We start from the raw sequence: 71,596 nt of genomic DNA, 5'->3' as shown, positions 1-71,596 counted from the left end.
CGTCCTGGATGAGCGGGAGGGAGGCTCTAAGTCAGACATGGAGGACTTTGGCGGATCCTGCACTAGTCTGTCAGAGCAGGTAAGACACCCCAATATTTTTTTTATATATAAATATTTTTACTTTGAATTAAAGCCCGTTCTTCCTTGCATCCTTTCCTCCATCCCTATCTCTCCCCCTGCAGAATGCATCGTGGTTACGAGAGCCAGATGAATGTGCCACTACGCCTCTGGGAACACCAGGCACCTGTGGTCTGCCCTCTCACAGCACAGGAGACAACTGCAGCGACGCAGGCATGTAGACATGAGTTCTAGTGAATCATGATGAACATGTGAATGATAATATGAACAACTGTTCAACAAAAGTCTGACACAGCCACTACGCCCTGTAAAGTGCTTAATGGACTGCATTTATATAACAACTTCTAACCTTTATGGTTGTACAAAGTGTTATGGATAGGAACGCTATTTGGCCAATTATTCATTAATGTTAACTGAGCGGCTGCCCCATAAAAGCCCATAAAAAGCTCATCCTATGAGCATATTTTTACATCTTTTTAAGCTGATTAAACGAAGCAAACTTATATAATGTTTTTTTTTTCAAAAACTGACAGTCTTTTACCTTAACTCACCCATTTATATAATATCAATGCACAAATCAGTTGACAACTTAGGATTTAGTAGGTTACCAGAAGACACTAATAAAGGGTCTCTCATATAATCCAACAAAAAACTTTTGAACTGTCAGGCAAAGCATTTTTTTGTGAACGTCATAGTGAAAAACAGCATTCTAGGCAATGAAAAGGTTCTTATTTTATATTAAACTTAAATGTTCAGGTTTTGAGTTGCACAAAATCAGTGCTTGCTTCTGTTAGTTATATGGCTCACTATGCAAGGCGCCACACTGCAAAAAATCTGAATCTAGATAAGTAATTTTTTCTTAAAATAAGTGCATTTGTTCTTGAATTGAGGAGGTAAAAGCCATTTTGCCAATGGAACAAGACAATTTACACTTATAATAAGAAAACACAATTGCATTGTCTTATTTCAAGTGCATATTATCTAATTATCTTATTTTAAGAGTAAAATTACTCATTGCATTGGCAAACTATCTCATTTACCGATTCAAATTAAGGGTGAATACACTTAATTTAAGAATGTTTTACTTATTTTTAGATAGTTTTTGCAGTGCATAGCCTACACCGCAAAAATGATCTCAAAATGAGTAAAAATGTCTTAAATTAGAGGTATTTACCCTTAATTAGAGCAGGTAAATAAGGTGATTTGCCAATGGAATTAGTATTTTTACTCTTAAAATAAGGTATCTAGATAAAATGCACTTAAAATAAGACAATGTAATTGTTTTTTCTTATTTTAAGTGTAAATTGTCTTGTTCCATTGGCAAAGTGTCTCACTTAAATCCTTAATTCAAGAAAAAATGCACTTATTTTAAGAAGAAATGACTTAATTAGATGACATTTTTTTGCAGTGTACGGGGATCATCAGTTGTCTAAATAAAAGTTGCCCAGTCATTTGCTCTCCAAATTACCTTTATTGCTGCTGAAATACATGCCCATTTATTAAGCAATAGATGACCTACCCCGCTATATACTCTCTCCGCAGGTGGTGGTGCAGCTAGCTAATAACGCTGTAATTTCAATCTGATTGAGTCATTTTACGTGGATTTATAAACATAAGTGCGATTTGTAACGTGCGTTGCACTGACCCCACGGTCAATCTTGCAGGAGACGGTCTCGATGGGGGAGTGGCCTCGCCCAGCACAGGGGAAGAGGACGAGAGCGACCGGGACAGGAGAAACAACAAGAAGAGGGGCATCTTCCCCAAAGTGGCCACAAACATCATGAGAGCGTGGCTCTTCCAGCACCTGTCGGTGAGCTTCCTGTCTCCTTCCTTCAATCACACCTCACTGAAATCATCCCCTGCACTTGACATGTTTCTATTAGGACCACCTCTGCAGACGTAAAGCGGTGGGAGAGTGATTGCCTTTCAAAGGATTTACTGTGGGAAAAGCGTCAAGTGCAGCGATAGACAAAGAAGGGAAGCGAGTGTACGATGGAGGTCAATTAAATTAAATGTAAAACTGGGGATTAAGTGATTATGTGAATATGCTCGTGATAGAAGTGATAGAAATGGGGTGTGTAATTGTTGGTGAGGTGGTTAGATTAGTAATTAGCTACTAAATGAGGCAGGTCAAACGTTGTTTCACTCCAATTATTACAGTATGTGTATGCGTGCGTGGAGCGAGGGGAAAAAAGAGACCGAGTTAGTGGGTTTAGTGAGGCTTTAAATGTGAGTGTATATGGGAATTTAGATGAAGGGTCTGCAGAATTCACACTGAGAGTTCACACACATTATTTCAGTCTGGGTTTAAGGGGAGGCTTTGTGTTTTTCTGGGTGGATCGTCTTTTCAGCGCTGCCAGCATCACACCTCAGGGTCTTTGATTTTTTTTTTAACTTCCACTCTCTCTGGGTGTCTTTGTGTGTTCCCAGCATCCCTACCCGTCGGAGGAGCAGAAGAAGCAGCTGTCGCAGGACACGGGGCTGACCATCTTACAGGTCAACAACTGGTCAGTGCTCCGTTCAGTCGATACTCTAATCCCAGCCGTGTGGCTCATCAATAATCAGTTAAAGTCTTTTATTTAAAAGAGATGCATTAGTTTACATTGCCTTGCTAAGGTATTCCTTTTCACATTTAGTCACATTACAGCCAAAGACCTAATTGTAATTCATCAGGGTTTTATGTAATAAACCGACAGCAAGAAGCACACAATTTGGAGGCGTAAGGAAAATTAAACATTTTAAAAATCTTTCATAAAGAGGAAATAAGCTAATTTGTGGTTCGCATTAATATTCAGCATTAAATACCATTCATTGCAGCAAATGGAGGTCAATGAAATCAAAATTATACTCCACCTGGTTGTAATATAACTCGGTATAAATTAATTTCTTCTGTTCTTGAAGGCTTCAGAGGTTTGTTAGGGACGCTAAAGAACAAAATGCAGCATGAAGACCAAAGAACACAGCAGCAGGCAGATGTTAAATTAAGGGTTTCCTCAATATCTCAAGGTTTTAGTGTCTCAGAGATGCAGTTCATGATCTAAAGTGGCCAGATTCTGGAGGAACTGCAAGGCTACAGACATGGCCATGCAAGCAGTTTGGGAAGCTGCAGAGATCCAGAGATCAGGAACTCTTAAAAGGATTGCTCTTGGTTCTGCACTCCACAAATGAAGCCTTAAAAACCCCAAGAAGTAGGCAAGGGAGATAACATACCAATGAAGATGTATCTCTTGGTGCAAAACATTTTTTTTAATGGAAACTTCACATCACCATCCCTATGGTGCAGCATAGCGGTGGTAGAATCATATTGTGGGGAGGCTATTCTCCCCACATATAACGACCCTAATTGAACAACCAAAGTTATAGTACCGTAGAACGGTTTGTTTAGAATCATCTTCATCATTCAACGTCCAGATATAAAGCTACCCGAGAATCTGCATTAAGAAAAAGAAAGTTATGTTCACCTGCATTCTCCATCCAGTCGGAACGAGTCTGAGCTATATTACCAAGAAAGATGTGAAAATTACTCAACATAAACACAACCGAAAAAGGTTTGACGCTGTAACCCTGCAAAAAGCAAGGTTCTACAAATTATTGACTCAAAAGAGGAACAAATGCATGAAAAATATTTCAAAATTCTTTAATTGGAATTCATGACTTCAAATCCAAGTTGTTATAAGTTCATGTGAAAACATAAAAGAGTGTGAATACTTTTAACAGGATAGCTGTATGATGTAAAGAGTGGCAGCAGATGTTGGTGTGACTGTCTTTATTTTATAGCCTATATGTAGTGATTTTTTTATTGCTCACATTCAGTGTGGGTGGAAAGAAAGGGTCACACTTTTATAAGACTTTCAGAGAGCATTAGATTGTGGTTTACTGGTGCATAGTTTATGATCCAGAGAAAAATGTACTGCAAAGCATTTTTCTCCCCTCAGACAGTAAAATCCTGTCGCTCATAAAACAAACCCAGGGATCGATATCCAATAATCAGATTATTTACTGCTTCTAAGTTCCTTTTTTTAACGACAACAGACCTAAAAGCAGTCGTGCTTTTAAAAAACCTGCTTCCAAGTATTTACTTCAATGTGCATACGAATTTCTCGCTGTGTTTTGTTTTGACAAACATGGTTTTGTAGCTTACATGTTTCTATTCGAACTTCAGCAGCACACAGAGGGAGCGGATCAATCAATTATCACAGGGCGGATCGATACGTGCTCTGCCCTAACGTTGATTTACTCTGCCCTCTGAAAGGGTTAAGTGCTTGTAAAAGGGAAAAGGTTAATAGTCTCCCGCTCTGCCTTTTTCTCCATTAGCTGTCGGCCTCATCCATATCTTTCTCTCTCCCTCTCTGAACACATTCTGTCTTTATGTCTCGCGCCCTGTGCAGGTTCATAAACGCCCGGAGGAGAATAGTTCAGCCGATGATTGACCAGTCAAACCGCTCAGGTCAGTCTTTAGCCAGTCTTTGTCTAAATATGTGATGTGTATCTGAGTGTGTATTTGTGTCTCACTTTGCGTGTGTGGTCTCCCAGGTCAGGGTGGTCCCTACAGTCCAGAGGGAGCAGCTCTAGGCGGGTACGGGCTCGACGGGCAGGCCCATCTGGGGCTCCGAACGGCAGGTACGACAGACTCTTTTTGTTTGATCCACATAAATATGAGCAGCAGATCATAATACCTGCAGTTACACACCTTAAACTCGAGTTTCTGCTGCTGAAAATATTCACCACACTGGAAAAAAATCGAAATCTAGATAAGTTGTTTTTTCTTAAAATAAGTGTATTTGTTCTTGGATTTAGTATGTAAAAGAGAGATTTTGCCAATGGAACAAGACAATTTACACTCACAATAAGAAAACACAATTGCATTGTCTTATTTCAGGTGCATTTTATCTAATTTTCTTATTTTAAGAGCAAAAATACTCATTCCATTGGCAAACTATCTCATTTACCTACTTAAATTAACTGTAAATACACTTAATTTAAGACATTTCTACTTATTTTTAGATCCTTTTTCCAGTGAGAACAACCGACTGGGATTATTTGCCGATGAAAACTGTCCCAGACATATTCCCACTTTTCTACCATTTTAGTGAGAAAGCAACTGCTGCTACTACAAATTAAAAATCCATATTATTTCTCTGTCAACAGCTACAGACAGTAATATCCCTATAAGTTCTTTAGTTATTTTAAAGGTTTTCAGTTCATATCACATCAACTTCTAAATGGTTTGGAAGAATACTTCAATCAACATCCATACATAAGTTTAATTATTAATCCAATTAAATCAATGGAAAAGGAAAATATTGTTCTAGATCATCATCTTTAAGACAAGCCTTTATTTTGAAATTCATAGGGCATGGGACTATAGTAAACAGGCTTTTATTATTTCTATTATCACTCAGAGGGGTAGAGTGCCCTAAAATTTTGCTTAAGTAATCATATATTAACTTGAATAAAATTAACACGTGGCAATACAAGAACTTTCTTAATAAGAGTAAAAAAGTATTTGGTAAAAAAGCTTCTCAAATACTGATCTAATGATTACAGGTGTTCAGAGCGTCTGAGTTAGCATTTTAAAAATGAAGTTACACAACATATAAAGCTATTTGTAAGTTCTGGTGATCTAAAGACTGAGATAAAAAAAATAAGATGAATGTAACAATAATAATATTTACATGATAATTTTAGGTAGAAGAAACACTTTTTGAGATACATTTTTTTTGCCATTTTTTTATTTTTTATTAATAACAATGGGGAGTGGTTGCCTAGTGGTTAAGGCATTGTGCTTGGAATCTAGAGGTTCTGAGTTCAAGCCCCACTCCCACAGACTGCCACTCTGGCCCCCTGAGAGACCCTTAACCCCACACTGCTCCCCGGGCGCCACACAATGGCAGCTCCCAAAGAGGATGGGTTAAAAGCAGAGAGTTAATTTCGTTGCTCTTTTCTTGTGACAATAAAGTTGAATTCTACTCTACCAACAGTATGATATGTGTATAGATTAGATTAGGTTACATTACTACATTTAACAAGCTAAAGTAGACTGTTAACTTTATTTTTAATTGACATCCAAATGAATCAGCAGGCACAAAATAAAATTATATCAACTAAGCTTGGGTGCAAAAAAGATTCTGGCTTGACCATAGATTGTAGGTGTGTCGCTCTGATGAGTGTTTGTCGAAAAGATGCTTATTGTTGAGTATTAGTAGAGTAGCCAAATGTTTAACAGAAGTGATATTTGATAATCAAATACTTACTCAACTAAAAGTTGAAGGTATAATGCTGTCTCCTTGAACCCCAGTCGGCCTCAGCAGATGGCCGCTCACACTGAGCCTGGTTCTGCTGGAGGTTTCTTCCTGTTAAAAGGGAGTTTTTCCTCTCCACTGTTGCTACAAGCATGCTTAGTGCCAGGAATTGCATTCGAGTCGATGAGTCGATGCAATCAGCTGGTTGTCCTTAGATAGAACACTTTGAATCAATTTGACTGTATGATCTTGTGAACTGTAAAGTGCCTTGAGATGACATGTATTGTGAATTTGGAGCTATATAAATAAACTAAATTTAATTTAATTGAATTAATTCAGTATTTTTTAAAAAGTTCCTCTAGTAAATGTAACAAGTTACTACCCACCGCTGTTATTATTGCTATGTAGAATTAGAATAAAGCTGTTTTTGATTTAAATGCTGATGTCTCTAGGAACTTAGAAATAAAACAGTTAAACTATCTTTGTTTTTCTTTTTTTATGATTTGATATAAATGGATTTCAGACTTATGAAAGGATTTGAATGTCTTTAAGATAAAAATTAATTCAGCTTTTCAGTGAAAATAGTGTTCTAAATTCTTGTGCATATAAAATGTTTAAATTAGCCGTTTTGAGGATCATCAGGTTGTTCTTTTACATATGATGTAAACAGTCAAGGTTTTACATGAAATTATTTTTTTTCCTTTTCCACCAGGTCTACCTGGAATGTCCTCTCTTCAGGGTGACTACCCTGGCGCTCTGCTGTCTCAGCCGGGCTACCCTCCTCACCCCGGAGCCTCCCTCCACTCATACCCTGGCCCGCACCCTCACCCCGCCATGCTGCTCCACCCACCGCCGCATGCACACCCCGCAGAGCCGCTCATTGCCCAAGGACTGGACATACATGCGCACTAGCTGTCAGGGGAGCATAGCCTGTGTGTGTGTGAAAGAATGGAGGATATATTACTGTATAAATGTGTGCAGAGCAAGTATGGGTGTGCAATGGCTGATACCATATTCAAAGACAAACTGCTCCAAAAGTTTACATTCCTCACTGAGAGACACTGACCTTAATGTAGCCGATCGACTGACAGAGACGCACACACACACGCAAACCTAAACATCCGACCCACACACCCTGAGTCTGGACCCACAGGTTTAAGCCATACCTCTCTGAGTAGAAGTGCTTCCTCCTCTTCAAAAGTCTCCACTGTGTCCTGTGGGTGAGACATGCTTTAAACTACACTTCCCATCATGACTGCGGACCACAGGATGACAGGATCAACCCACGGATGTTACTGAATGGGACATGTTCATGCATTTTCCTCATTTTCCTCACAGCTCCCCCGTCTTCCTGCACACACTGACTGTCAGAAACAAACACACACTTAATTTAAGATTTTTTTTGTGTGTTATTTTTTTTTTATATTTTTATATTTATGTGTGCCACTCCAGGCAGATGCAGCTTCACGTGAGTTTGTCGAAATGTTAGTGCTCTTCCTCGGCATGAAGCTAAACACTCTGAATGACTTCCAGTCTGCCTCGCTCTCGCACCACTGACCTCCTTAAGGCGCCATGCAGCCGCCTGTTACCTTAGCTTTCTTCCAAGCACCCGAAACCCACTGATAGATGAAAGAACAGACACGCCACACGCACACTAACACATCCATATGCAGAAGGAATTCTGAGCATCAATGGTGCACCGTTAACTGTCACAGCTGTGTGAGACGGGAGCTGCAGCCAAAGGACTCTTCAGACATTCGGCTCCTTCTCCGCTCTCCTTGGACCGTTGATGAATTTCTGAATGATGACGATGGTGAAAAAAAAAACTAAAAAAAAACTTAAAGTATTAAAATGTTTTTTGTAAGCCTTGTCACTTGTCATCTCATTGTTTAATATGACTCCACCTGCAGTTTTTATGCTGAAAGTAATAACTTTTACATGTTTTTTGATAATATCACATTTAGATCTGCTGGGTCTCAGCAACAACAACCTGTTAATATTTTTCCCCTCTCAGTGACGCTGTAGGCAGGAAGTCTGCATCCTGTGCTTCTAATGGTTTTTAAACATAGATATATTTTAAATACATGTTTGAAAGTTGATCATTGAATACTTGCATTACATTTCAGCAGTATAATGATACTTGAAGTATCAGTAACGCAATGTTTAACAAATATTTTACCAAATACAACAATGTATTTATCTTTGGAGAAGTTTTATTTTTCTTTAGTTTACAACATAAAAACTGGAAATTACATAAGAAATAGACATAGAGACTTAGACTCAACTTATTTATCCCTTCAGATTACTCCTTCCCAGAAATTATGGTTCCACTAGCTTATATAGCGTACAAAGAGTTAAAGCAAGATGCCATTAAAGATAAAAAAGGGACAGACAATATAAAAATAGTGTATGTAGAACTAAAAAGCATAAAAAATTATGTCCTGGAATATGTTTAGATATAAAATATCTGCACAGTAGAGAGCTAAGGGAAGACTACATAGTATTTGTCTTGGGTTATTACACTTGCATTGCAGAACTGTACTGACCATATAAATAAGTAAAAAAATTACACAGGCTACAGAGTAGTTGGCATGTGTTATTGTACTGTGAGAGAGAAGAATATTGCATATACACTCACCGGCCACTTTATTAGGTACCCCATGCTAGTAACGGGTTGGACCCCCTTTTGCCTTTAGAACTGCCTCAATTCTTCGTGGCATAGATTCAACAAGGTGCTGGAAGCATTCCTCAGGGAGTTTGGTCCATATTGACATGATGGCATCACACAGTTGCCGCAGATTTGTCGGCTGCACATCCATGATGCGAATCTCCCGTTCCACCACATCCCAAAGATGCTCTATTGGATTGAGATCTGGTGACTGTGGAGGCCATTTGAGTACAGTGAACTCATTGTCATGTTCAAGAAACCAGTCTGAGATGATTCCAGCTTTATGACATGGCGCATTATCCTGCTGAAAGTAGCCATCAGAAGTCGGGTATATTGTGGTCATAAAGGGATGGACATGGTCAGCAACAATACTCAGGTAGGCTGTGGCGTTGCAATGATGCTCAATTGGTACCAAGGGGCCCAAAGAGTGCCAAGAAAATATTCCCCACACCATGACACCACCACCACCAGCCTGAACCGTTGATACAAGGCAGGATGGATCCATGCTTTCATGTTGTAGACGCCAAATTCTGACCCTACCATCCGAATGTCGCAGCAGAAATCGAGACTCATCAGACCAGGCAACGTTTTTTCCAATCTTCTATTGTCCAATTTCGATGAGCTTGTGCAAACTGTAGCCTCAGTTTCCTGTTCTTAGCTGAAAGGAGTGGCACCCGGTGTGGTCTTCTGCTGCTGTAGCCCATCTGCCTCAAAGTTCGACGTACTGTGCGTTCAGAGATGCTCTTCTGCCCACCTTGGTTGTAACGGGTGGTTATTTGAGTCACTGTTGCCCTTCTATCAGCTCGAACCAGTCTGGCCATTCTCCTCTGACCTCTGGCATCAACAAGGCATTTCCACCCACAGAACTGCCGCTCACTGGATGTTTTTTCTTTTTCTGACCCTTCTCTGTGAACCCTAGAGATGGTTGTGCGTGAAAATCCCAGTAGATCAGCAGTTTCTGAAATACTCAGACCAGCCCTTCTGGCACCAACAATCATGCCACGTTCAAAGTCACTCAAATCACCTTTCTTCCCCATACTGATGCTCGGTTTGAACTGCAGGAGATTGTCTTGACCATGTCTACATGCCTAAATGCACTGAGTTGCCGCCATGTGATTGGCTGCTTAGAAATTAAGTCTTAACGAGCAGTTGGACAGGTGTACCTAATAAAGTGGCCGGTGAGTGTAAGTGACAACAGGAAATTACCAATTTTGTGCTGTATTTATAAAGAACTAGGTTTTCTTGTTTGAAAGCATCATTTAACATTAATGGCTCTTAATTAGTTTTTTTTGGCTGGACTTAAGCAAAAATGACTCCTGCTGCAGACATTCTACCATTCAGAGGAGCACCTAAGTTCTCTCGAGTCCAATTCTACTTTACATAAAAATTCTTGAAATACACTAATACCGGTATATATTTTTTTAAAATATGTCTTAACTAATGCCTCTTTCATATTTTTGTTCCTTCTATAGTGTAATTAAACAAAAAAACAAAGTAATCCAATTGCTAGAACATGTACAATTCATTCCCCATTCGATTGGACAGACTGGATATCACCACAAAGCCATTTTATATTTAATGTCCACTTATTAGATTCAATTAAATGTTAATGTTATACATGTAAGGCTGAGCATCAGAATTTAGAAGAAAGTAGATATGCTGAAAGTAATGTGTAACCTAACGCATTGGTTGCTGCTAGATGGGCTGGTTGGGGTATTTCAGAAATTGCTGATCATAAGATTCTTACAACAATATGAGAGCAAGCATCCATTGAGAGGCACCTGTGTAGACAGAAAGGCCTTGGTGATTTCGGAGGGGGAACAAGCAGACTGATTGCTTGAGGAAACAGCAAAGCTACCATCTCTAAACGCACAAGTTAAATGTTAAAGCAGAAAAGCTACAACTGCTAGAACAAACACTGGAGGCAAACATCCACACAGACTCAAACGTGCAACGGAAAAATGCTTTTTGGTTTTGATGACACTTAATTAAAACTTTTTTTGTCAGAATAAACATACAAATATAAGTAAAGGAATAACCTACAGCCTTAAAGTGTAAAGCATTTAAATACTCCTTGAACCGTTTTATGGTTTAATTTATTCAAAAAGCACTGTGGACCATGCAGTGCATGATTGGGAAGCGGAAGACAAAGAATTTGTGCTTTGATCCGTGGTATGTGGCGTAAGTCTGTGTGAGCTTTGCACATCCGAAATAATCAGATAATGTGGTTTGTTGTACTCAAAATGCAAACCCACAGGGAGAAACAGCACAGTGAGAATTTAATAACAATGAAAAGCAAAAAACAGGTGTGTGTCAGAAAAATGTCACAACAAACAGATCTGGGCTAAACGGTGTAAACCAGCAAGAAGCAAAGATAACTGATGAGTATAGATGTAATGCTTCTCACAGGTGAGATAGTGATACTGACTGTTATGGCATAGATTGGCTGAATGAAGCTATTTACATGATAGCTGAGGCAGGGGTGATAAGCATCAGAGAAGCTGCATGGATGAGAAAACCCTGAAGTAATTATCTAATAGAGACCTAACAGAAACAAATGCACAGAGAACACAGAATAACCAGAAAACTTCAAGCAAATATTAGAATATATGCCTCTTTTAAGCAGTTTTTTTAAAATAGCCATTATGCAGATTATAACCAAACAAAAGTATTTATCTTTTAAGTCTAATTTAACATAATCTTCAGTGTGTCTTTCATCAGCTGTAAGAAGAAAACAAAACATCAGTCTGTTAGATGTAATGATAATGTTTTGCTTAGTAAATTTAGTTAGTGTAAAATATAATTGTTTGCATGATAATCAAATTCAATTAATATAGATAAAGATGTAAAAGGTTCACAGGACTAAAGAATTGAAATGGTGATAATATTTTTTTTGTGGCTGCAATGTAAAGTTTATAAAAGAGATACAGAAGAAGGACCATGAGGCAGCTATAGGGCAGATTTAATTGGGACATCTATGTTAAGATTTATAGAACATTAAAAGAAACACTTTATGGCACTAATCACTGAACATTTAAAACATACTTCATGTTTGTGTTGCTTGGATTCACAGCGCTCCACACGACTTGTTTTTTTTAACATTTCGTTTTTTACTTTTCACCCTGGAGATATTAAAACATTCATGATAAACATCTCAGCTATTCACTTCAAACGGATCTTTCCCTGAAAAATAGTCTGATCTTCCTCCTTTTCTGCAGTCATAAGTCATGTCCCTCCCTGCTCTATAACTATCTGTTTTATCTCTGGTGGAGGCCTCAGGCTGCAGCTGCAGCGATCTGTCACACAGGCTGGATCTTCACGGCAAAGAGACAGAATCTCTCCAAAGGCTTTAAAGCACCGAGCACCTCTCAGATCATTATTCCCAATCCTAAACCAAGCTCTGAATTTTTAGTTTATAACACTTCCTTCCTTTGACAGTCCATGATAGGCACAGTATCCTCTTTCTTCCATTCCAGTTTCCTTCGTCCATCATCACTGATAAAACCCACATCCATCCTCTGGGCACTGAGCACACAACAAACCCAGAGCGCCACACCCTCACCTCCCCACCCCCATTCAGCCTGGAGCAGGGTGGACAGGAGAGGAGTTCAGGGGCCAGAGTTCAGTGGGAGGTCGACAGGAAATGGCTGTTCTCCTTGGCACCAGGTCCTGACCTAGGCACCCCTCTACTTTTCATTTATTTGTCCCCTTCACACGCTGGGTCCTCAACCGCACTGGCCTCACTTTTACTCTTCCACCTCCTGGGAGACTCGTTTTCCCTGCGACGTTTCCCACCGCACTGTCATGCAAAGCAGTGCAGTGTTTGCTTCACTGTGGAAACTAAAATGCTGTCCTCTGTTTTGCTGCAAAACCTGTGGAGAACAAAGAGACACATTTTTTTAAATCAAAACATTATTGGATGAAATAGAATCAAACTTAAAGATTAAAAAATGAATGTTATAAATAATTTTTTCATAAATGAAATTTTATTTTCCCACTTTGGTTACATTACGGTATATCTAAACTCATGGTTAATTGATTGGATCACCCCCTTTGTCTTAACTGGTACAACTAAAGGCAGATATAACGATAGTAACAAAACCAGCTTATAAGAGTTTGATTAAAGAGCCAAAATTTTGTCATTTTTCTGTTTTCTTGACAATGAGAAAAAGCAGGCATTCTGTGTTATTCTGTCCTGTTTAGTTACTAGATACACACAGGACTTAATGCCTTTTTTCTTTATGACAAAGGTAGTCCATCGTTTATACCGACATATTTATATTTAAAAGAATTCAAATCAAAAAAAGTATTTATTTCATTTTTTATTCATTTTTTTCTATGACTGTATGCGTGAATTAATGTGTACACTAATTAAAATATATAACTATCAACAGCAGTACACATTTGGTAAATAATGAATTATGTTTAAACCAGATTTTTTTGCTTCTATTTTACAAACCAAATCTAGATTTTAATACTATGAAGCCTGTAGGGTCAAGTAATCGCACTGTTAGAACCTGTTTGACTACAGGAAGTAGACTATAATTGATTAGGGGAAAAAATTACTAAGTCAGTCTGGAAAAGATTATAAAGACCTCTTTAGGTTTTGGTGAACCATCTTCCTCAAAAGGACAACACATAAAATAGTGACAAACCTTCCCAGGAGGAGTCGCTCTGCCAAAATCACTTCAGAATTATGTAAATTATGTTGCCATCCCCTCCAGAAAGTCACAGAAATATCCAGAGGAGCATGTAAAACACTGCAGGCCATTCTTGCATCAGTTAAGGTTAGAGCTCAGGGTTAGACAATAAGAAAGTGACTTAATTGGCCTTTAAAGATGGCATCTTAAGGTGAGCATAAAGGGCAAAAAGAAAACAAAAGCCCATTTCATGTTTAACAAAACAGATCTCTGCAGAAGAGTACGTCATTACATCTGAAGGAAAACCAATACACCGTTAATGAAAAAAAACGAGAAAAAAAAACGTAATTATGCTTAAGCACCCTGGTAGTGAGATAGTCTAAGGCTGCTTTACCATTTCAGGACTTGGAGAACTTTCCTTAGTTATTGGCACCATGTGTTTGTGATATTCTGCTCAAACTTTGGTCATGCAGCAGGTCAGATCAGCTGCTAACTGCACCAACATGATGTTTATGATTGTGTCATTGAAAAAAAAAAAAAGGCTGAACAGCTACAGACGTTTGAAAAGGGTTGCTAAGGGAAATCTACTTCCCTTTTAAAGTATATCAAAATAGAAATTAACATCCTTTGCAGCTTAGTGACAAAAACACCTCCGACTAATTCAGTTGAACGTAAGTTCAACTGTAGCAAGGTCCAAAACCTGGGACTGTTTAAGGACAGCTGGCCCATACAGTTTTTAATCCTCTTAAACTAACTGTAAATTAAAAATGCAAAAGCTGTTTTAACCCTTAAATCTTTATTTACATGGCTTTGATGTCTCAATCACCTTTCAACCACAATTAGACTTTATTAGACATGTGGAGATTTTTTTACCTTTTACTATTCAGCCAAATTTGATATTTTTAAGGCAGAAGACAGGTTGGTCTCTTTTGTTCATTCAATAAACAATGAAATCTGACATTTGGCCCAATCATTTCTTACCCATGTGTCTTCTCCTTCTCCTATTATCATTTTAGTTTCTTTCCCATGATAACGATTTTCCTTCTCTGGTAATCAACATATCAAATTTTTCTTCTGGCCAGTTAAGCATGTGTTATAAAATGTAAGATAAAAAATCCTAAAGATGCCAATATCACATTCTTGATTTAATTCTACTTTTTGTTTTTAGCCATGTTTTTAGTCCCCTGATTATAAGAAAATATTTACGAAGGATCTTTGCTACTTGTTTTCTTTGTCAATTGATAAGATGGGGAGTATGTTGATCATCCTATAAAAGAAGAAGTTGTTTTAAACTTGGGTACAGTAAAAAAGATTTCTGCAACTATTCAAGTTGCAGATAAAATGTCTAAAATTGAAAAAAAAAATGATTAAAAAGACAGACTTATAACTAAACAAAGTAATATTAAAATCTACATGTGTAAAGATTTAAACATGCATTGGCAACCTTCAGATGAAAAAACAAGACCTTTCCTTAAATCTGACCTGCTAAATACTAAAAGACAAAAATCTTCAACTGAATATTGTGAATACTTACGAATTTGTCTTTACAAATGAAAATGAATAAGTAGACACAAGTAGACAGTAGAAAACTTCTTAAAATAATTTTTAGCCAAAAATAGGTTGAGATATTTCCCAACTTGTGGAATAATTGAACCATGATTAATAGCAAACATTTTGTGGTAAAAAACTACAAATCGAAAAGAACAAAATAGCAAAGAACAAGCAAGAGAGAAAAAATATATCAGCAAATCAGCAACAGATTGGCTAAAAATAGGAAACAATCGTCCAATGATCCAAAGTCAAGACCTCAACCTCCAGACCAGAAACATTCGGAGAACTGTGCAGAAACAAATGTTTGCAGGACTCAAACAACTGAAGTAAAATCGTAGAAATTAGATGGTTTATGGTTTAATTATATTAATTAGATTAAGTCAAACAAAATCAGGGAACTAAATGTTGTATTAAATTAATGTTTTCTCCTGGCATTCAACCCTCTATATTCAATAGTTGAAGTTGTTAGGTGGACCTACAAAGAGAGTGGGGGATGCAGCATATTTCTCACAACTTCACTGAGAATGAAACAGCACCATTAAATGAAAACAATATGACTATGTCATTTAAAGTGAACTCGGCTGCAGCACGGCTGCTGTGTCGACACGTCTCCATACGTCTCATTCTCAGCATATTGCAACAGTCCTGATAATGTTTCATTTTATTTCAAGACTCCTACTTGCTTTGGCCATGCAGGCTGTTGGGCTGATATAAAAATGTGCACACCTTTGTGAGCTAGTTATTGGGCCTTTATGTGGCTGTGCATATAAATATGTAAAATCACATTTTAACATAATGAGTTCTAGTTTTTGTCTGTGTGTGTGTGTGTGTGGGAGGAGGGTCACTCTGATGGTCATTAATCATTCAATTACACACCTGTCAGAGTTGAGACAAGGGGGAGAAAGGGAGGAGGGGGATTTAGGGAGAGGGAGGGGTAGAGAAAGTAAAAAAAGAAACAGAGGAATGCAGAGGGGAAAGGAGAAAGAGAACAGGGAGGAACCGAATGACTTTAGAGGGAATGTAGAAGCTCCGGCAGAACTGAAAGGAGTAAAAAGCAATAGGGAGAAAATCCCATTGTTTATGTGCGGACCAGCCGTGACAGAGGCAAGCTGCTGGATGGTGAAAGCCTCTGAAAGGCTGCTGGAAAGACAAAGAGACAAACATGTAGCGTAAGGGACGCAGGACAGACTAGAACAAAGCGGCGCAGGATGGTAAAGATGCAGCCCAGCTTCCTAAATGTCACCTAGACTGATTTAGGGGCTGCTGAGCTCAGAGCATCTGGAGCTAAAAAAATAAGGATAAAATTAAAGATAAAACCAACAAGCTTAATGGAGAGACAACAAAACATGTACAGAAAATGCATTTGTCTGTTGAATTTTTTTAAAGGGCATGCACAAACACAGGGACAGCTTTAGCAAAACGGAAATAGAAAAGTCATTGAATAGATCAAACATTAACTACAGTTTTCTGAGGCTAATCCAATTTTCATTCTTTTAGAGATCCTGATTCAGTAATAATGATTATATTAAGTACAATTTATGTAATGTATATCTTCAAATTTTTTATTTTCTAAATCAAATGTAATGCTCCATCAATGTATACCATTAAACAAAATCAAAGTTAGGTTTCAAAATTTTCTCTATATATTTCTTAAGTAACATTCTCAAGGCCGTTAGACTGATTTAAATGTACAAATTAAAACCTGAATAAAAAGATCACAGTAGTACTAACAGATAACCAAACTGTTTTTCTTCTTTCCTTTTGAGGACTTCAAATGGAAAAAATAAGAAGTGTGTAAAATGGATGTGGCAGAGGGCTGTTGAAAATTCACAGGAGTAAAATACAGAATTTTTGGGGATCAGGTTTCCCTTCCTCGTGACCCTAATGAAGCCAGGCCTATAATATAACTTCTTTAGAGGTGCTGTAAGGAAATAAAGCCTTCTGATGCAATTTCTGGTTTAATTTGTCTATTTTCCTTTATAAAATAATCACCTTACTGTCTTAGAGTAGAAACTAAATGCCCTGCAGGCAGACAATTAGTGTCCCTAGATGATCAGAAAACTATTAGCAGAATTAAACTGAAAGCTGCATTCACTTGGAGCCACTCCACCAATTCAGGATGAGATGGTGAGGCAATCTTCATCAGCAAAGACAGAGTGTCTGCTTAACATAGCATGAGATTAAGTTGTGTTATTATCAGGTCACTGCTTCTTTTGAGGAGCACCTCCATTGAGCATACAAGCAGTGTCTATGAGTTGAAAAGATGGGACAGAGGAATAATAATAATAAAAAAACAACTTCTGTAAATATATTTTTTTGCTATTAAATGAGATATGTAGGAGATGCCTGGTTCTGCTGGAGGTTTCTTCCTGATAAAAGGGAGTTTTTTCTCTTCACTGTCGCTATAAGCACACTTGTTGTGAGGGATGCCTTCAAGTGAATGAGTCGATTTAATCAGCTGGTTTTCCTTAGAAAACTTTGAACCAGTGTGATATGATCTGGTTGAATTGTCTCTGTAAAGTGCCTTGAGATGACATGTGTTGTGAATTAAAGCTTTATAAATTAACTGAATTGAATTGAACATCTTCTAAACAGGAATAGATTTCTAAAGTTTATAAAAAAAGATCTGTATTGATATGTAGATTGATTATCATCTGATTATGATATTTACAAAAAAGGAAACTTAATGCAATATTTAAAGAAATTTTAAATCCTATAAACTAAATTCAAAGGTGGGTAGAAAACAAGATTTTTACTACTTCATCTTTTTTTACTCAGGTAAAAGTAAAAATTAGCCTCTAAAGAAATTGCTCAAGTAAGAATAAAAAAGTATTTGGCAAAAAGGCGACTCAAGTACTGAGTAACTGGTTACAACTGATTTAATATTTAAAAAAATTATGTAAAATTAAACAAAATATAAGGTGATGCACATTCTAGAGTTTCAGAGAATAAGGTTAAAAAAATAAACAGATAATATACAGTAATTACATAATGAAAAAAAAACATTTTTGATTTGGCAGTCAACAGTTACAGTGTGTTTGAATTGGTAAATTTACAGTTAACTGTTTACTATATTTTAACTCAACCTTATGACATTTCAGACTCAGCAGATGGAAAATAACATTCAACCAATGAGCTCTGAGTGCATAAAAGAAGACACTGTTTCTCCATGGTGCATTTTTGTTTAAAGCATCTGGTTTTCATTAAGAGCAGTTACTGAAAATAGATAGAATAACCAGAACTTTTACTCAAGTAAGAGTAATGATACTGCATCACATTTTTACTTGAGTGAAAGTAAAAAGTACAATGCTGGAAAACTACCCCTAAAAGTACATTTATCTTTGAAAATGTTATTCAAGTTAATGTAATTGGGTAAATGCAAATAGTTACTACCAACCTCTGGTTAAATTATATTAGACAGAAATATGTAAATAAGGCACATGTGGTGTATTATATCTATCTGTTTTGCATTTAATATATCAGCTTAATGTATACAGCCAGCCAAAGACAATCACGCACAGACATATATATGTATATATCCGTATATGTAAATATATATATATCCTGAACCCTCTTCATATATATTTCTCTAAGTACGTGCATAGAAGTCTTCATGTTTAACTCCAAGTACCTCAAATGCCTCAGGCCACAGCCATCTGTGCCCCCTCCCTCCTTGTTTCACATCCACTTCTCTCTTCTTCGTGCACCCCTTCCTCCACTGCAGCCACCACTGCCATATATCTAATTTATGGCTGTGCTGAGTGTGTAACACACTCATGTATGCATAATATATCACATGTGTAAAAGAAGTGCGTTTCACAGGAGAGTTAGAGTAAGAGATTGGGTTCTGGCTAGTTTGGTCTGGACCACAACGCTCTCCTCAGATTCCAGCAGTGTGTTTGTGTGCATGTGTTTATGTATACATATATAGGGGTGTGCATGTGTGTGTGTGTGTGAAGGCCCAGCTGTTTCTGAGCTCAGCATCCACATGCAGGCAGAATGCCAGATGTCTCATTAGGCAAATTTGATCGGATGCAGCGACGAGACAGTTCCATATGCATGTGTCCATGACTTAAAGTGTGTACATTTACATAAGAGGGCCCCTGGATAACTATTTACATGTGAGTGTTCTCAGTGCATATGCATTCATTAGCCAGTGCAAGAACACTTGAATTTACAGGCTGTTAATTAAAAAGCAATAAAGAAATAACTATGCAATAATTTGATATGAGGAAATGCTGCAACAAAAAGAGCATCTCATGTCTTTAACATCTTGGCTTTCATTCAGTTGTGAGGAGTTTGGCTTGAGCTTGGTCTCTTTTACTGTAAGTGTTAAGCACAAAGTTATTACCGCATGTGCTCCAACTTCAACAGCAACTTTTAACCTTCAGCTTTAACCTCCTTAAGCTTTTAGAAATAAGCTCTTGATTAATTTTCTTTCCATCTTCACATATGACTTGATGTGTTGTAAGCCTCTTCTTCACAACAACTTCAGCTTAATGGACAGAGTTTGGGTTTAAATCAACCAATTATTTCTATTAATACATATAAAACCAAATGTCACTTTCAGTTTGTTTTGCTGTTCTGTTTGTAAATCTATGCTCTTCTGTTAGAAATAATCTCACCAATGAGCATAAGATTCATTCCTTTTCAGTGCCTGCTAAAAGCCACTAACTGGGTTCATTTAGGCATCTGGATGTGGTGATGGGAACTTACTGAGTGAATTTGTACGTGCAACAGTCACTAGTGCCAAACCGGTTGCCTAGTATTTTCCAACCTGGTGAGCAACTGGGATTTTCACACACAAGCATCTCTGGTTTGCAGAGATCGATCTAAAGAACAGAAAATATCCAATCGGAAGCAGAAAACTACACTGGGCGCCACCGCTGCCAGCCATGTACAGGGAAAATGAAGCTACGCATACAAGACGAGGAGAGAAGTTAAGGAAAATGTTGCCTGTTTCAATGAGTCTGGGTCTCAGCTTCAACTTGCAGATGGAAGAATCACAGAAAGGCAGTGATCCATTCTGTCGTGTGTCAACAGTGCAGGCTGCTGCTGCTGGTGTAATGGTGTGATATATATTCCTGACACACTTTGGGCCCCTCAGTACCAACAGAGCATCAATTAAACACCAGAGGCTACCTGACCATGTCCATCTTTGTATGACCACACATATTCTGATGGCTATGAGCAGAAAGATGGTGCTCCATGTCACAAAGAAGAAATAATCTCAAATTGCTTTCCTTTGTTCCTGCTAATTCAACACTTATAGATACCTTGACATTTAATTTTTTTATTTTTTTGCATTTTTTAATTATTTTATTATTTATAATTTTTGATTAAGGTTTGCCATGTTTGTGCAGAAAATGTATTGCATTTATTGTCTATTCTGGAATAATTTTCACAAGGATGTTTTGTTTCAACTCTCCAATACTCCTTTTAATCTACACAGAAAAATCTGTATTTTTAGTATTATTTTAGCCATAGACACTATTTCATTGCATTAACTCATTACCCTTGCAAAAGCATTTCTGTTTTTAAACTTATAAAACCCCATCCAAAATTTTTGTTTTCCACTCGGTGACTTGTTCGTTCTTCGCCTAGGTGACCAGAAACACGAAAACAAAGTTTCTGATGACTTATTTTAACATATTTTATTAAACCTAGAAGTTTGTTTCTGACAGAAGACGAGACAAACAAACTGTCTCTCAAATGATAATGAAACAATGAAACACAAATTAAAAGTTGTTTTTTTTAGTCTATGTTATCCACATCTTTGATATAAAGAATTAAGCTAAAAAAAATAAAACCTGCCGCTCATTAAAATTGGTGGGAAAAAAATAAATTACAGGCAGAACCACTGTAATCTAATTCTTCTAAGTACAGAACAGCTTTTGCATGTTTCCAATGGTGTTTTGAGCATTTATTTTTTGGCGAGAAGCTTCAAGTCCCTCAGTTGGCCTCTTTGCCACCACCATCATCTTTAGCTCACTCCATAGATTTTCTATTAGACTCTGGCCCGATCGCATCACAATTGTTTATGTCAGGAGTAACAGGTTAGTCAAATTAAAACATTACTTTTAACCTAAAATTTGCAACTATTTTATGTTTAGGACTGAAGTCAATGATTGCATTTATTTGGAGAGGTATGTTGATACAAAATATCTATGCTTAAAAGAGCACTTCCCTTAAAGGGACAAAGGTGCAAATATCAATCCATCAAAACTTAAAAAAATATGTTAAAAACTCTCAAAAACCTTCTTTGTGTATATAAGGCCTGTTTTAGAGTTACTGTTACCCTTTCTTAAAATGTAAGACTAATTTGTAATGTTTAATAAGACTGAAGTAATATACTGGGATTCATGAATATGCTATAAAACATTATTGTTCACAATCTTTGTGGGAGAATATTTTGTGTCCAAAGGGACCAAAGATGATAACAAAATTTAAGAAAACAAGAACCTTTATTGAGTTTGCTGCTATGTTCTCCTCTCAGATAAAGGGGTTTCTGAGTCTTTCCACCTTTAATATAGAAGTTAATCACAAAATAAAAATGAAACAACCATTTACTGAACTGCTCTGATTTCCATCTCTAATTTATCCCTGATAATAATGAAACATTATCAAATATTTCATTTTTAGTTAGAGTGGATTTATATTACAATGAACTACCACTTAAAATAAACCTCAAACCACAAAAGAAGCATTATTTCAGTTCAACTTCACTCCAGGCTGTGTTAAAACAATTCAGAAGTCAACTGTAAATACTTCAGTGTGATGCTGCCCTCTAGTGCTGCAGAAGGAAAACATCGCTCTAGAACCACTGAATTAGCAACATTTTCATATTGTTTCCAATAAAATCCACTCTTAGTCTTGAGGCTTTGTGTAAGCAGCTAAAAACCAATAAAATGCTTTTAAACCAAAATGCTTTTAGACATTAAGCAAGTTAAATTGGATAGGAAGACATCTTTATTTGAAGGCAGACATAATGACAGTGCCACAGATAGCATCCATACACAGGTGCGGTTTGATAAATAAAAAAAAAAAAACGTTTTAGCTGCATACATAAATATATAATCTCAAGCATAAACCTCTGAGTTAAATAAAGATGACTTAGAACAATTTTTGACAACCATCTGATGATGTACAATGATAAATAAGTTGGAAACAGCAGTCTGAAAGGAAATAGCAACATTACACCAGTGTATAACTTAAGTCTGATCACAGAAATCTACTTAACATTAGGTGTCCTTGAATAAATAAACAGCTAAAGGCTTAACCGTCATACTAGACAAATCCAACGAAGGTGGTAACTTGGCTGTCAAATTTCCCACTGGTGAACATCTAGCTGAAATTATGAAAAATATCTTTTAAATTTGGCCACATTTATGTTTATCAGTTTTAAAAGCATAAAAAAATTGTTTTGCATAGATCTGAGTTCATCTGATAGCTTCAAAGGCTTTTCTGTTGGACTCAGAGAACATATTGACAAGTCTGAATCAAAACTCAGTAACTATCCTGCAAAATTTAATTTTTACAAACCATAACATCCAATTACAAGGTATAGAGGAGAAAGATCCGCTGTGAACTGAAGCGCATTTATGATTTGTTTTGAATCACTTCTCACACAGAACTACAGCCTCTTATTTATTTATTTACTGAATATATCTTCCCACTTAATGGCTACAAACTTGAATGCGAATTTTGTGCAAATGACCTGCACAGAGTAAATATAAGAAGTAGAAACACAATGTTTTTTAAGGGTTTTAAGCTTTTTCTGTATTTTCCAAATACAGAAAGTTGAAAGTGTTAAATGCACATATATATATATATATATATATATATATATATATATATATATATATATATATATATATATATATATATATATATATATATATATATATATGTGTGTGTGTGTGTGTGTGTGTAAGTCCTCTAGTAGACACCTTTAACACCAAATAGCTGAGACTGTAGGTATGTTTGGGGTTTTGTTCAACAAGCTTCGCACATCTACGAATATTTATTTTTATCAAGTCTTTCTGTAACAGCTCAAGCTCTCAGCGACTAATAAGGAGCGTCTGTAAACATCAACCATCAAGCATTACCATAGCTTCTAAATTTGATAAGACTTGAACTTTGACTAGGCCATGTTTAGATTTCATGTAGTCTTTGGTTCTAAAGTCATAAAATGTGAAAAAGTTCAAGGAGTACAAATGACAATGCAAGGCATTTTACATTAAGACTAAGAGAGAAGCTTTTTTTGTTTGACAAACCCCCATTTAAGCCAAATGCCTTATCTCTAGACTCTGCTTCTCAGTGTGCAGAAATGAGGAGAGGTTGGACCAGAGATTAGGTTTCAGAAAGCAAAAAGCTGTTTGAACCCTAGACAAATATTCGAAAAATCTTTAAAAAAAACACACAAAAAAAACATAGAAACAGAAGTCAGACTCACTAATTGACTGCAAATATGAAGTTGGGGCACACAGGGCAAACTCACAGACATTAAACTTCTCCCTAGAAACACCTAGACTAAGGTTTCCATCAGGGGATTCAGTGATGTCCAAATGCAAATACTACTATGATGCCTTTTTTAGGAAAGAAATAAAAGTTGGCCTAGTAGGCAAATGTGTCACCTGTGAGAACAAATTCTCCTCATGCATGATTTATTGGCAGCAAATTTTGTCACCTCAGGTCTCCTTTTAGCTCTTCATCAGAATCATCTTTAGTTTCTTCTGTTTCAGTACAAACGCTCAGCCTGTCTTCCTGTTCGCTGGTCATCATCTCTTGCTGTATTACAGCTTGAAAGTCAGTTTGCACAGAGGTCTGTGGCTGGTCTTCCAGTTCCTGTTCACACTCTGTGTTCTCACTTGGCATAAAGTCAGCCTCTGTGCTAGTTTCTGTGCTCTGCCCTGTAACACCAGCTTCTTCAGACTCATTTTCTGTCCCACTTTTACTCTTGCTCTTAGTTTCTGTCTCTAGGTTCTGCTTGGCCATCTGCCTGCGAATCGTCCGTCTTTGCACGCTGCGACGTGACTTGTTGCAGTGGAGCGTGCGCCTACGATGCCATTGGTTAATAGAGTGTTGGGCCTCTACACTGAGCTGACGGGCAGCCAACCTTGGCTGGAAGCTGTTGATGTAGAAGAGAGAGGCGTATAGAGTTGTAAGGTAGTAGCCACCTGTGGAAAAGAGAAAACACAGATAAATCGACACGAAAGCTGTGGTTTGGTTGATTGCACTTCAGTTAACATTTTATTGTAAAAATATTTTAGCCTTAGACCTTATAAACATTTATCAAATAAAACTATACTGTTGTAGTCAAATGGATAGATAAAAATTGCAGTTTTAAATAGTCGTTCAAAGCAAATATCTAAAATTGTGGGGGCTTTTATATTTAGCTATTCTGAGGTTTGGTTTAATTGCTACAGCTATAAGGGTCTTAGGGTATGTCTCTGACAGGAAGCAAATGGTTGCACATTATCCAGTTCATGTGCTCTACACAACATTCAGTCATTTACCCATTCAAACCCTGATGGTGGTTAGCTTTAACAATATAGCCACAGTCACACTGGGTCACTTTAACAGAAGTGAAGCTGCAAGACAATCAATGCAACTGAGCCCCTATGATCACCGACAGCTGGGAAAGAGGTAAACCGTCTTGCCCAAAGACATAACGACAGACAAGGACAAAACAGCAATTCACCGGGTACAGGACAACAACCTAGAAAATGTATTATTCTTTGGAAAATAGCTTGAGCACTAATAGTAAATGGCATGTACTTATGTAGCGCCCTTATTCAAGTTAGGAGACTTGACCAAAGCGCTTTACACTACATTCATTCACCCATTCACGCACACGCTCACACACCGATAGTGGCAAGCTACATTGTAGCCACAGCTGCCCTGGGGCTCACTGACAGAAGCGGGGCTGCCGTACACTGGCGCCACCGGGCCCTCTGGCCACCATCAGTAGACAATGCAGGTGAAGTGTCTTGCCCAAGGACACAACGCCACTGAAAGTCGGAGTCGGGGCTTGAACCGTCAATCCTTCGATTTCAGGGCAAACTCCTACATCCAACGCCACTGTTGCCCCTAATAAGTTGGTAGGGGAACATCTGTGGACATCATATATCTTGGCAATAATTTTCTGACAGATTTACATATGTGAACAAAATCGTTCGAACCCCTTGTTTGATAAAGAAAAAAACTCACAATGCTCACAGAAATAATTGAACTATTTAAAAAAGTAAATATGAATAACAATTTAATGAAAATGAACAAATGAAAGTCAAAAATTGTTTTCCATTCATGTTTCCATAGACTGATTTGAAAAATAAGCCTATGAAACAATAATTGACAAAAATACATGGTACCCCTAAAAAAGACTGATAATAATGTGACCAAAGGGACATATCAATTCAAGGTGTGTCTATTAATTAATGTTATATGTGTCTAAAATCTTGATATCAGTCAGTGGCCCTATATATATAGGACTACAGGTGGTACTGCACCGTTTAGTGACATGGTGTGTACCACACTCAACATGGACCAGAGACTTTTCTCAGGAGATATGAAACAACATTTCAGACAAGCATGTTGAAGGGAAAGGCTATAATGCCTTGACTACAGTTGCACATATCATTTAGATTTTTAAGATCCACAACTCACTTCCCTCAGCAGGAAAATTGATGGTAACAAAATGACATTGAAAAACTTCTAAAGAGATTAAAGGTGAACCTCAACCTCAACGAACACCAGTGTCAAATTGCAGGATCTGTAATTGTTTGAGTCAAAGTGCACTTAACAGGAGACGACCAAGGAGGATACCATTGTTGAAAAGAAATCATAGAGAAGCCCATCAGTAATTTGCCAGACATGTTGAAAAACCACTAAGCTTCTGGGAGAATTTCCAATGGCTAGATGAGATAAAAATGGGAGTCTTTGTCGAGCAGCAACTATCTTCACAGATGGAAAGATGAAGCATATCAGTAAAAGGCTCTTTCATTTCCTGGGGCTGGTTTGCTTTATCTGGGCCTCCTGAATCTGCAGGGTAAAATCAAATCTAAAGACTATCAGGCGATTCTAGTGCTGCTGGTCTTCAACAGGTTAATGACCAAAAAACACGCAGCTAGAAAAATCTAGAATGTACCATTCTGAAGGGTCCTTCTGTGAGCCCTGAGCTAAATCCTACTGAGCATCTTTGGAAGGAGCTGAAACATGCCGTCTGGAAAAGGTACCCTTCAAACCTGAAACAACTAAAGCAGCTTGCTTATGAGGAGTGGACCAGAATACATACTGAGATGAACCAAAGTCTGTTCAACTATGACCAGCTTCCCTTTCCTTGATGAAGAAAAGCATCCCCAAAACATGATTCTGCTAAAACTTTCCCTTTGGGTATGATGCAAAGTATTAAGTTAGCTTTCCAAGACACAATAATTTGCATGTTTCTGTGATCTTTACATGGCTTGCAGTAATATGGACATGCTGCAAATGATGCTTCTTGTAGTTTTCTTTCAGCTGTTGTTAACATCATGCCCATGTTCTATGAAGGTCAAAATAGAGGAGTGCACAACTCATGGTTGTCTTGTGAAAATATTCTCTCCATTAAGCTGTGGATCTCTGCAGCCCCTCCAAAGTTACCATGTTCCTCTTGGCTGCTGACATCTGCTCTCTTTGTCAGTCTGCTAAGGTGGACACCGATTTCTCGGCAGGTTTGCAGTTCTGCCATATTGGTAGTTGATGGATTGAGCAGAGATCTGTGACAAGTTCAAGGCTTGTCATTTTGTTTTATGACTATAACTGCAGTAAAAAATGCTTTTTTAGAGTAGTAAATTGAGGTCTTAGACTGGAATTTCCTTATTTGATCTATTTTGTGCAGTACTGCTAATTAAAATCAAAATTAGGTAGTCTGGATTTTAAAGGGAACGAGTTCTAATGCTATAAAATACTTTTTAAATGTATTTTGCAGGTCTCACCTTCTCCCTGTAGCTGTGTTGGGTCCAGCAGCTCCATCATGTAGTCAGTGTCCACCTGTAAGCTGATCAGGTTGCTACGGAGCAAAACCCAGGTCAAACACGGTAAGAAGTCATCTGCTCCAAACACTGTACCTGTAGAAGAGGAGCGTTTCAGGAAACAACGACATCCCTGTATACAGCTCATCATTTCAGACTGGAATACCAATAAATGCAAAGCTCTGCAAACAACAGCCTACCTGTGCTAGAAGTGGCATTAGCGCTCATGCTGTGGTAAATGCTCTTGCAGACTTTGAGAAGAATCTGGATCTTCTTGTTTGGAGAGTATGCTTCGTGCATACTTGCCCATCTCTGTTGTATTCTGTCTAATGTAAGAGGATCAGGGACTCCTACTCCTTTCGATCCACCAAGTTCTTCGACCCCATTCTTTTCTAACACCAGGAAGTTTCCTTGAAGGCGTTGGAAGCTGCCGTCGTTGGTCCGGGCGGTGTGAATGCAAGAATAGAGATGGGAGGAGACGGGTTTCAAGGCCACTTTGTGGAGGGTGATCTCCACCAGGGAGTCTAGAGAAGGATTCAAAGACATATTAGGAGAAATCTACACTGGGAAATAATGGATTCGGATGGTAGACATGGTGGTTAACAGTACTTTAGAATAAGCATTGGTTCACTCACCAATTTCAGGGTCATTTAAGTCCGTAATACTATCCAGTATTGCCTGAATGTCTGGATAGTCCAACAGGATCTCCCTGAGCGATGAAAGTGATGACCTCACTTCCTGTAGGAACTCTGCTCCCATCGGCCCACTGGGATCAGAACCACCCTTCAGAGTCACCTCTACAAATGATTTCACCGTCTCTCCAAAAGCAGTTCCTTTCCTCTCACTCAGCTCTACCACTCGGTTGGTCAGCCGTTTCTTCTGGGACACCAGTCCACCGAGTGCCTGGCCCACAGCTGACAGACGGTGCATGACCTTATCAGCCAGACGGTGTGCTGAAGGGTGGTGGGGTGTGGGGCTAGCTATTTGGGTCTCCTGCTCTTCCTCTATGCTGCTAATCGACAGTGAATCAAGCTCCAGGGATGGTGGCTGGAGCAGAGAAGAAGGCCTTGGTGGAGGCAACCAAACTCCATCTTCAATCCATGAGACCCTGTGAGGTGACTGAGGTACAGGACTACTGTGACGGTGCTGCTCAGGCGTCCCTGGTGTGGTGGGAGTGGAAAGGCTCCCCGTGCTTGCTCTCTGATGGATGGAGCATGTCAAATCCCGGCTCGGCCTCCTGAGGACCACTTCAGTTGGTGTTTGTGGGGTGAGTGGGGAATCAGCAGACCTGGCTCTGGTCAGACCTGTATAATAAAAACACCACACTCTCTTCAATGAACGCTTTTCCACCTGTTTAAAATTTAGCTATTATGTTTTAAAGCATTTAGATCTGACCAGAAGCCTCTGTGTTGGAATATTTGGATTCCTGGTCCAATGAGGTGGCTCGTTTGCTTTGTATCCCGGCCCCTGCCCAGGTCCGAGTGGTGCTTAGGCGTCGTTCTCGCCGGATGTGTGACAGCTGTAAACCCGTCGGCTTGTGAGTCAACCACTCGTCTCCATGTTCATGAATGTAGAGGGGATTTATGATACACAAGGCTCCATTGGAGGAAGTCAGCTTTATAAAAGAACAAAAACAAGCAGATAAGCAGAAGTTATTAAGAGACAGATGGAGCAGAATGTTGTTTATTTAAGCTCAGTTATTGACAATGTTTATTCTGTCGTCTGCATCCTGAGACCACCAAACATTTAAAAAATGATTGATTAAAGGTGATTGCTACAAGTTTAACTTCTCCCTGTCACTAAGCGGCTCATTTGGGCTAACCAACTTTTGTTCTGTACTGTTTGTCAGCCAGTTACCAAGTCTAATGCAAACCAAACATCTAATTTAGTTCAGAAAAGCAGAAACTTCTGCATGCTTTCTAAGCCTCTTTAATTCCTTAACTTAGCAACAACACTCGATAGCTTGACGAAGTTTTCTCTCTAGTTTTAGTTTTTTTTTTGTTTTGGCTTAAATCTAAGAAAATGTAACTCTAAGAAGAAGCCATTTTTCACCACTACCACGGAGCTATTACAAACTAATTATGTCAGGGCCCAAGTGATTTCAACCTACCAGTGTGGAGAATCGTTTTGTATCATTGGCAACCAGAATCTATAACTAGAGGTAAATATGTTTATATGTTGAACCCATCAAAATGTAGAAAATAATTATTTAGATTCTGAATATTTCCCAGTAAAATTATAATTTTTATTCTAGATGTTCTCAAGATGTTGTATAAATGTATTATTTTAAAAATATTTATTGTATAACAGTTGGAAGAACAGTATTGTTATCACTAATGTAAAACCTTCAGTTAAGTGGCTTCCAGTTCCACGGAGGCATTTTTTTCAATAAAACAAATGCAAAAACCAAAAGGAAAAATATCCCATTTACATGTTAAAGCAGCTCAAATGTAGGGCTCCAAAATGATTTTGAGAGTAAAAACATGAAATCACATTTTTGTATTTGAAAGCAGAATTAATAATATCAACTATTATTAACCAACATCAATCAACACAGTGACCATACCTTTCTCTGTTAGCTTAAGTATCTTCATCATTAAGATTTATATTAAGGTTTTGCCTCAAAGACTGAAAACATTAACACATCTCACAAAAATAAGAGGTTTTTTTAACGTGTTGCATCTGAAACAATATAGCCCATAAAAAAAATGTCTGATTGGGATTCCTATTTGATGTGTGGCACAACTCCACTTTACTCTAATCTGGAGCTATTTGCTGGTTTGCAGCACTTTTGCTTTGCAGGAGGAAAATGGTCCTGGGATGGATGGATGGATGGATGGATGGATGGATGGATGGATGGATGGATGGATGGATGGATGGATGGATGGATGGATGGATGGATGGATGGATGGATGGATGGATGAAATCATCTAATGAATATGCATATCACAAGTATTTGCAGTATAATCATAAAAGGGTAAGCAGCTTTAAAGGAATAGTACACCCAAAACATGATTAGCCTTCATTTTCTACTCACCCCCATGCTGAACAACACTCTGGAGTACTTTTTTGATATCTCAAATGCATCTGGAGATCTGGGAGGCTTCTTGCTGTCTGCTGACATTCAAATAATGGAGGTCTATTGTGCCCGAGACAGAAAGGTCCATAAGAGTCCACAAAAATGTTTAAATATTCCTCCATACTGCTCGTCCAATGTATTCCAAGTGTCCTGAGTGGGTAGCATCCAGAATTTACTCGAAACGAAGTCATTTAGAATGTTTTTAGAGCATAAACAGTAGTGTATAGGATTTCCTGAAAGCGCGCACATGCGCGTTCACGACGCTACGGAAGCCGCGGCAGACCAAACCAGATGAAAGTGCGCATTCAGCTCGGCAAAGAACTCATGCTCTTCCTCAACAATGAAGTCCTCAGACTTCATTGTTGAGGATTTTGACAATTTTTCTTTCGCTGTTTCTTTCTTTGCACAGGTAAACAGCACATTTCTGCTTCTACGCTTGCATTATTGGCAGAGCAGACGCTGAATGCGCACTTTCATCTGGTTTGGTCTGCCGGCTTCCGTAGCGTCGTGAACGCGCATGTGCGCGCTTTCAGGAAATCCTATACACTACTATTTATGCTCTAAAAACATTCTAAATGACTTCGTTTCGAGTAAATTCTGGAAGCTACCCACTCAGGACACTTGGAATACATTGGACGAGCAGTATGGAGGAATATTGACACGTTTTTTTGTGGACTTTTATGGACCTTTCTGTCTCGGGCACCATAGACCTCCATTATTTGAATGTCAGCAGACAGCAAGAAGCCTCCCAGATCTCCAGATGCATTTGAGATATCAAAAAAGTACTCCAGAGTGTTGTTCAGCATGGGGGTGAGTAGAAAATGAAGGCTAATCATGCTTTGGGTGTACTATTCCTTTAAGTCTATAATTGTTAGGATTCTGCAGCATAGGTTATCTGATCTTTACCTGAGCATGTAGAAATGTCATATTTACCTTGCTAATGCTACTCTGCAGAGGCTCTATCTGTACTCTCAGGCTCGCTCGTCCCTGAGTGTTTGAAGGGGCTCTCACAGCAAGGTGGTCTGACCAATCTTCTGATTATTATAGCAAATAATTGTTTGATGGGCTCAGTTCACTCAGAACCAGAGGGAGAAATCACAGCAGCAGAAATTAAAATGTATACCCTGTTAAACAGGCCCACTATGCAAAGTGTGGGTGCACTGTATATGCATGGTGCAATAGGAGGACTAGCGGGCTAACGGTTAGGGCATAGAGCTTGGAATTATGAGGTTCTGAGTTCTAGCCCCACTCCCACAGACTGCAAGTCTGGGTCCCTGAGCAAGACCCTTAACCTCACAATGCTCCCTGGGCGCGCCACGATGGCAGCCTGCTGCTCCCTAATGTGATGGGTTTAATCCAGATGTAAATTTCTCCAATGTGAGATTAAAAATAGTTAAATTATATGGATGGAATTTTCTTCCACTATTGTTGCAAGCGAAGAACACTTTTGAAAATAGAAATTTGAGAAAAAAAGCAATCTAGAAATATAACTTTGAAAAATATATTTTTTTATATTAGTTTTTTCAAGTTTTACAAATAGTATTCTTTTTAAAACAGTGCTTTACAGATCATATCCTATTCAGTGTTGGGACTTTTCTCTGGACTGAGGTGCATTTCTAATGGTTTAAATATAGATTAGCAACAACATTTTCATTGGTCAATTTAAGTGTGAAGAGTGAGCAATTGTTTGGGCTTCAAGTAAAGAGAATATATCTAAAAGAGCTATTTGAAAAGAATGCAATTCGTAAAACTTAATCTGAAAAAATAAAAAAATAAAAATCAGTAAAAGATATTTTGAAAACAATTATTTTAAAAGCATTTTTTTGTAGAAAATATACAAATCTATCTTCAAAAATACCAACCGAGAGAAAACAACAAAGTTGCTCTCAAAACCTTTTTTTCCAAATAAGATGCTTTTCAAGGTTCATTTCTGGATTGCAAATTTTATATACTCTGTTTTTAAGTTTCCATTTTCAAACGATGTCCTTTGTTTGCAGAAATAATGGAACAAAATTACCTTAGAAGAAACCCTGCCCTAACATAAAAGACAATATTTAAGATACTGAAAAAAAGAAAAAAACATCATAACAGCATCAGACAGGAAGTAGGCTTACTCAGTGCAAACCTTCAATTACTTGTAATGTGGTAGAAAAATTTTGGGATCCTCATCAGTTCCAAAGTATAAAGCAAAAACATTTTTCTCAATTTAAAATCAACCAGTAATCCTGCAATAAGTTTTCCTGCAATAAGGAAAAGCCTGCCAAACCTTGTTTACTGAATTCTTACAAAATGCATGGAAATACCTAAAAACTTAACTAACAACCATTTGGAGACGTTGGAAGGGTCTTGCTGCAGATCTGCAGTGTCAGGACGCTTTGTTGCAGACCTGCACAAATAGGCAGAGATGGGAAGTAACGAAGTACAAATACTTCGTTACTGTACTCAAGTAGATTTTTCTTATATTTTTACTTTATTTTACTACTTATTTTTATGGCGACTTTTTACTTCTACTCCTTACATTTTTACACAAATATCTGTACTTTCTACTCCTTACATTTAAAAAAATTGGCTCGTTACTTTAGTTTTGAATCATTTCAATGGAGTTACAGTTATTATTTTTCATGTCATCAATACCAAATTCAATCTAATTGGATGGGAATCTACGTTGCATTTGACGCACCACTGCAAGATGAATCGACAGATTCGGCGGTATTCATTCGCGGCAAATCATTGCAGCTTGGTGGCGGTGGCGTTAGCATAGTAGCATGGACGACGAGATGATTGAAAATGAACACAACGGAGATCTAGTCCTATTGGCAGACATCCATTTGAAATGTAGGCAACGGCATGAAAAAAGTGGTTTCTACTTTTACTTTTATACTTTAAGTAAATTTACAAGCCTGTACTTTGTTACTTTTACTTGAGTAAAGAAGTTTAATCAGTACTTCCACTTTTACCAGAGTATTTTTTAACACAAGTATCTGTACTTTTACTCAAGTACGGAAAGTGAGTACTTTTGCCATCTCTGCAAATAGGTCTCCTGCAATGTCAGGACTGGAAGTTTATTTCAGACATTTTTTTCGAAGCCTTTAAGAAAATAATATGCTATTGTAAGAAGAAGACAAATTTTCCTTTTTACGAGGTAAGTGCTCACTTAAATGTGCCTTTACGCTACTTTTTCCAACTCAAAGACCAAGAAAATCTTGTTTTATCACATAATTTTTGGTTGATTTTCTTTTACTTATTAGACTTATATATAAACATTTGAAGGTTTATTGGCTGTTTTGGTCTTGTAGTATCTAGGTATTCAAGCAATTTATATATATATAAAAAATATATAATGTGTATATATATAGATAAAAGTTATTAACCAGATGATTATTTCTGTTGATGATTATATTTCTATTGTGCGGACCCAGGAAATTAACATGGGAATGTAAATTATTTCCAGTATACTAGCTTATTATCTTATTTTGCTTTAACATTGAAAGGCTTAAAATCGTCTTCTGGTTCTGACAGAGCAGGACACCTCACAGTGCAGTTCTGCAACAAAGGGTCCTGACAGTGCAGGTCTTTAGCCAGACTCTCTTGGACATTTCTGAAAGTGGCTAAAATAACAGCATGTCCTGTTCTCTTGAGCTGAGATTATATTTTAGCGGATATGTTACTTTCAGAGTTCCTCCTCTAGTTTCTCAATGAATGTTTTGTTCTTCACCAGCATTTGAGCGGATCAGTGGACGTTGAACTTCCTCACTGAGCAAAAACAGAGAAGTTGTTCCTTCAGTGAGTTATCATTGATACAGACTAACACACCTGTATGGAGCACATCACGTGGCTTGGCTCCTTTTGGGGCACTTCTTCTGTCTGATACTCAGGCGGTGGGGACAACCAAGTATCTGTAATGCAAAAAATAAATAACTTTGCTCAGTTTTAGTAAATATTACTGTACTTTTGTATTTTTGATATTGGAAAGTGGTACAAAAAACTCACTAGGTTCAAGCTGGGAGAGATGATCTTTGATCATCTCACTTTTGCTGTAGATCAAACTGGGAATGGACAGGCAGACAGCCAAAACATCCCTGGAAACACACACATAAAGAGACAGATCATAAAGATTCATACAAGGCCTTGATAAAGTATTCATACACCTCTAAAAAACCGGTGAACATTTTTTTGAAAACACAAAAAGGACATTAGCAAATAGAGAAATTCGATGGACAGACAAACACAAAAACTAAACGAAGTAAAGACAAAAATGAAGCAATCACAGAAAACCGAAAGCATCAAAGTCGACACGTATTCCAGAGAAAAACCATATAAATAAATGATGCTAACGCACAAACAAAAGCAAAGGAAAAATGCTGCAAGTAGGAAAAACAACTGTGGTTTAAGAAAAGCTGCAAACTATAACTGTCCGAGGAATACTGTTAAGATGTGTAACAAGGCCCTCTGTTTAGAGCAAAAGGTAACTTTTTGTACTACAATAAGAAATCGTCCTGAAAAAAATGTACTGTACATTTCATACCGTTCCTATAGTTAAACATGATGGAGGAAGCATTATGCTTTGGGCCTGTTTTCCTTCATCAGGGATAAGGAAGCTGGTATGAGTTTAAGATATTTCATACAATAGAGCATTTGGATCAAAGTTCAGATCGAAAGCTTTCATGGCAAAATCAAAAAAGTTGTTCACAGATACTCTTCATCCACTCTGACCAAGCTCGTATTTTTTTTTTTTTGCAAAGTGAAAAAGAAGAAGATGAATATAAGTGTATGTCACACTACCAGAAGTGATAAAATTCATGAATAATTTTGCTTTCACTTCATAACCCTGTGGCCCTTTCTGAAAAAAAAACAGCCTTAACTTCAACACACCTAGATAAGAGAAAAAAGGCCAGGTGTTAAAACAGTGTGAATACTTTGCAAAGGCTCTATAATACTATGTTAAAATGTATTTAAGTCGTTTCGTAAGAACTTAAAGTAGCTATTTGCAACATAAAACTGAAAATGTTTTAAAGAGAACTTTTAAACATCTACCAAAAATGTTGTAAATATCTGCACTGCAAAAAATCTAAATCTATAGAAGTCATTTTTTCTTAAAATAAGTGCATTTGGTCTTGAATTGAGGGGGTAAAAGAAACATTTTGCCAATGGAACAAGACAATTTACACTTAAAATAAGAAAACACAATTACATTGTCTTATTTCAAGTGCATATTATCTAATTATCTTATTTTAAGAGTAAAATTACTCATTCAATTGGCAAACTACCTCATTTACCTATGCAAATTAAGGGTAAATACACTTAATTTAAGAAATTTTTACTTATTTCTAGATCGTTTTTGCAGTATGGAAATTTGACCCAAGTGGTAAAGTTGATTCTTACCTGGACAGAGAGTAGAAAAGCACCAGCTGAGGCAACTCTGAGAAAGACAGACGAGACGCAGAGACCTGGAAGGCTATTAGAGAAAAACAGAGAAAGAGTGGGCAGCTCAGCGTTATTACATGTTTAAAGAAATGTAAATTCTGGGAAATACTTTAAACCTGATAGAGGAAGTCTGAAAAGAGGACTTCTGCAGAAAATTTGCTGTAACGGCTCGAGCAGTTTTGCTTGCTGCTTTTTTTAAGATGTGGTATTTTTTTGTTTTTTTTCCTGACACTGGATTGTTTCTACTAAGCAGGTTTCAGAGAGGGTCAGCTGATTCTTTCATTGCTAGTTTTACAGTTTCGCATCAGCATCACCTGCAAACACTCATCATGGGCTTTATTTTCAGGTATTTTAAAATTTCATTTTACAGGAATTAAGAATTAAAAAAATTATTTATATTAACAGCAGGATCTGGCTACACAAGTAAAAATTCATTGTGATTTTTTTTTGGCAGACACAAAAAGTATTCACTCCCCCACAGATCATCAGGCCTTTGCAAAATGGTTAACGGCAGCCTGCATTGTGCTGTTTGGAATCTTCTTCCTGGTCTAACAAACAATCATGTCTGGTCAGTAAGTTCAATGACCCCCCCCCAAAAAAAAATTTAATAAATAAATAAAAATCAACACTAACAATCATAATCTGCAGTGAACTGGAGACAATGAAGATGAAAGAGCTCAGGCACAGCTGAACGTTCTTAAAGAAAGAAATCCATCACACATATAAAAGAATAATGTTTGTTAATGTGAAGTTTCGAAAGCCCCGGCATCAAATCTACAGATAGTTTGTCAGCTATGTTTAAAAGCAGGGTGATAGCCAAACAGCTCCAGATTATGCATCTAATATTCATCCAGAATTAGGCCTTATTATAGCTTGTTCATAGAAACAACAACAAAAACAACGGCTGGGATAACGGTGAAATCTTTTTATGTATAAGTACTATTATTGAACAATTGAGTGCATCAGGCAGTGGTTTAACAGATGACATCATTGGCCTGTTTACTCATTGGTTCAAATAATCTCTTTAAGAGAAACTCAAGGGACATCATGTGACTGGATTCCACCCAGACAGAGTCCTGTCTCGTACCTGTCCCGGTGCAGTTCATGTTATAATCCAGAACTTCTCCATTCTGATCCCCTGCAGAAACACACAGTAGGCAGGGCTGAGACGTCACAGAGTCCCGTACGACCAGGAAACTCTGCAGGGAAACACAAAGTGACTCATTTAGCTGTCTGAAGTGTGATTGAAGCGCGCTGAGCACTAAGACGCTTCATCTGAAACACCAACACACACAGACCACGCAGCGGGGCTCCATGGCAACCAGACCACAAGAAAAAAGACACTGAAGGGTGGGTATAAAAAGCTGACACTGTCATTGTGTGGTTTTTTGAAAGCGGCAGCAGTATGTCTTTTTTAGCGACACTGATGTTCTGATCTCTCAGACAAAGACTTAAACACATAGTGTGGATATGTGAAGATGCTATCAGTGCTGCAGTCTACTTTAATGGGGGGGCTGTGACACAGACACGGCTTAATATCTCTCAGCCTTTCTACTCAATAGATACTACAGCAAGATTGATTAAATTATGCATTTCCTCCTCAGCTAATTATTCTACTCAGTTAAATATTCTACCATTCTTATTTTCAATTATTTTAAAAACACTTTAAAAGCAGAAAACAGGAATGTTAAATTATCAATAAGAAGGATCCTCAAACAGAAATATTATTTACAGTCATTTTTATATTCCACACAGTCATGGCAAAGAATGATGACTTAGCTGTGAAATCCTCTGCAAGGGAGGTTTGACAAGAAATTTCTCTTCTTATAAGGTGGAGGGCTTGGTATGCTTGTGGAAAGTTGAGTGGAAGGAAAAAAAAATGTCAGATAAGCTTTCACAAGCAATGGGAGGTTTTTTTTCATATGGATCCACCCTCTTTGCTAGGAAGCCTCCAACTGATGCAACCAATAGTCCCATTATTATTTAAATGAACTCCTCCTGTTACCCAGTCCAGCATTAAGCAGAAAAAGTGACGCCTTGATGATGTTGAAAAGTACAAACCAGGGTCAGGTTAGAAATAAAAATATTTGATGTTCTTCTACAGAAAAAAATAGTTCAGCAGATCCTAATGAAAAGCAGATACAAAAACAAACCTGCCAAGAGAGGGCCGCCATCCAAAACTCACAAACAAGGTAAGGATGGCATAAATCAGAGAGGCAGGAAAGGGAGCGTGGAGAACCCGAGGGAGCTGCAGGCTTTCACAGCAGAGACCAGAGTATCAATTCATAACAACAAATCAAAGAGCTCGACCTTAACCTCTTACACCCTAAGGGGGTATAAATAAATTTCTGCCTGACAAAAACACACAAAAGTAAATAACTTATAGCCTCACAGCTATTAGATTTAAGAAGAAACTTTTGGTACGTCTGTAAAGGTAAGATGTCATAGAATGGTTTTCTGGTGTCAGCACCATTGTAGCTTTGACCCTGCCTGAAATATTAGGGACAAAATACAAAATATTTTGCAATTTTGAACCTCGCCAAAATTTTCTTTGAAATAAACATTGCAAAACAATACCAAAATATTATTTATAGCACAAAAAAGTAGTACAGACTTTTAAATCTAAATGTTGTGTAAAAATATACCAAATTTGGACTCAATCAGATGAATCATATTTATTTTAGAATGGTATTAGTGAGAAATTTCTTAGGCGGAGGGGCCATTTTGGCACATTTATCCAAAAATGTCACCAAACTGTGCCAAATGTGTTTTTTACATCAATACTGGGGGTTTGTTAAAATCACGAGGTCACGTAGCAGCTGGACCCACCGGTGGGTCCTTAGGGTTCTAGGGGTTAAGGAGGAGCCAGAAAAAACCTAATTTGGTAATATAAATAAGTTTGTCAAAGACATTTTGGCGACTCCCCTAATTTATGGAGTAAGGAAAATGCAAACCCTGCATGTCATCAGCACAAGAATGACATTCCTACAGGAAAACAAGATGGTAGAAGCATCAAGCTGTAGGGATGCTTTTCAGCAGCAGACATAGAGAGTCTGGTCCACATCGAGAGAAAATGTGATTTTGCCGAGTAAAGAGATATTCTGAAAAAAAAAAAAAAAATAATTTGATTTGATTTGACCCTGAGAGAAAGGGTCTGCTCCCAGCAGGTCAGTGACCCGAATCTTACTGCTGAGTAAGGTGGTGTGAGCTGTTTGGCAGCCTCAACGTTTCTGTTAACTTATTGGATTCAAATGTCTTTCGATTGAGTGCATGTGCTGATAAACAAACTGTTCAAACTCTCAAACCCTCCATGTTAAAAGGAAAAAAAAAAAAACATGTACCAAGATACCCCTGACTTTTTCTGATTGTTCTTAACCTGAAATTGTTATCAGCCAACGAAATTCAAGCTTTGCACGATCTCCAGATTTTTCAGTGGTCACATCACTTTGATTGGTGCATCTAAAAAGATGTAATAGATGCTTGGTAAATATAATTTACTTTAAAAGATCATAAAGAACAATGTTCAAGTTAACATCCCTCTCCTCATTTGAAACACCGTCTCTGAAAAAGAAATGCCTATTTTGCTAAAACAACAAGGATGAATCTATATTTTTAATGCTGTAGGAATTTGAACATTTGGAGTTTTTCTTTGGGAATTTTTCTGGAACAGCAACATAGGTTAAGATTATAGGTCAGTTTAACAGCATTTTAAAGCCACATCACTGGTTCAACCTCTTTATCCAACATATTGACACCTGGATTATTTTTTTGTCAAGAAGAAATTGTGATGTCTATTGTTTTGTGCACAAATACCAATTCAGAAAAAAAAAGGGACGTTTTTTCTGATATACATACATATATATATATTTATATATATCTTAGATGCAGAGGTGTCAAGTAACGAAGTACAAAACTTTCTTTACTTTACTCCTTTACTTATTTCTCTTCCTATTTCTGACTTCTACTCATTGCATTTTCACACAAGTATCTGTACTTTCTATTCCTTACATTTTTAAAACAAACGTTACTCGTTATTTTTGGCTTCGGTTTAATTTTTATAAATATTTATTTCACGTCATGTGCGCCATCCAATGCAGATCATTGGCTCCATCCACATCTAGTGAAAACTAGTGTAATTGGATGAGTCATATAACGCAAACACTCAAGGAAATCATCAGAAGCAAGCAGGTGTTCTTCAAACTGCAAACATGAATCCTCTATGCCATGCTACAATGTCGGATTCAGAAAAAGATGTCGAAATGTCTGAAAGGTTGGACACAGGCGAGAGCGTATCGGGAGATGGAGACCAACAAGACCTTCCTCATCCTTGGCCCTATCTCAAAGAATTTTTCTAAATAGTCAAAAAATTTAGCTTTTAATTCATATAGCGGCATCTAGCTGTTTTTTTAAAGGGTACTTTATGCTTTTATACTTTAAGTAGTTTTTGGAGCACATACTTTTTCACTGTAAAGAGGGCAAGTTGATACTTCAACTTTTACCAGAGTGTTTTTAAACTGCCGTATCTATACTTCTACTTAAGTAACATATGTGTGTACTTTTGACACCACTGATCAGATGATAGCTTGTCTCAGTAACATGCATGAAGAGCATTGCTCAAAGCAGGAAGTTTTGAAAAAGTTTTGAATCTTCATCATAAAAAGCAGCATTTTGAAAAACTGAATCACCGATTTTAATATTTATACCAAAAATAAAGGATTAAAAATAGAAACTGTTGCATCATCTGTTTTTTGTTTTTTTCTTTTTCCTGGAAGCAGACACAACAAGCATTTTAAGCGGTTGGTTGAAAAACAGTGGAGTTGTGTAAGAAAAAGCACATCCATATAGCAATTAAACTCAGCTTAGAGGTGTTCCTACACACCAGAAAGCATAAAATACTAAAACAATGCATGCAGGAAGTGGCTTTTAGACCAGAAAGCACAGAAATAAAGACAAGATCACTTTGAGCCGCTCAACTTTGAACACGGAGAGATGCAGCAACACAGACAACGTTCGCATGAGACTGTTTGGTCGATTCACAACTGCCCAACAGCCGAATCATTTCTAGCTCTTTATCTATCTCACACCACAACCTCCACAACCCAACACCACACAGATGCTACAGAAAAAGTCTTCCTTTGCTTTAATTGGTCCGGTTGATAACCTGATGCTGCAGCTCAACGTTTTGCTTTTCTTGCTAGTTTGAAATGATCCTGATATAGAGAGAAAAAGTATTTTGCTACTCACAGTGCCTTTCCACCGTTGGTGCATTCATTTTGTAATGTCATTTCCCTGATAGGCACACGATATTATTCAACAGTACTTCTGCATTTGGCCTAAAAAGGAGTCTGTTTTATTTTCAGATGTCAAACAAAAAAGGGAACTGTTGATGTCATAGCGAGAGTTGTTCATAAGCTGACCAGGATCAGAGACCCTTTGAGTTAAAACAAGACTTGGACTACAGAACTAAGCAGAGAGGACATGAGTGGGCCAGAATAAAAGAGGACTTAGAGACAGAGGATATTTAAAGGGATCAGAAATGACTATGAGGAATAAAGAAGTTACAGACTCTGTTTTTAAAAGCTTCTTAGACCGGTTCAAACATAACTAAGCTGATCAACAGCCTTACAAAAGCAAATAGATAAAACACCCAGATGAAACATAAGAAGGTGGTATAGGGGAAGGAGCTCTGGTCAAACTGGAATTAAACAAAACTTTTTGACCACTGCAAACCAAACACAACGAACAACACCATTCCTACTGTGACACATGGTGGTGGCAGCATCATGCTGTGGGAATGCTTTTGAGCAGCAGGGACGAGGCTGCCGAGCCAGTCATGAAAAAAGGGTACAGCTGCATTATTGTAAGTGCAGCTAAACCCAGAATGTTTGTGTGGAGACTAAAAAGACTTCTAGCTGCCATTGCACAACTGTTTGAGTTACACTAAAAGTTAATTTCCCTTTGAGATTAATAGAGCTCAGCGTTCTGTTCACATGGCTAGTTAACCCTTTATATTCACTCAGTGAAATACTTGGAAATTCAAACTTTCAAGTTAATTATGTTATTGGATGACAGACCTTATTACTATTGTAATATTGAAAAATAAGTATTTTCATATCACTTGCCCTAATATGAAAAAAAAAACCCAAAGAGTACTTCCATAAGAAATTCATAAAGCAAAAAATAAAATAAAACACGTAATTTTTTTTACAACATAACCCATTATTGTTGATAAAGGAACTTATGTTAACTAATTTTCAACTTAGCATATTAACCTTTTTCAAATTAGCTATTTAGCTTTTCAGTTAGTTTATTAAGTTTTTTACTTAGGACAGAAAAGCAATCCGGACTCGGCTTCCTAAAGCATTTCGATACTAGTTTGCTGGTTTGTTGGGTCTTTATGCTACTACCTCCTCCTGTTTCATCTTGTGGGATAATGTCTGGTTGATGCACTGATGTCATTCTTTTAGGTTCAAACATAAAACCATCATTCTTCAAAATGTTCAGCTCCATTCTCAGCTTACATGAGCACACACTTCTTTTCTTTATTCATTTTTACACGATTTCAAATCATGGAAATATAGAAATGAAATTCATCTGAACCCAATTTAAAAGTAATTTTTTCTTAAAATAATTGAATTTCTTTTTGAACTGAGGAGGTAAGTAAGAAAGTTTGCCAATGGAACATGGCAATTTACATTTACAATTAGAAAAAACAATTGCAGTGCATATTAAGTGAAATACACCTAATTTATGAAATTTTTACTTATTCCTAGATGGTTTTTGCAGTGTAGACAAGATCATCTTGTATCACTCAATTCAGAAAGTCAACAATGTTTATTTGAATAGATTTATTATTGGTCGGTTAATGAATTAATCTTTTAAAACTCCTCTGCAAGTGTCTCAGGGGGCTGGCGCTGATATCTAGCAGTCTTTGGGCAAAAGGCAACTTGTCTCCACCCCATCAGAGTCAAAAAGATCAAAATATATATTTTTTTGTTCTATAATTTGCATTTTATGCACTTTGTTGGAGGATGGCCAATTTGCCAAATGTCCAACAGCCACAAGGAGATAATGGCACGATTGGTTATAGGAAATTCTGAGCTGAATAGGAACATATTTCTAAATGGTTAATAAGGAGCAGGACTGTTGATCAGTGCTCCTAAGGTATCTTCTCAGATTAAAGCAAAGGTTGAGTTTTAATTCATAATCAAGCTCCTTGAGAAGGAAGACTACACAGGCACACATAATCCAGGTTCCCGTCGTAGCTGATTGGGGCACCATGTCATCTGCTGGTGTTGGTCCACCAGGTTTTCCAACCAGCACAAAGTAAATCTACAGAAAAAAAATCCATTCACCTACAAAGAAATTTAGAGCACCTCATCCTTCCCTTTTTATTGAGACGCTGATTTTATTCTCCAGCAGGACTTGGCAGGTACCGAGTAACAAAAGCTGGTTCAGTGACGATAGTGTTACTTTGCGTCATTAACCACACCTGACCTGACCGGAACCACAGAGAGAATATCTGGGATTGTGGTCAGAAAGCGAAGGAAGTGAAGAAAAAGATGAGAGGCACTGAAACCAACATTGCATAAAAACGACCTGGGCCTCCATTACATCTCAGCAGAAACACAGTCTGATTTTTTCAACGCCACAAAGTACTGATGGAGTATTGCATTCAAAACGAGGCAACAACAAAAAATGAGACTGATATTTCTGTTTAAAATGTAATTTTCACTGATATAATATCAGTAATATCACAATTTTCTAAGGCGCTGACTTTTGGGTTTTCCTGATCTCTTCGCCACACTCATCAAACAACTTTAGTTATTTTAGTCTACATGCAATGAAACTATAAAGGCTAATATCTGTTGGACGTTTTAAAGTGATTTGCAGATAAACAGTGAATTTCATCTTCATATTCTGATTTTTGTAGCTGTATTTTAATACCTTATGATACCAAGCTAACAATCAGCCTGAGATGGTTAAGAATTTAAAAGTGGTGTCAGAGGAATAACCGATCAATCAATAGTTAGTACACAGGATTAATCGAGACATTTCATCGCATGAGCAGCTGCCTTTTAAATCAGTTCAGATTTCTGAAAACTCTCAATTTACTGGAGATGCTTTGAGTTTCACGGACTGGAGGGGGACATTTTTAAAGGAGAAAGAGTTGTTTTTTTCTTTTTTATATTATCTTTAACATCACAAACCCTGACATTCTATTTCATTTAAGTGACTTTTGAGGTAATAATATAGCAAATCAAACGTATTCATAATTACTTGCTTTTATACAAAATGGACAATTACAGAGTAAACATGTTAAGTCAAAAAATGAGCAGATTGATCAGCAGGTTATCTCACTTTTTGAATTATTCAAGATTATGAACTTCATATCAACAAACAAGTATTTTTTCTGGTTATTCTGCTCTTACCCCAGCTGGTGCTCCGCTGATAGCAGCATGGGCCCGGTCCCGGTCCCAGGGGGCCCCAGGACACCAGGCATCCTGACAGCTCCTGAGTTTCTCCAGCAGTGAAAGTTTCTTTCTGCTGCCCCTCCATGGGATGGCTGTTGTCCCATTAACAGAAGCATGCACTGCCCTGGAGACCAACATATTAACACTATAATGTGCTTGTAGAACATATATACGCACACATTCAGCAACACCAGTCTCCCACTAACAAAGCAACGACTTGAAACCTCTGAGGTGAAACTTAGGTGAACAACAGTCACGGGTGGAAACTTTCAGATTTTTTGCATCTGATGTTAAAATCTTCTGAATTTTAGAAAAAAACATAGAAAATAAGTAAATACATGCTACTCACATGTCTTCCTTTTTCTCAATTAGAAGCTTCTGACCATACTTCAGCGTTCGCTTTCTTGTGCTTCTCTCTCCTTCTTGCAGGGAACGTGTTGCTTAAGAGCTCAAAATACCAGCAGAGCTAGAATAGGAAGTCAACTCTCGTCTCTGCAACACATCCCCAAGAGATTTCCTTTCATAATTTCCACATTTCAGCTTCGTAATCAACAGCCCGAGCTGCTGAGAAGTGTTATTTGCTTTTTTTTTTCCTGTTTCACATATTTCACCTGTTGGAATTTTGTGCAGTTTTGAGTTCCATTAGAAAACTAACAGCAGCTTCTTGTACCCTGCCCTTTTTCTCGACTCAGCCTGTGGTTAACCAAAATTCTGAGCACACTGTGAGCCAAAACTCTGAGAACACTGTGAGCTAAAACTCTCAGCACACTGTGGATTCTGAACAGACCCTGAATGTTCTCTAAAAGCACTGTGGGGTTACATATATATGTGACTGCAGAGCTACAGAAGATTTTAAATCGACAGCTTCTTACTGTTAAAATTAAAAGACAATTTAAAAGAGGTGAGGGTTCAATGACTATTTCTGCTCTTTGTGAGTGCACTGGCAGGCCAGAGCATTAACAGCTCCCTGTGTCACGGAAACCACATGCTCTAAGGCAGCGGTCCCCAAACACCGGGCCGCAAACCGGTACCGGTCCGTGGGTTATTTGGTACCGGGCCGCACAGAAAAAAATATATATGTGTAATTTATCAACAATCAGAGTCTAAGTGATGTTTTATTTTGAAAAATATAAAAACAAAATTGGGGTATTCTCTCCCAATTACATCAGTTGGTGCATCTGTACCTCACGACACAGGTTAATTCAGGTCAAGACGCATCCTATCTATAACATCCTGTCTTTGTGAAGCGGGATTTTCTGCAGTTACAGCGACCAAAACAAAGTTACGGAGCAGACTGGACATTAGGAGCAGACTTCGTTTGTCATTGCCTCCGATCACGCCTAGATGGGACCGGCTTGTTTTGGAGGCTCAGGGCTCCCACTAATTCAACATAATGGTGAGTTTTATTTTTATGCTGTTTGTATTTGATTCTATGCCTGTTGTATCATTTTATTTGATCGCATTTACCGCCCACATTTTAAAGGCCGGTTCTTGAAAATATTGTCTGACATATAACCGGTCCGTGGCGCAAAAAAGGTTGGGTACCGCTGCTCCAAGGTGTTCATAGGGCAATATTTCTGTGGCGAGGATTTATTTTTATTTTTTATAAGTGCTCATCTATAGCATTATCAGAGCAGATATTTGCAGCAACTATGACAAATTGTAAATAAGGACTTTTTGTGACCATCGGAGCTTGGCCTGTTTTTCAGTGTAGTCCTGCTTCTTTCACTGTGACTAAATGTATGTGCTCTCTTTCATCCTATGACATGGGAGCTGGCTCAGAGCTTCTCTGCCTGGCTGTCTTTCCTGGAAGGGGCCGCCTCTGGAGCTGGTTGACTGTTGCTCTTTGTATCACTACTTCATCCATATATCTACTTTTATCTCCTTGAAACCCAGTGGCCTAAGCAGATGGCCAGTTCTACTGAAGATTTCTTCCTGTTAAAGGGGAGTTTTTCCTCTCCACTGTCACTGCATGCACGGTTAAGCGATTTCTCCAATGTTCTCTAAAAGCACCGTGGGGTTACATATATGTGTGACTGCAGAGCTACAGATGTCCTCTGCTGGGGGACTTTAACAACCTTCATATTAAGATAGGATGCCAAGAAAATCAGTCATCTTGCACCATGTGTTGTGCATGTGGGGAAGAAGATTTTAAATTGACAGCTTCTTGCTGTTAAAAGACAATTTAAAAGAGGTGAGGGTTCAAGGGCTATTTCTGCTCTTTGTGAGTGCACTGGCAGGCCAGAGCATTAACAGCTCCCTGTGTTACAGAAACCACATGCTCTAAGGTGTTGATAGGTCATTAATTTTGTCGCAAGAAGTATTTTTATTGCTCATCTATAGCGTTATCAGAGCAGATATTTGCAGCAACCATGACAAATTGTAAATAAGGACCTTTTGTGACCTAAGTAATGATTTATAGAAGATAAGATTCAACTAATATTCAAAAGGATTATGATTCTCCTTGACTCTACCTTACTTATACCTCATCCAAAATACTCTGTTATCCTGAGCTATTTTCTATATTTAAGCTGCTTTATGTTTAGGCTGCTGGAGGACATAGGGACCACTTTTCCTCCTTCTCTTTGATTCTATCTCTGGTCTCTTATTCTTTGCATTTGTTAAATTCAGCTCATAATTTATATTCTCTCTGCTCTTTCCTCTCATTAGAGCTTATTCTAGTCTGTTCCTGTCTGGCTGTGACTTCATCGTGCATAGAAATATCAACTGTGCTGCTGCCATCAACACCTTTGTTTATAATGTTGGAGCTTGGCCTGTTTTTCAGTGTAGTCCTGCTTCTTTCACTGTGACTAAATGTATGTGCTCTCTTTCATCCTATGACATGGGAGCGGGCTCAGAGCTTCTCTGCCTGGCTGTCTTTCCTGGAAGGGGCCGCCTCTGGAGCTGGTTGACTGTTGCTTTTTGTATCACTACTTCGTCCATATGTCTACTTTTATCTCCTTGAAACCCAGTTGGCCTAAGCAGATGGCCGCTAAGCCTAGTTCTACTGAAGATTTCTTCCTGTTAAAAGGGAGTTTTTCCTCTCCACTGTCACTGCATGCACGGTTAAGCGATTTCTCTAATGTTCTCTAAAAGCACTGTGGGGTTACATATATGTGTGACTGCAGAGCTACAGATGTCCTCTGCTGGGGGACTTTAACAACCTTCATATTAAGATAGGATGTCAAGAAAATCAGTCATCTTGCACCATGTGTTGTGCATGTGGGGAAGAAGATTTTAAATTGACAGCTTCTTACTGTTAAAATTAAAAGACAATTTAAAAGAGGTGAGGGTTCAAGGGCTATTTCTACTCTTTGTGAGTGCACTGGCAGGCCAGAGCATTAACAGCTCCCTGTGTCACAGAAACAACATGCTTTAAGGTGTTCATAGGTCAATATTTCTGTGGCAAGGAGCTGTTTTGTTTGCTTAGTTTGTCCAGTTGCTTCAACTTCCCCCCGCAGTAAAAAAAAACAAAAAAAAAAAAACTGAGATGTGTGTAGGCATGGTTATCCTGGTGTTCTCTACCCTACCAATAGTCCAACGACCAACATTTCTTATCCCTCCTTTCTTAAATTAAGCCTGACAAACACTGTAAATGAGGATACCAAGCAAAACATTTTAAAGGAGAATTCCGGTTTTTAACACTTTTAGCCCATTTTCTGTAGTGTCCAGGATGAAATCGAATGATCGACACCAAAATTTTGACAATTGGTCCTGTCTCTGCTTTTTGGCTCATGCAGAATCCCCCCCTGGCTGCTTCAGAATGGCTTCCATTGTGCATGTCCGATAATGTCCTTAAAACAACCTTAAACGTTCTTTTTTTTAAATATGCTACTCACCGGGTCGTCAGCGCTGTTCAATGACGTTCCAAAAAAAGTTTCGTGAAGAAAAACCGTTCCTGTCTTGTTTTATTTAGCATTTTGTAAATCCCAGAACTATTTTTTCCGATACATCACAACCGCTTATAAACTTCCGCTTCCCGTTCGAATCTGAAGCGTTGCACACTCCAGACCACTAGTTGGCGACAATGTCTCTATATACTCCTCCTCAGTATATTCCGGTTCAAAACGGTATCCTCTACCGTCAAACTCAAAGTCCAATATGTCCTCCTCAAGAATCCACCTTTCGTATTCCATTTTCAGAGTTTTTTAAAGTGTTTAACAGAGACGTTAGCACCTCGACGTCGGAGTACACAGAGTGAAGCGAAAAGACTACAACTAAGTGTAAACAGGCCCCATTTCCGTTTCCGGTGGCGGAGGGATATTGACTATTCCAACAGAACTCAATGGGATTTACAAAATGCTAAATAAAACACTACAGGAACGTTTTTTCTTTACGAAACTTTTTTTTGGAACGTCATTGAACAGCGCTGACGACCCGGTGAGTAGCATATTTAAAAAAAAGAACGTTTAAGGTTGTTTTAAGGACATTATCGGACATGCACAATGGAAGCCATTCTGAAGCAGCCAGGGGTGGATTCTAAATGAGCCAAAAAGCAGAGACAGGACCAATTGTCAAAATTTTGGTGTCGATCATTCGATTTCATCCTGGACACTACAGAAAATGGGCTAAAAGTGTTAAAAACCGGAATTCTCCTTTAAATCAGCATTTTTTTTTTTACTCTAAAAAAGAAAGGGGTTTTGATATAAAAAAAAAAAGGTGATTTATTTTTAGGTGCAGTACAGTTTCCAAATCAGCCTAATTCTAGTTCTACTCCTGTCTAGTGCCAATTCAACTCTCATTTTATCAACTCCTGGGATGATTAATTTCAGGCAATGCAAATGTGAATCTAATCCTATATGGAATCTATATTGCATATCACCCTCCTGTCCTGTTCATTAGCTCAAACTGTGTTGGTGGGTTTTTTTTTACTTCTTTTGCTCTCTCTGGTTTAAGAATGCAAATTATATGTTCTGTTTAACAGAAATATAAAGGTGTTTTGTCATGTCCGTCTGAAGCAGCCTTTGTGTTTGACATAAGAACCTTAGCCCAGAGGAACCGTGTTCTCATGGAACAAGAGCACAAAACATGAAATAAGCATTTTCCTTTCTCTATCACTTTCATGTCGGTGATGTTTGTAGAGGAAGCTCATTTTTAAGTGTGAAGAGAAAGCAGCTGTGACTTGATGCAAAAATAGTGCAAACTCTTCACACCTGCTGAGAATATACATGCATTTAGTCCCCCCAGAGGGTTCAGCATCACAGAAATGTAGTGCTAACTGCTTTGTGGAGCAGTAGCTGAGAAAGATCAGACATTGGACAAAAAATACAACTAATACCACATCTAGTAAAGTGAGAATGAATCACTGCCTTAGTTTTGTTCCTGGGAGAGAGAGCCAAAGCAACATTTATAATGGAAAAATATGCTTCCCATTATCTCTATGGATATGACTCCCAGTTGCATCAAAAAAGATATAGAATAGCATAGAAAAGTCCATAAACTTAAGCGGTAGATATAATTATTAAATTCAGGCATAAGGAACTATAAAAAATGGTGTAAAAGGGGTTTCGTTTCAAAGTTGCTTAATTAAAAGGCAAGAGTTTGTGCAATAAATGGATGCAAATCCCTTTACATGGGGAATTACATCTGGAGTACAACAGGGATCAATACTAAGACCAAAGTTATTTAGACTGTACATCAAGTCACCTTTATTTTGATTGCAAATGACAAAATATTTTTTGTTCTTGGAAAGGTTTTAAGTTGATTCTGAAGGCTATATAAACAGAAATATGTTAATGAATGGCTTGCCAACAATAAATTATCACTAAATTTGAGGGAAACAAAGGTTATACTGTTCTTTTTTGAGGCATAAGACAGAATCTCCAATAAAACTGAGAATTAAAGATACATATTTTGAAAGAGAGAATGACATAGAGTTTCTTGGTGTTATCCTGGATCATAAAATCTTCTGGAAACTTCATGTAGGATATATAAAAACTAAACTAGCAACATGCTGAGAAATTTGGGGACGAGTAAGCCATTATTCAGTCCATACATTGCAACAGTGTTTCAGTTGCACCCATCCTATTGTGCAGCGGTTTGGGGAAATAACTGTAAAAGCGTTCTACTTCCAATAATCACAGTTCAGAAAAACGCTGTAAGAATAATACAACATTTAGATCAATTGTATAGATCACACAAATGAATTTGTAGTCTGAAAATTTTGATTTCTATTCATTTCTTATTTCATGTATTGCTTTATGCTATTTACTTACTAAAAAATGACACTTATTCCTACAACAAACCCAACACTTTCTCAAAGTTTATTCATAACATGTTACTGCTTAACCAGTGTTTGTAATCTGTTTTGGCTCTGCCTACTTTAAGTAAGGGAACGACTCTGTCTAAGACAGATCACACTGGTGAGATGTGGATGTTTTGCTCTCAATTTGCTTTGCAAAGTAAATAAAATTTAACTTAATTTTTTTATTTAACTGGACTGTATGGCGGCTGCTCAGTGGCAAAGTCGGTAGGACTGATGCCTTGCTCCAAGAAGGTTCCAGGTATATTCCCGGCCTGGGGTCTTTCTGAATGAAGTGGCTCTCCCTGAGCATGTATAGGTTCTCTCAGGGTATTCTGGCTTTCTAACCTGACTCCGCCAGATGGATTTGCTCCGCATATCCATCTTGAAACCTTCCGTTGAAGTAATTTTGGGAAGGGGCGAAAATACTGGTTAGCTGATTGGCCTATGTTGGTGATAGATGGGCCAAATAAACCAATCAGATCAAGGAAGCATATGACGTACTAACAGAGGGACGACAAAAACACAACCACAAGCCAGGCTACTCTTGCTGCTGCAGGTAAAGGCTCGTTAGCTCAGCAAATAAGCAACATGTCGGCAAAGGATATTTGCCGTTTGCTTCTTTCAGTGAAGAAATACTCTGTAATTCCGATAAAACTTGCTCGATAGCCACGCTAACGCTAGTTTCATCAGCTGAAGCCGCCATGTTCTTTAGACTGAACTGTCGCGCTTCGAGTTGCGTCACACCTCAACCCGCCTGTAAGCCAACGCTGATTGGACGTTCGTTTGGTGAACGGCTCCAAATTTTCTTTAACGGAAAGTAGCCAGACTGATCTGCGAGTGAAACCTTGAAAGCTCGCGAGATCAGGATGGTCTCACGAGGCTACTGTCTTCCCCCCACCATCTAAAAACATGACTGTTAGGTTAATTGGCTTCTCTAAATTCTTCTTAGGTGTGAGTGTGTGTGTTGCCCTACGATGGGCTGGCGACCTGTCCAGGGCGTACCCCGCCTGTAGACAGCTTGAGATAGGCACCAGCACCCTTCGTGACCCCGCTTGGGATAAGCATGATGGAAAATGGATGGATTGATGGAATGTATGGTGGAAAGCTTTTTTCACACGACAGTATCATATATAAATTCTCATACTTTGACAATTCTAGATTTGGTAAAATACAAAACTGCAAAGATTATGTATGAAGCAATATAAAATTACTGCCAAAAACTTTTAAGAAACGTTCAGAGAAGTATATAATGGATATACTATGAGGGAAGATATGAATTTAAAAGAAAAAGAACAATAAAGTATTAGCTGTGGAGTGCCTTTGTTCACTCCACAGCTAGATACACAAAGCATAGTGTAAATTTCTTATATCTAATTAAAAAAAAGCTATAAGACGTACTTTTAAATATTTATAGAGGGCAGGGATAGATGTGAACATGGATTTATATAATTGCATATGCATGTGCATCTGTCAATGAAAGTGTATATATGGGTCATCTATACTGTTTTAAGGATGTAATAAATGCAATATAAAATAAAATTGACTGAGGGTAAAAAGGGTTGGAAGTAAAAAAAAAAAAAAGTGTTGATGTCTTCCTCACCTCCTTTTTTAACTTACCTCTAATAGATTTGAGTTAAATTATACACGCACAGTACAATTTATGTATTATATGTTTTATATTGATTGTTGTTTGTTAATGTTTAATCATAAGTTTGGAAATAATGTCCTTTTTAACATATTTTTCCCCCAAATATCAACACCGAAGACAAGAAAGATGTTTATCAGACTTTTGTTTAATATTTCCAGACATCCGTGCAACATTTGCGACTCTAATGGAGCTTTATTGAGCTAAATGATGGCTATCTGGATGGTAAAGGTTACAGAGTCCTGCAATGGATTCTCTTCAGGCCTGGTTGCTGCACTGCAGTATAATAGTTTAAGCTCTAACTTTTTTAACAGGCAGCTGAATACAGAGTTAAACCCAAAATGAGTCATAGACCTCTGGCAGGTTTAGTTTCTGAGTCAATTTTACCAGGATGCTTCTTTTGACTGGAAGTAATATTAAAGTCTAAGAGCAGCTCAGAGACTTTGACTCAAATCAGACAATCTGTTGGGGGGAACTAAAGAAACTTCCATCAGCTCACTGCCAAAGATAAATATTGATTAAGAAATTTCCACAGATTATTTAGGGGGCTATGGGGGGATCAGATTAGATAAAAAACAAGAATATCTGGTTGGGTTAAAAATAAGTTCTGACCTTAAAAAGTTTAAGAATTGGAAAGGAAATCCTGAGTGAATCAAGATGAAGTAAATGACTGTTAGAAGGAGTAAAGTGCGGTAACTAGAGTTTCAGTCTGATGTTTCAACCGTTCATCATTCTCAGCTCACTGCATTCATAAGAAGGACAACATAACGACAAACCTTTCCAATGACACAAAACGAACATCTGTTTAAGAAAGGGAACATCTGCTGCAGGGAATTTAAAGTTTAATGCTCAGAGAACTCTCATTAAATCTGTCATCACAATGCAAGATATGAACATTTTTTCCAACACTAACATCTGTTTCTTTTTTTTAGGTACTTCTTTATCTATATATTGTTTTTTATCTTGTTGGGGTGGGAAGGAAAAAACAAACCAGTAGTAGCTCTACTGAGGAATCTTATTTCAAATATTTCTGGTCTAAGATCAACATAAAAATCATATATAAACAAAAAGAAAGCTGATACAAAATAATAATTAAAAGCTTAACCACTGTTAAAACCGCTGATAGTTGGGGGAAAAAAAGTGAAGTTAAAGCTTCCACCAAGGTCTCTCAGATTTATCAACATTTTCCCCCACCAGGAAGTTACTTTTCTGACGGAAACACGTTGACAGTTTTATCAGATGAACTACATTTAGTTTAGGGGCAGATCGTTAGGACACCCAATGAAAACGCAGCGTTTCAGCTCATCAACAAAGCGAGTCATTTATGCTTTGAAGCAGGAACAAATCTCCAACACCTTGAGCTGAAATCCATGTAGTCATATTTTGTTGGTCAGAGAGCCAAAAAATCAAAAGCTTGTGAAAAACATTGTGTTAGTAAAGTGCAAATAACTGAAATAAGCAATAGTATAATTAGAGCATCTTTCCTCAGAACAGAGGACAGACTAAGAGAAACCAGATGCTGCTTCTTTTTCTCATTCTTAGAGAATAAACCTCTGGTTGTTTATGTAAACAAGGCCGCTCTTCAACAGGTCAGTCCTCTGCTTTGGCTTTTGGCTCAGCTGAACCCGGGTCCCCCTGGGCTGCGGCTCCTTTGCATTCCCCAGCTGTCTCCTTTTTGTCCAGCGTGTCGATCCTGGCGTGCTCTTTTTTTACAAGTTCTTCTAGCTCCGCCTGGACGGATGTGAAAACAATGCAGACTAGTACAAATAACAAAATGACTTTGCTCCATGTGTTTTATGATGTCACACAATTCCATTTCTCCCTTGCGTTTCCTTGTTTGAAGATGTGGAGGATTGACTTTCTTTGATACTGCAATATTTCCAATGTTATCTAGCTAGCATGAGATTTGTGACATATAGGTGAAACCTAGACGATGTCTATAAACATCTCACACAATGATCTGTTAAAAGCATCACTTTATTTTATGCTACACTTCTATGAAAACAAATACTAGACTTATGATTATTGTAAATAAGAGCTAATAATAATAATAATAAGATAATACTTCTGCAGTTTGATTGGCTGCATTAGCAGACTGTGTATAAAAAGCTAAAAACTTTAAACACAAAATAGTGAAGTAATGGTCTTTATATAGGCTCATCGTATATTTAAAGGAATAGTACACCCAAAACATGATTAGCCTTCATTTTCTACTCACCCCCATGCTGAACAACACTCTGGAGTACTTTTTTGATATCTCAAATGCATCTGGAGATCTGGGAGGCTTCTTGCTGTCTGCTGACATTCAAATAATGGAGGTCCATAGCGCCCGAGGCAGAAAGGTCCATAAAAGTCCACAAAAAACGTGTCAATATTCCTCCATACTGCTCGTCCAATGTATTCCGAGTGTCCTGAGTGGGTAGCATCCAGAATTTACTCGAAACGAAGTCATTTAGAATGTTTTTAGAGCATAAACAGTAGTGTATAGGATTTCCTAAAAGGGCGCGCCTGCGGGTTCACGAGTCTACGGAAACCACGGCAGACCAAACCAGATGAAAGTGCGCATTCAGCGTCTGCTCTGCCGATAATGCAAGCGTAGAAGAAGAAATGTGCTGTTTACCTGTGCAAAGAAAGAAACAACGAAAGAAAAATGTCTGAGGACTTCAGTGTTGAGGAAGAGCATGAGTTCTTTGCCGAGCTGAATGCGCACTTTCATCTGGTTTGGTCTGCCGTGGTTTCCGTAGCGTCGTGAACTCGCAGGCGCGCGCTTTCAGGAAATCCTATACACTACTGTTTATGCTCTAAAAACATTCTAAATGACTTTGTTTCGAGTAAATTATGGACGCTACCCACTCAGGACACTTGGAATACATTGGACGAGCAGTATGGAGGAATATTGACACGTTTTTTGTGGACTTTTATGGACCTTTCTGTCTCGGGCGCCACAGACCTCCATTATTTGAATGTCAGCAGACAGCAAGAAGCCTCCCAGATCTCCAGATGCATTTGAGATATCACAAAAGTACTCCAGAGTGTTGTTCAGCATGGGGGTGAATAGAAAATGAAGGCTAATCATGTTTTGGGTGTACTATTCCTTTAAGCTCTAGATGCTGCAAGGCTGCAGGCGACACGTGGATGAAGGGTCACAGAGAGAAGACTGAGGAGCTCACCTTCCAACCCAACAGGTCTGCAAGAGCCAAGCAGCCGTCGTCACACGTACTGATGTGAGCAACATCTCTGGAAGCAGAAACAACAAGACAAGTCAGGATGTGAAGCCGACTCACCGATCCTCATTTCCCAACCTCACAAAATAAAACAGAAGCACAAGTCATCATCAAATTTACTTTGTCTGTGTAATATTGTTTATCCGAGTTCTGATTTAAGGTATTTTTTCGCAAAAAAGCTGTTAAATAACAGGATTAACTAGAAAGAAAAATACTATGGATAAAATCAATTAATGTATCAAAGCTCTAATATATCAGTCTAAGGCATTTTAATCATTATTGTTTGTCTAAGTCTATTGGCCATAGTGGCTGATTAAACTTTATGTAAATTACTTTAAAACATGAAAAATAAAACAATTTAAAGCAGACAGGTAAACTGATCTATTACTATTTACCAGACTCTAAAATTATAAAGGAAAAGTTTTCTGTTGTCAGTAACTTTAATTAGTTTTCTAATTAATCAACCATGGATGTAATTAAGAAGCCCAATTTGAACAAGTTTTATTTTAATCAATTTGTTGTGATTCTAAATGTAAATGTATCCACTGTAACATCTCTAATGAAGATGCCACTCAGACAGTATATATATATATATATATATATATTTTTTTTTTTTTTTTCATGTCTAAAAGGAACTATTCATTTTGCAAACCTGGCTATTTTTATCTGTAAATAATAGATTTTTCCTTGTTGGATTGGATGTTTCGTTGAATTAGATCTGATGCTACTGTTGTGCTATATGCCATGATCATGGTTTTTGGGAATTGAGAACCAGTTTCCATATTTCATCTTGACATGATGACCTGAGAAGAAAATACAGTTTTGGTGAATAAACAGCTCTGCAACCCCCCTTTTTCAGCCAAGGCCTCCACAGGACCTCCAACAGAGGTGTGATTTGTCAGCCCCCTCCGTGTTGAGGACAGTGAAAACCACAACACACAGGATTTTCTCTTTCCCCATGAAGCTGCCTGGGGTCCACTTCGGAAGGATCTCAACCAAAATGGAGAATCCAGAATGAACCAAGGGTAAAGGGAGGGTTGACTTTCCAGAACCAAACTGCTGCAGAACAGACTTTTTGCAACACATTTCTCTTGAGTTTCAGAACTTATAGAGCCAGACTGGATGAGAAAGCCTGCCTTGGTGTGAGCCACATGGACAAAGAAACCCCTGGTTGCTGTTAGCCTGACTGCTAAGTTGCTGCTGGATGAAACTCAACCTTCCAAACAGACGTGGACAAAAGGTTTGCAGGTCTGGCACAATTAGGGACAGAACAAACAATATGTCTTTTTGATAATTTTGATCATTTCGTGTGTTTCCTGATGGGTAAAGGTAAAGCTAAAAGGATGGACTGCATGCTAAGCTATGCTACCGTAATATGTTTTGAGCTGTTGCTGAAGCTTGGAAAAGCTTTAGTTCACTAAGGGTTTAAACACTGACATAACATTTGTGTTCATGTGTTCCTCAGATGCTCATTACATTTCCATTACCAAGTATGACCAAGAGTCATTTAGTGGAATCCTGATGTCTATTCGCTGCTAGCTATTTCAAAGAGGGTAAACAATAATTTCACAAAAGGTTATTGGTTTCTGATTAAGCAAATCATTTAATAAAACATTATTTGGCCAAATAATGTTTTATTCACCTCATGCATTTGCATTGTGAATTGTTTTGAAAACATTCACATTTCTCTAAATTAGTGAAAAGCTAATTTGATCAAATTCCAAATTCTTCCAGATAAATTTTGGTTTTCAAACACAAAATCCATCTTAAACTGAATTATGGTTTTCAACCATGTTTCACCTTCCTCTTTGTACATTGTAGTTTAATTTAGTTGAGTTTCACTAGTTTTAGTTAAGATTTTTCAACTGAAATATGTTGGGTTAGGGTTAGGAGCTGAATGATTTTTGTTAATAAACTTATATTTTGAAAAGAAGTTGTGGTGAATCTATTCAATGTATGTATCAAATTAACAGTTTGACCATGATTAGAGCTTGAATAACTCTTTCATCTATTGTTCTAACACACAGCTAGTAGAGTGTGTGTTCATAAACAATATATAACAGCCGATATAATATCTGATTAAAAAAGATATTTACCACCCCTACCGGGGAGGGCAATAAACATCTTAAAGTATTAGAGATATAAATTCCCAGCGGGCTGGGAATAGAATATGACAGTTATGTTATTCACAACATAAATATGGAATCTAACCTGGATGGGAATTGGCATTGAATATAAATCCACAACACTACCTTTGGACCTATTTTGTAATTTTTAGTGATTGATTATTTTTATGAAATATCTTTTGATTTATTGTGAACTGATTGGCGAACATCATGTGCTGCAAGAAAGTAATCCCCACATAGTACTACCGCCATCAGGTCTTCAAAGGAAGCAATAGAAAAATGGGGATGCCTATAAGGTCTTAGTGTTCTTTCATTTTATATAAAATAAAACTATTTTTAAAAAGACAGAAATAAAAAGTCCTGCACAAAATCGGAGGATTCGGAGAGTCTCTGAGCTTTCAAGAACTATCCTCAAACTTTCAACTTTAGAAAGGATTTAATACCAAAAGGTGTTGGAGATGAACTTTAAATGGTAGGGAACTATTCAATGAGTGGATTATTTTATTTCTTCCTAAGTGATGCATTATATTTTGCAGCCCTCTGGTGGTTTAATAACAGCAGATATAATGACTGAATCATTTAGAATAACACTTGTAAATTAGGATGAATTCATCTTAACTATAACCAAAATCACTGCCAATAGATCTGTTCACTCCATCTGTTTGTGTATTTTCTACAGAGCATATATCTACATCCTAGCTCTAAAATAAAAATAAAAATACTGCTATGAATTCCAGATCAAGCACATTTCACATCAGAGAGATGAAAACTCAAAGGGCTAAAACAGAGCTTAGCCTTCATGTTATCTACTGAAACTATCGCTCTTTCTGCAGCCTCATTGAACCACAGACCACAAACAAGTCTGTAGATGTTATTTTTGTACTTCCTCTGACAACTGAAAGCTCATTGTTTTACATTGCGTACCAGCCTCCAGTAGTGCAGAGTTTGTCAGCACAATCCTAGATCTGGCATAATTATGAACAATGTTTCCAGCTCACTAATCGGCAGTGGCCAAGCAAAAAAAAAAATGTATTGATTCCAGCCACAATCCTGCTTCTTAGATTATGTAAAAATAAACTTACAGGGTTCAAAAATTTTCTTTTATGTTTTCAACATAAAACCAATTTATGGGATCATATTCAGCATCACCTGTACGCCTTGTCCGAGTCGAAATCCATTCCTCCTCCGAAACCGAGCAACCCCAACATAGGATCCGCCTGCAGACACACACAGGTAAACCTTTGCAGCTGCAGCAGGTTAGAACATTAGCAAGTGTGAATTAAGCTCGGGCTAACCTGTCCTGTTTTCTCCATGTTAATGAGCAGCCTGGGGCAACTTTTTGAAACCCTAAAAGACAAAAATAGAGGATTAAAAAAAAATACTGAAACAGTGAGGTTACTTCCTGACTTCTAGGAAAGCCAAAGCAGAATGGTTTTGCTGACGACTAATTACATTACAAAATTAGATCAGAACTGCTGCCATGCATGAAATTCCACCAGACTTTATGTGGAGTACCTGCTCACTAAACTTGCAAACGGCTGCACCTGCAGAGATGTGCCCATGACTATGAGAAGGTCACATCGAGGAAAATCCTGACAGAGAAACAAAGGTGGGACATTTAGTTGTTTTTGCAAAGAGGTTAAGTTCTGCACCAACAGCCATTATTTGCTCACCATTTTCATGGAAGTGAAGAAACGGGCTGGAAGGTTCTCTCCAAAGAAAACAATATCTGAGGGAAGCAGGATGCAGCGAAGATATTTTGAGAGAATATATGAAATCTTGCTCAAACTAAAAGCAAAAAAAACAACGTAGAGAGACTCTGTCCAGAGCTAAAATAAGTAACACTTAATGTAGAATGACTTTAAAATCAATAAATAAAAGGATCTACAAACCCGGTTTGACCAAATTGCTGCACTTATCACACTTTGGAATTGCGTCAGAGAAGATTTTTTCTGCAGCACATAAGAGACAAAATTAGAATCTAAAATCTCCAAACATCATCGGAGCTGGAAACATTTCCCAGCACCTTTCATCCAGTCCAGGTTGTACTCTTTTTTGCAGCAGAAGCTGACACAATGGGAGGTGTAGAAAGTTCCATGTGCCTCGATCAGGTCCTCTCCTTCCAACCCGGCCACTCGCTCCAGGGTGTCAATGTTCTGCACAAACGCACACATCAACATGAGTAGAGGAACTTAAAATAAGCTGTATTTCTGTGCGTTCCAGGATTTGCTACTGATCCACCTGTGTATAGCATCGTCTCAGAAGCCCCTTGTCCTTCAGCATCTTCATGAAGTAGTGGCAGATTGTTGGCTGAAATCAAGCATGGCAGAGTCTTTAGTACATGAGACAGCAAAGAACTGCTTCTCCCAATTAGCAGGCTGTTTTTTCTACCTTAAACTGTCCTGGGTACAGCTCCTTGGCCAAAGCGAAGAATGGTTCAGGATGTTTCTGTTATTAAATTAATGCAAAATATGTACTTGTTTATGAGTCCCATTTTAACAGTTATACATTTTTTGGAGAGAAACAAACAGACCTTAAAGTAATCAATCTGGAAGATGGCCTCAGGGTAAGGCAGGTTGTATTTTTGGAGGTTTGCATAGAGGCCTGTATCTGGAGAGCGGAAATCTGGGATTCCAGCAGCTGTGAAGGCAGAAGTCATAAGGAATTATTCAAACACAAGAAATGTTCCATAATAATTAACAGGTGTTTCATTATCTCGAAATCCATGCATTCATACTTACATGTTGATATTCCTGCCCCAACCATGCAGATGATGTTTTTACCTGCATGCATACAGAGACACTCATGAGCTTATAGGAAATTATTAAGCATATGCATTTCTTGAAACTAGGGAAACACCAACTGATCAACCTCCTTTTTTTCTTAATTTTGGGAGATCGGCCGATACTTTGATGTAAAACAGATCTTTTCTGCCAATCTTATCTCGCCCTGCAAAGGTCTGAAAATCACCCACTGTCAATGTCCTAAACTTTGATTTATATTTGAGGGCAGTATGGCAGAAGCTGTTATTGTTTCCTGGGTAATGATTAATGTCTAAGTAAGATAAGATTGAAATACTGAAGGCGTCTTGTGATCCTATAACATGAAGAAAAAAAAATCAGTTTTGGTCAAAATCTGAATGTCAGTAATTTTTAAGATTGGGACCCGACGATCACCCAAAAGCCTGCAATAGGTGCACCCCTGATTGTTATCCCAGGTAATTAGCCTTGGAAATATCCTCTTTATACTTTTCATGTTTTATTACCGGAGCATAATCTCATAATGAGGGTGATCATCTCATTTTATGTGATTAGAAAGGGTCACTCCAAGAAACTGGTGTTTTTAAAATAAAATGGCATGTTTTTGTTTAACTTTATACTTGATGGTTTAAAGCTAATGAAAGTTTCTTAGACATTTTACATAGGCTCCCTTTGTTTCCTGTGCGCCTATAATATAATTATACTCTTCTTTTTGTTTTTCTATCTAATTATTTTATTGCATTTAACTAGGAAAGTCACAACTGAAATTAACAATCTTTTTTTCAAGGGAGACCTGGCAAAACAAACAAAAAAAAAAGTTAAAAGACATGACATGTAAAATGTTTAGACATTAAAAATTATACCAACTAACATCCCAAGGCGTAAGAAGCCACTGAGATTTAACAAGACAAATGTTCCCTTAAACGTATTGTTATGCTTGGTGGCAGATTGGGAAGGATAAGCAAGATTCCGTTGATCTTTTTATGACAAGATATTGTTTTTTTTTTGCTTTGGGAATAATTATATCCTTAATTAACATTGATTTTGTTCTCAGTGTGAGACTCTGTATCTGCAAATAACCAGTAAATAGAAGGGAAAAAAACTCACATTTGCCACTTTTTACGTAGCGTGCAACTCCCTCCAGAGACAGCTCATCCAGAACTTTCTCTGCAGAGCCCAGTCCCAGGGCACTGGAGAAAAGGCTGCGCAGGAAATCCACTGGCAATGACAGGAGAGGAAATGATCAAATGTATCTGTGTTTTCATTTAAAACAATGCAGAATCAGTAGCAAATGCAGTATGCTTTAGCAACATTATATTTTGCTTATTGTATAAAGAAGGCAGGTTTAATAGTTTATTTTTTCTTCTCTAAGTTTTCTTTTACATTTTTACATTTGTAAAGTTTTGTTTAAACATAACTTGAGATTATTTTTAATGTGTGATTATCAATTTGTTGGAATTAAAAGTAAAAAATGTTTTTAAAATGACCTAATAAAGAACACATTAACAGTGCAGTAATGAATCATATCATTACTACTATATAAGCCATTGAGCTGTGAGCTTTGTATTTAGACGTACTCTCTGTGTCTCCTGCGGCTTCGTCTTCACTGCTGTCCTCTGATTGCACCTGCAAAGGAACGGATATTTACTTGTATTTCCAACTGTCCTATATAAAATTGCTCTATCAGTGGAAAAACAAAGCAGCTCTTTGTTGTGATGCTAACCATCGCCTGGGTCTGATTTCACCTGACAGCTAGCTAATAAATAAACAAATAAAAACATGCTAAAAATAATACAATTAATCCAACCTCGGGTTCAGCTGTCACCTCCTCCTCTTGTTCTTCTTTTTTTGGTACCTCTGAAAATCAAATCATTATCATTAGAAACTCGACAGACTTGTTTTAAAGGGACTGACCCGATATACACAGCAGCTAATAGGTCTTTTTTCTGGACCAGACGGTCCTCCTACCTGATGGCTCAGACATTTAATCGTCTGTTATGACTCCAAAACTATGCAGTTAGGGTTGACATTCAATAAAAACCTCTAAAAATGAGGAAATGATACAGGAATAAGGAGTTTAGCTACTATACTGACGCTCAGTCTTGTTGTTGTCCGTCATAAACCTACGTCCGTCTACACTTTCGTTCTAACAGCCAACATTAGTTCCGGCTGCAGCTCACCTTTTTAATTTACTTAAACCAAGAGTTTTAGAGAATTACAAGCTCAATTCAATATATTACTGAATGTTCATCAAACATGGTATTTTAATGTATATTTATTGAAGGGATGTATACTTACAGATGCGACAGTCACTTTGGTCTTTGGGTTTTCTGTTAGGTGTCGGTTTCATTTGATACAGAGAAAAGATTAACAGGATTATGGGCTCTAGCTTCTTAGATTATAAATACATACAGCCACACACGTGGACAATTTGCATCTCTGGTGACATACATAAAATGCCTTTAAATAAATCAATATATTAATCATGAGTACAATCTCACCATAAAACAATGAAAAAAAAAAAACAATAATTTAGCTACCATGTAACAGTTGGTAGACAATCCATCAAAATAAATGAACAATCTGTTACAAATGTATAACACAAGTCACATTTCCCATGGCCACTATCTACATGAAAACCAGTCGGAATTAAGCCAAGAAAAAAAAAAAAATCTGTCTTACAACCAAGATCTTAACATGTGGAGTTTGCTAAACCTTAGTGGGAAATTAATTGAAACTATGTGTTTGGGTTGGAGGAGGAAAAAACTTGAGTATTACATTCACAAACAATTAAAAGTGGGTTTAGTGTGAAACAAATCTTATTAACCAGTCTTGAGTTGGGTGCAGGATCTGTTTCCCTTTTCATCTTTGCACCTACCTAGATGCTTTACATGTGAATTACATTTTAAACAAACACTCACTAGAGATAAATAAATAAAATCAATGTTCTTAAATGTATATCAGTTCCAGGGCCTGCAACCTTATTAGAATTAGACTAGATTTAGACAAATTTTATTGTCGAAATTTCGATGCATACAGCTTTTCATGAGCACCTTACAAAAGTGAAATGAACATTTCCATTTATAAAGTGCATGAGTAATCCGATTGTAAACAGTAAGGGAAAAGGAAAACCAATTTAAAGACAACCTAAAGATAAAACGGCATAAGAGTAACGCTGGACTGGGAGTAACCTAAGTAGATTGTGTAAAGACATGAAAGAATCAAAACTCAGATTTTATCTGTAACTTCATGTTGTTGAGATCAAACGTTAAATATCTTAAGACTTTTTTTTTATTACTTTATTGGGGATGAGAACAAATTTGTTCCACATATGATGTATTGTATGTACCAGATGGTTTTTAATGTCTGTCAAATTTAAATGAAAACACTCAATAAGATTTACAGTTGGTTGAACAATAAACTCTTTATTATGTACAACATTTTTTATATTCAGAGAAAAGAAATTGTGTTCTAAATGTGGAATTTTACAAAAAAACGAAGTCTTGGCTGAATAAAGAACAGACACAGATACTCCAAATAGTCCCCAACATGTTAAGTCCACATATGTTGAACATTTGTCCTTTACATATTTCTCTGCATTTTTGTTACCTTATGTGATGAAATTGCAATGAAATCAAGGGTTTATTTCTAGTTAAGCAAGAAAATTAAATATGAAAGAGCAAGATCGAAATTCTCCTTTATGTAGCGACTGCAGTGTCTTCATTGGTCCACTACCTCCGGTTGCACGTGATCCTATGACGTCTCCTCTACAGCCTGCCTCAGACTCAGGTCATAGCCTTCTGCTGTGATCTGGCAATGTGGTAACATCTCCTCCAACAGGATGATCACCAACCCTGGACTTGAAATCTTCGGGAGGTAGGACACATTTAGACGCTTCAGTCCTCTTCAGTAGAAGAAAAAAAAAAAGAACATTATTACAGAGATGGATTCTTTTCCTTAGAACAAGTGTGTCCAAGACAGGGGTGGAAAGTAATAAATTACATTTACTCAAGTTACTGTAATTGAGTACTTTTTATGAATAATTTGTAATTTTCTGAGTAGTTTTTGAAATATGTAATTTTTACTTTTACTCGAGTAAATTTTAACCTAAGTAGTTTTACTTTGCTACATTTAAAACCCCCTCACCTTACTGAGTAAAAAAATAAAATAAAATACTGATGGCGAAAAAATGAAATGTGGCCCTGCCTTGCATTTACCCTTTGTATTGTCTCATAATCCAGTGCTGCGCTTCGGAAGATGGCAGTTGCTAATCACAACTTAGGGCGTATGGATGAGGAAAGGCCTGAAGAGGAAACATATTTTGGAGACGAAAGCCAGAAAAACCCTTGGCCATATTTGGAATGATTATTTGTTTTCAAATGCACAAAAGGGAACAATGTGATAATGCAGTGCAACATGTGCCTGCCCAGCAAAACGGAGCTTTTGGCTTTTAAAACATCAACATCCAATTTACGAAAAAATGTGGCGGTAAGTTAGTTATCGTGGTGTTGTCTGTTGGACAGTAGGATTGAAAATTGTTTGCACTTTATGGTTCAGGTTGTGACTGTCCTTGTGCTGTGAGGAAGTATGTTCTTTAGCCCAGCTGATCTTTTGCAAGTGTGGATGTCCACTGAAATACGCCTTGAGATCGATTAAAACACCTTGTGCTCAATTCCATTCATGACTCATCCTTTTTTTGCATTAAATTACTCAAAGTAACTAAGTATCTTTTACTCAAATTACATTTTAAATGAAGTAATGTTGTACTTGAGCAAATTTTGAGATGGGTAATTTTACTTTTACTCAGAGTAGAATTTAGGTAAAGTAAAGATACTTTTACTCAATTACAATTTTTTTTTTACTCTTTCCACCTCTGGTCCAAGATGTTGCTTATTTTGGGCTGATTTTGTTTATTGCCGTAGAAGCCTACCTATTGTGGGACTGCAGAATCTGGAGCAGTACAATCATTTTTTGTTTTATCTTTTTAACAAAGAAAAATACAAACTGTTTTTTTTCTAAATGTTTCCCAGTCCTGTTTTTATTGCTGATGTTAAAGACATAGATACAACATTTTTCATTTGAATTCAAATTTAATTGCTGGATGCCCTTCTTTTATCAGAGAAGACCCTTGTTTTTTTAATCTACAAAGACCTAAACATTCCTTTCATACAAGCAAAACATTTATTGTCAAAAGGGTAAAAAATAAAATAAAATCTAAACATAATATTTTGTGATGTTAGAGTTCTAGAGATGTTTTGTTTTTAGCAGTGAGTACTCCAAGTTTGCAATTTTTCAAACTTGGAAATTTGCAAATTTTCTGGCTCATATGAAACCCCCCAAAGAAGAACAGTTTGTGCAGCACTTCTTTAGAACCTAGGCCACACTGTGAGGATAGAGCGTACCTGAGATTCCTGAGAGCAGCCAGGCCACCTGCAGTTATCTGCGTACAGTGAGAGATGTCTAGCTCCTCCAGAGAGTCCTGGAACATGTGGAGTCCTGCCAGGAACCAGTCGTCCACCTCAGGACAGCCTTGTAGTTTTAAGGTTCGCAGGTGCTGTTGTCTCTCTGAAGGTGTTGATAAACCAGGTTAAAAAACTGGACCAACTTGCTCAGTGCCAAACTAATTTAAAAGCAAAGAAAATGTTCTTTGTCAGCACTTATTACCCAGGTTAGACAGTCCTGTGTAATTGATGATGGTGTGACTCATGTCTACTTCTTCAACAAGACTGTCCTTGTAGTTCAGGAACTCCCAGCTGAACTTTCCTCTCGAGTTGGCACGGAACCACTCAGACTGGCCCACAAACCTGCAGGAGTAATGGTGTAATCAATCAATGGTGGAACCAGGTGTCAGCAGGTGTTTTGTATCTTTTACCAGATCAGCAGATCTCCCCTCTTTTGCAGAAAAGCTCCCTTGTAGCTTTCTCTGGGGCTTCGCTCGTGAATTTCTATCATTCCTACAACTGTCAGTTAAAGCTGTGTGGAGGGGGGGAATTGTTTTTCTGGGCTGCATGTAAAAACAGGCTTAGATCAGAAGCAAGCAGACATCCGCTAAACATCTAATGACCAAGCTCCATCTTAAATTAGAGATCTGATTGTATCTTATGTTTATAATAGAGAACTTCTCTCAGGTTCTGCAGGTTTACTAGTGTTTCCTAGAATATCTGACAGTAGAATTGGAGGCAGATCTTTTAGTTATCAGGCTCCTCTCCTGTGGAACCAAATACCAGTTTTAGTCCGTCTACTTTTAAGACTAGGCTTCAAACTTTCCTTTATGATAAAACTTTTAGTTAGAGTGGCTCAGATTATCCTGCTCTATCTCTATAGTTATGCTGCTATATTCTTAGACTTCTGGAGGACATTTCATCTTTCTATCTCTATTCTCCCACTCTGCAGAATTTGTTAGTTCAATCTCTAATGTTCTGCTCTCTCTGCTTTTTCTCATAGTAGCTTCATCTGGTCTGTTCCTGTTTGTCTCTGACTCCATCTTGGAGAGAAATATCAGCGGTGCTGCCATCAACACCTTTGTTTATAGATGTTGGAGTTTGGCCTGTTTTCCAGTGTAGTCCTGTTTCTCTGACTGTGACTGGCTGGATGTGCTCTCTTCATCCTCTGAACATGGGAGCTGGCTTGGAGCTTGCCTGCCTGGCTGTGTGTTTCCTAGTCTGGGCCGCCTGTGGAGCTGGTTGACAGTTACCCTTTGTATCTCTGCTTCTTTCTGTATGTCTGCTTCCGTCTCCTTCATCCGCAGTCGGCCTCGGCAGATGGCAGCTTAAACTAAGACTAGTTCTGCTGTGGGTTTTGTCCTGTTAAAAAGGTTTTCCTCTCCACTGTCGCTACAAGTATGCTGGGTGTGAAAGATTGCACTGGAGTCAATGAGTTGATGCAATCAACTGGTTTTCCTCAGATAGAAAAGTTTGAACCAATCTGATCTGAACTGTTTCTGTAAAGTGGCTTGAAATGACAAGTGTTGTGAATTGGCACTATAAAAAATAAACTGAACTGAATTTTTGTCTCAGTTTTGTTTTATTTAAAATGACGGTATTGTGTAGCCCCAGGTTAGATCTGACTATTATAGAACCTGGTAAAGACTGGATCAAGTTCATTAATCTCTAACTTAACTCTAGGATTGAATGATATTTCATCTCATTTCTTTCTACTCTAAAGAAAATAAAGAGAAGACGCATAGCAAATGTTAGTAATGTAGATTATAGAGTTTTAAATGCATTGGTCCCCACTGAGGCAACAGTAACAGACGAAGATTATAAACATCAAGTGTAATTTATATGTTTCACAATCTTTCAATGTGTGTTACTTTCATTTCAGGCTTTAAACAGCTTCAATATATTGATACAGTAGCTTCTGAAAACACTTCAGTGTTTTTACCCTTTATTTATTCTGTAAGGAATAGAATCTTCTTTTAAAAAGTCATCTCATATCTCATCTCATACTGTGTTGTGGATACAAGATCATAACAAACACATCAATTACAAAAAGCCTAATCTTGTCCTGTTAAACTGAGTCAGAGGGCTGGCCCATAATAAATGGTGTAAATATGCAGTCCCCTCATTTGGCATCAACATAATGTCTATAAAAAAAAAACTTACCGAAATCCTCCCCCTAGACTCAGGATGTAATATGCAGATGCTATTTCTGGCCCATAAAACTTCCGGGTGTAACCATAGTAACTGTGAATGACAGAAAAAATACAGGATGCATGAGCTGGTCATCAAGGTTAAGGTTTGGTAAGCTTGAAGCGTGGAAACTCCAGTCCTCTGATGTCTTACAGGTTCTTCCTCTGGAGCCGGTCTCTCCCCACCTTGGCTCTCCAGTTCAGCAACATCTCCACATCATAGTAACGTTTGGCGAGGAAGAGGAGGCACCTGGAGAGGAGGGAACCAGGAGCTGCTGAGCTGGAGCTCCACCGTCGCCTAGCAACGAGGAGGAGAGCAGACCGCTGGCAACATCTGTGAAAGGACTGAAAAAAAGAAAAGAAAAATGCAGAAAGGATCTCATAAAAAGGAAGAAGCTTGGGCAGACACAGCGGCGATGAAAATTGAAAGTTAAAGACATAAAGGACATAATATAACAATAAAACCGCAGAATTAATGAAGATACAGATGTTTCCTTGAGGTAAGGTTAGCATAACAACAGATAAGATATAACCTGATGCAAACAAACAAATTAAACAAACAAAAAACACTTCAGTCAGAGTTGATCAAAAAGTCTCCAAGAATCACCTTAGAAATATTCTAACCTTTCAGGTTATAGCTAAACTGGACGGATTACTTACGAGCAAGGGAGCTGACATGACACCAACTTCCAACAGCAAGCCGTGAAGGACAAACCTTTCGTTTTCGCCTTCCTCGTGGATCGTATCCAAGAAGTTGTTCCTTTTTGCCACCACTAGAGGCCGCTAGTGGGTATGGCCGGAAAACTACACGGTCTAACTGGAGTACTAACAATTTACAGAATTTATTTAATAATTCCAGCTGAAGGGAATGAATCACGTGGCTTAAAAAAAAAAGAACGTTAGATATGCAGAAAAAAGAAAGATAGTCAGACTTCATGGGTTAATAACCTTTAACAGTCTAAGATGCAAAACTTAATAAAGCATTTATTCTGCATTCTAAATTACATATGTTTTTTACTGTTTGCAGCCAAACAGGCCTATGGATTTGGGATGTGCATGAGTAATTGAAACTTCGGCAAGAGATTCCCCCATCTATGCAATGAATCACTGCAGCTCTTCCAGAGTTAACAAGATTCTTTTTGTCACTGCTTTTAGTAAAGCGCCTGGCCGCTTACTCTAAGTGGCCAGCAATTCATAAATGTGTGTATAGGTGTAATGTATAAATGCTCATCAGATTTAAAAAAATAAATAATAAAAACAGGAAAATTGCAACATTTGCTTAACTAAGCATTTTTTGTGGTTGAATATAAGAGATTTCGCAGATATATTTTGTTTAGATTTACTTATACCTTTCTACCCCTTTTATAGAATACAGTAGAAATTAAATTAAATAGAATAGAATAGAATAGAATAGAATAGAAAATCCCTTTATTGTTCCACAAGAGGGAAATTCTGGTGTTTATGACAACAACAAAATAAAAAAAAAAGGTTCACACAAACGTGTACCTTAGAAAATGTATTAGAATAACATAATACATTTGTGACTCACAGCAGCAGATTCGTGCAGTTGTATTCATTGATTTGTATCTGTGTTAAGGAAAAAAAATATGTATTTTTTTTTTCTTTTTGAAGATTTTAATATGCATGTTTGAATTTGTTTTGCACCGTTTGTTTTAGCAACTGTAGTAAAACTGAATGGAAGACATTTTTGATGTGCAACTCACAGAACACAATTTGTGTACTTGTACTCAAGAATTTGAAGAGGTGTAACTTTTTTTGTGATTGTGTCAGATAAAAAAAAAATCTACAGTTGCAAAACATCAAAGTTACAATGCACAAATAATTTTGCAACAATAGTTCTGAACCATTTAAAGCAAAACTGAGAATGTAAGGGGTTTTTGATGTGCGACTTGTAGAACAGAATTTGTGTACTTGTGTACAGAATTTGTGTTACTTTTACTTTGAAGCACCGGTGTAAAAAGGTGTAAAAACAGGTTGCTTTTTTTAAACAGGTGTAAAAAAAAAAGAAGAAAAAAAGTACTTTTCTTGATTTTTATTTTATTTTACACATACAAAATTTATGTGACTCTCTCTACAACTTAAAATTCACACTTACAATGCACAAATAGTTTTGAAACAAAATAACCTTAATAGTTTTTAACTTTGACTTAACAGAACTCAGGCTTTCAGTAGTTTTACAGTTCACAGAATAGAATAGAATGGAATAGAATAGAATAGAATAGAATTTAACTTTACTGTCATTACATTGTCACAAGTACAAAGCAAAAAAATGCTGTTTGCATCTGTCCAGAAGTGAAATACAGGATATAAATATTTATTTACATGTATACATAAACTATGTATGGATGGATTATAAATTGTATATATAAACAGAAAAAGCAATTGTAAGAGGCTCTAAAATAAATAGTTATTTAACAAATGAATGTGTTCATCTTTAGTAGAGTTGATCAGTGCAATAAGGTTTTCACAGGTCTGCCTAAAAAGTCAACGATACAGCAGCAGCTGATCCAAAATAATGCTGCCCACACCCTCTCTAAAACAAAGAAAGTGGAGCACAATGTAGCTGGCTTGTCGAAATGTGCTTCAGCATATCTTAGGCCATGTTGTTTGAGGAGTGTGTGCAAAAAAAGGCTTCTCCTGCATCACTCTCCTAAACTGCATCACCTTGTGCAAAGTGTGCTGAATAGATGACTGGTGTGTTATCTACAGGCAGATTATGTTGGAGGTCTTTGGCGCTGGTCTGTGGGTGGACTGTTATTGTTCTCACCATCATTTGCATCTAATTAATTGATATTTTTATTGCCGTTGCCACTTCGCACCCTAACTTGAGCTGTAACTGTGGTCTTCTATTTCCCCGGTATGTTCCTCACAGTGGAAAATGACAGCTGAAATCTCTAAGATAGCTTTTTGTAACCTTTTCCTGAACAACGATGCTGAACAATTTTTGTTTTCAAGTCATTTCAGAGTTGTTTTGTGTTTCCCATTTTGACACCACAAAGAGCAGAAAAACTTAATTGGCCACCTTGAAAAACAATTTCTCATGGTTGGATTCACCTGTGTGTGTAGTTAAAGGGTCAGTGGGCTTACTAGACAAAAATTTGTTCCATTACTTAGTGCTAAAGGTGTTTAAGTCAATAAAATAAATGAATTGTTTTGTTTGGATAATCATTGCAAAGTGTCTGTATTTCCTAGAAACTTAACTTCAAACTGTTGCTCCAAAAAAAAAAAAAAAAAAAAAAAAAATTATAAAAGAAAATCACAACAATCATCAGCGGGGCCGATTGGTCATGGCAACCCCTGACCTTACCCAATCACTGGCCACCCCTGTGGCCACCCTTACCATTTTTACCCTACAGACGGTGGCAGCAGTAATTCTCTCAAGTGGAACATTTTAACTTAAACATTTTAATTTTCGATACGTAAACAATTACCTGAGAAGAAAAACACTGTGGTTAATTATGTACATCAATATAATAACATTAAAGAAGATAAATGCAGAATTCATGTTCTTTTCAGAACTAGATTCTGTCTATTATGGGATAAAGAGAAAATTACGTCTGTGCAAGACATCTAGGAATCTTTACTGAAATCAGAGATAAGTTACTACTTTAATAACAAGTAATCCATTTAATGTAGATATTAGTACATGTAAATTTTTATTTTATGCAGAATGATTATTAATAAAAGTAGGTAAGTAACGACAATGAATTGAACAATGAACAATGAAGATATTCGCCCCAGAACTCAAAACTGAAAGAATTTTGTCCACTACACCTTTAA

The 71,596-nt window shown here is 37.5% G+C and overlaps 4 protein-coding genes across 6 annotated transcripts in view; 1 reads left to right on the top strand and 3 right to left on the bottom strand.

Annotated features, from left to right (window-relative positions):
• Positions 1-8,189, top strand: part of meis3 (myeloid ecotropic viral integration site 3) — a 15,198-nt gene extending 7,009 nt beyond the window's left edge. The window contains exons 7-13 of the mRNA XM_038273160.1: positions 1-79; positions 183-291; positions 1,743-1,888; positions 2,509-2,585; positions 4,467-4,525; positions 4,612-4,698; positions 7,033-8,189. The exon at positions 1-79 is cut by the window's left edge and continues 71 nt beyond it. Of these exons, the coding sequence (XP_038129088.1) occupies positions 1-79; positions 183-291; positions 1,743-1,888; positions 2,509-2,585; positions 4,467-4,525; positions 4,612-4,698; positions 7,033-7,232 (757 nt within the window). The 3' untranslated portion in view covers positions 7,233-8,189. The remainder of the gene's footprint in view (positions 80-182; positions 292-1,742; positions 1,889-2,508; positions 2,586-4,466; positions 4,526-4,611; positions 4,699-7,032) is intronic.
• A 14,861-nt stretch (positions 8,190-23,050) lies between these two features.
• Positions 23,051-44,837, bottom strand: rinl (Ras and Rab interactor-like). Of its 3 annotated transcripts, none has more exons than XM_038273140.1 (11): positions 44,126-44,305; positions 36,781-36,892; positions 35,652-35,724; positions 34,260-34,348; positions 34,083-34,165; positions 28,586-28,805; positions 27,826-28,494; positions 27,391-27,714; positions 27,155-27,286; positions 23,827-24,358; positions 23,051-23,552 (listed from the first exon to the last, which is right to left on the bottom strand). In XM_038273140.1, exons 1-10 carry the CDS (start codon positions 44,303-44,305, stop codon positions 23,865-23,867), a joined length of 2,376 nt encoding a protein of 791 aa, XP_038129068.1. In that variant the 3' UTR covers positions 23,051-23,552; positions 23,827-23,864. The 3 variants fall into 3 exon arrangements, with proteins under 3 accessions (XP_038129068.1, XP_038129069.1, XP_038129067.1); XM_038273141.1 differs by lacking the exon at positions 23,051-23,552 and adding an exon at positions 44,517-44,837 and having other exon boundaries at positions 23,583-24,358; positions 44,126-44,291; XM_038273139.1 differs by lacking the exon at positions 23,051-23,552 and having other exon boundaries at positions 23,583-24,358.
• A 7,351-nt stretch (positions 44,838-52,188) lies between these two features.
• Positions 52,189-62,293, bottom strand: sirt2 (sirtuin 2 (silent mating type information regulation 2, homolog) 2 (S. cerevisiae)). The gene is made up of 16 exons (XM_038273185.1): positions 62,134-62,293; positions 61,973-62,022; positions 61,743-61,791; positions 61,273-61,383; positions 60,148-60,189; positions 59,940-60,046; positions 59,798-59,854; positions 59,648-59,716; positions 59,433-59,562; positions 59,299-59,358; positions 59,080-59,135; positions 58,922-58,998; positions 58,702-58,753; positions 58,556-58,623; positions 55,227-55,293; positions 52,189-53,787 (listed from the first exon to the last, which is right to left on the bottom strand). Exons 1-16 carry the CDS (start codon positions 62,147-62,149, stop codon positions 53,647-53,649), a joined length of 1,152 nt encoding a protein of 383 aa, XP_038129113.1. The 5' UTR covers positions 62,150-62,293; the 3' UTR covers positions 52,189-53,646.
• A 1,575-nt stretch (positions 62,294-63,868) lies between these two features.
• si:ch1073-228b5.2 (uncharacterized protein LOC100331141 homolog) lies at positions 63,869-68,532 on the bottom strand. The gene is made up of 6 exons (XM_038273172.1): positions 68,456-68,532; positions 67,950-68,140; positions 67,770-67,850; positions 65,830-65,969; positions 65,568-65,730; positions 63,869-64,069 (listed from the first exon to the last, which is right to left on the bottom strand). Exons 1-6 carry the CDS (start codon positions 68,471-68,473, stop codon positions 63,919-63,921), a joined length of 744 nt encoding a protein of 247 aa, XP_038129100.1. The 5' UTR covers positions 68,474-68,532; the 3' UTR covers positions 63,869-63,918.
• Positions 68,533-71,596: the final 3,064 nt, after the last annotated feature.

The sequence above is a fragment of the Cyprinodon tularosa genome, unplaced genomic scaffold (genome assembly GCF_016077235.1).
Source record: "Cyprinodon tularosa strain WSP-4 unplaced genomic scaffold, ASM1607723v1 ctg86, whole genome shotgun sequence".
NCBI lineage: Eukaryota > Metazoa > Chordata > Actinopteri > Cyprinodontiformes > Cyprinodontidae > Cyprinodon > Cyprinodon tularosa.
The sequence above is the reverse complement of the archived record's forward strand: the minus strand, read 5'-3'. Positions and strand labels throughout refer to the sequence as shown.

Coding starts and splice junctions, on each gene's coding strand:
- si:ch1073-228b5.2 (XM_038273172.1), bottom strand. Junction 65,970..67,769: donor AGTCTAGGGGGAGGATTTCG/GTAAGTTTTTTT, acceptor TTACTCCTGCAG/GTTTGTGGGCCAGTCTGAGT. Junction 64,070..65,567: donor GCTGCTCTCAGGAATCTCAG/GTACGCTCTATC, acceptor CTTCTACTGAAG/AGGACTGAAGCGTCTAAATG.
- rinl (XM_038273140.1), bottom strand. CDS start 44,305: ATGTTGGTCTCCAGGGCAGTGCATGCTTCTGTTAATGGGACAACAGCC. Junction 34,349..35,651: donor CTTTTCTACTCTCTGTCCAG/GTAAGAATCAAC, acceptor GTGTGTTTCCAG/GGATGTTTTGGCTGTCTGCC. Junction 34,166..34,259: donor TCTCTCCCAGCTTGAACCTA/GTGAGTTTTTTG, acceptor TTTGCATTACAG/ATACTTGGTTGTCCCCACCG.
- sirt2 (XM_038273185.1), bottom strand. Junction 61,792..61,972: donor AGGTGACAGCTGAACCCGAG/GTTGGATTAATT, acceptor GTTCCTTTGCAG/GTGCAATCAGAGGACAGCAG. Junction 59,855..59,939: donor TCCAGATTGATTACTTTAAG/GTCTGTTTGTTT, acceptor ATTTAATAACAG/AAACATCCTGAACCATTCTT.